This window comes from Moschus berezovskii, chromosome X (genome assembly GCF_049115385.1).
Source record: "Moschus berezovskii isolate FMDL1 chromosome X, NW_MosBer_1.0, whole genome shotgun sequence".
In the NCBI taxonomy this organism is placed as follows: domain Eukaryota; kingdom Metazoa; phylum Chordata; class Mammalia; order Artiodactyla; family Moschidae; genus Moschus; species Moschus berezovskii.
Window position 1 is genome coordinate 44289344 of NC_142488.1, and position 72089 is coordinate 44361432.

General features: G+C 41.2%; 1 pseudogene; it reads right to left on the reverse strand.

Moving 5' to 3' along the window:
• Positions 1-32339: 32339 nt before the first annotated feature.
• On the reverse strand, positions 32340-33365 carry LOC129564605 (THO complex subunit 6 homolog pseudogene; annotated as a pseudogene).
• Positions 33366-72089: the final 38724 nt, after the last annotated feature.

The following is a 72089-nucleotide window of genomic DNA, read 5'->3' on the forward strand; positions in this document are numbered from 1 at the left end:
CAGTACTCTTGCCTAGAAAATCCCATGGATGGAGCAGCCTGGCGGGCTGCAGTCCGTGGGGTGGCTAAGGGTCGGACATGACTGAGCGACTTCACTTTCACTTTTCACTTTCACACATTGGAGAAGGAAATGGCAACCCACTCCAGTGTTCTTGCCTGGAGAATCCCAGGGACGGGGGAGTGTGGTGGGCTTCTGTCTATGGGGTCACACAGAGTCGGACACGACTGAAGTGACTTAGCAGCAGCAGCATGCTGTATGGGCATTCCCTGGTGTCTCAGACTATAGAGTCTGCCTGCAATGTGGGACACCTGGGTTCGATCCTTGGGTCAGGAAGATCCCCTGGAGAAGGAAATGGCAACCCACTCCAGTATTCTTGCCTGGAAAACCCCACGTATGGAGAAGCCTGGCAGGCTACATACCATGGGGTCGCAAAGAGTTGGACACAACTGAGTGACTTCACTTTCATGCAGCCCATGAAGACCACCAGCTCCCATCCTCCTTCAGCTCTGGTTCCACAGTATGGAGGTTCCACTTTAGGTGGGGTGGAGTGTGGCCAGTGGCTCCCCTCTCCACATCCCCACTATGGCTCCAGATCTGTAGCACAAAGGGTTGACTCTGGGAGGGAAAAGCAATGGAAAAACAGTAGCTTATATATATATCCCTATGAATCCAGCTCTCCTTGGGGTTAGGGGGAGAGATGAGGGCATGGAAAACTGTGAACACTGGTAGATCTGAGGCTCTGCCTAAGAGGGATGACTTAATTTGTGACAGAGAGGAGCTCAGAGAACGTAGAGGAACTTTATGCCCAGGAGTATTATTGAAAACATTAGAGATTATATTGGCTAAAAATTAGAGAAGACCAACAGCTACATGATACTAGGACAGACAAACAAAATAACAGACCAGACAGAAATTCAGTAGGGTGATCCAGGAAAAAGATAGGCAAAGAGTGCTCTTCTAAAATCATATTCATGCCTGGTGCTCCTGAAAACCACATGCATACACAGGACTGGCCCTTTTAGGAGCATCCAGAGAGGGTACTTATGAACTTCCAGTCCCTGGATGAATGTGAAAAGTAAAAGTGTTAGTCGCTCAGTCGTGTCTGACCCTTTGCCACCCCATTGACTGTAACCGGCCAGCCTCCACTGTCCATGGGATTCTCCAGGCAAGAATACTGGAGAGGGTTGCCATTTCCTTCTCCAGGGGATCTTCCCAACCCAGGGATCAAACCCGGGTCTCCTGCACTGCAGGCAGATTCTTAACCATCTGAGCCACTAGGGACTGAATGTGGAACATAATTCTAAATTCTCCAAACTTTGAAAACTGTCCTCAAACCATACACACATTGAAGAGCTAAGGGTGGAAGGATTATTGGCTCAGGGGGCATAAGCTCAATCTTTGGCCAATCACTGACTGACCAAGAAGCTCTGCTGACAATGGATGACCTCCAGGATGCCAGGCTTAAAATAAGAATAAGGAAAAAAATGAGCAGTTATGTCACAAGCTGCACACTGCAAGAGAAATAGATATTACAGAATTTTTCCAGGCAAGTCACTAAACAAATAAGCAAACAAACAACATAAAATGAACAACAAGAACAAGAAGAGGGAGGGCAGGGGGAAGTGGACCAGCATAATCAGAATCCAGAGTTAATACAACATACTCTATAAAATGTCCAATTTTCACTGGAATGGTAGGATAGTCCCACAAAAAGCAGGAAACTGTGACCCATGCATAAGGCAAACCAGGCAATAGAAGCTGCCACTGAGGGGGACAAGATGTTGGACTTAGTAGAAAAAGACTTCAAAGCAGCTATTATAAATATGTCCAAAGACCAAAGGAAAGGATGTTTAAAAAAATAAAGATATGATGACATGGTTCCTGAAATAAGGAATAGCAATAAGAAGATACACATTTTTTAAAAGAACTAAACAAAAAGTATACCATTGAAAAGTACAATAACTGAAATGAACAAGTTACTAAAAATCAGAGAGATTAAAGATACATCAAAAGAGATTATGCAATCTGAAGAAGAAAAAGAGGAAATAATGAGGAAAATGAACAATCTCGGAGACAGCAGAGACTCCATTAAGCACACAAACATACGAATAATGGGCTGGGAAGAAAAGAGAGGGACAAAAGGGCAGACATAATATTTAGAGAAATAATGCCTGAAAGCTTTCCAAATTTTATGAAAAACTTCTAATTTTCAATGCTGAAATTCAATCAAGAAAATCAATATATACCAAAGAATTGAAAGAAGGCTCTCAAAGAGATAATGGTAAACCCATGTTCTTAGTAGCACTATTCAAAATAGCTAAAACATGGGAGCAACCCAAGTGTCCACTAATAAATAAGTGAGTAAGCAAAATGTGGTATATATATATACAATAGAGTATTATTCAACTTTAAAAAGGAGGGGGAACTTATGTAAACCCGGGGCAAATTCATATCAATGTATGGCAAAACCAACCAATATAATATTGTAAAATAATTTGCCTCCAATAAAAAATAAATTAACTACAAAAAATAAATAAATAAATAAAAAGGAGTGAAATTCTAACATAAGCTGTAACAGAGATGAACATCGAAGACATTTTGCTAAGTGAAATATCAGTCACAAAAAGACAAATACTGTATGATTCTACTTACACGAGATACTTGAAGTGTCTCACATTTTAAGTGCTTTGAGTAATCAAAATCATAGAGACAAAAAGTAGAATAGTGGGGCTTCCCAGGTGGCTCAGTGGTAAAGAATCTGCCTGGCAGTGCAGGAGGCATGAGTTCAATTCCTGGTCCTGGAGGATTCCACATGCTGTGGAGCAACTAAGGCCATGTGCTGCAACTGCTGTGCCTGTGTTCTAGAGCCCAGGAGCCTCAACTACTGAAGCCTGTGTACCCTAGATCCTGTGCTCCACAATAAGAGAAGCCACTGCAATGAGAAGCCCAAGCATCACAACTAGAGAATAGCCACTGCTCACTGCAACTAGAGGAAATCCCATGCAGCAACAAAGACCCAGCACAGGCAAAAATAAATAAATAAAGGTTTTTTTGTTTTGTTTTGTTTTTTTTTTTTTTTTTTTTTATGTAGACTAGTGGTTTCAAGGGCCTGGGGGCAGGGGAACTGGGTAGTTATTTTTAATAAATATAGACTTCCAGTTTTATAAGAGTTCTGGAAATTGATGGTGGTGATGGTTGTACAACAATACCACTGAAATGTACACTTTAAAATATTTTAAGATGAGAAATTTTATGTCCTATGTATTTATTTCAATAAAAAATGGGAAAAAATCATGGAACAGAGGCTTTGCCCCAGATTTCTTAGGAGAGGGTGTATGACACAAAAATTCCATGCCTGCGCCATGTGACAAACAACTCCTTAATGCCTGAGCTGGCTGTTCAGGGGGCCAACTCACTGGAGAACTTTGTGGGTCATTTTCCCACAGCTTTACCCATTTGCTACTCATAAGAAGTAGAAAGGGTAGTAATTACAAGCCACACCATGATTGGTACAGCATGCTTCTGGAAGTTAAGTGACTTGTCTGCAATGAACTAAGACCGGAACCAGGGACCAGCAGGCCAGTTACACTCCACATACCATGCTCAGCCCATTCTCCAAGCATCACCATGGACGACACAGAGAGGCCCTCCAAAATGACTGTCTACACCAAGGTCTGCAAACTTCAACTCTTTGTGATCCCATAGACTGTAGCCCACCAGGCTTCTCTGTCCATGGGATTCTCCAGGCAAGTATACTGGAGTAGTCACCGTGCCCTCCTCTAGGGGATCTTCCCAACCCAGGGATCAAACCCAGGTCTCCTGCATTGCAGGCAGATTCTTTACCATCTGAGTCACCAGGGAAGCCCTAAACGTTTTCTATAAAGGGTCAAATATTAAAGAGTGTAGGCATTGTGGGCCATATGGTCTTTGTCACAGCTACTGTGAAACTAGCAAGAAAGCAGCCATAGTAGGTGAAGAAATGGAGTGGGTGTGAGCCAATAAAACTTTATTTACAATTGGTGCAGCCACGATGGAAAACAGTATGGAGGTTTCTTAAAAAACTAAAAATAGACTTGCCATATGATCTAGCAATCTCATTCCTGGGCATACACTGTATCCAGAAAAGACAAAAGCTCTAATTCAAAAAGGTACATGCATCACAATGTTCATGGCAGCACTACTCACAATAGCCAAGACATGGAAGCAATCTACATGTCCATTGACAGAGGAGCAGAAAAGAAGATGTGGTATATACATGCAAACAGGTATGCTTTTATAATATATATATATATATATATATATATATATACCCACACATACACAATGGAATAGTACTCACCCATAAAATAATGAAATAATGCTATTTGCAGCAACACAGGTGGACCTAGAATTTATCATATTAAGTGAAGCAAGTCAGAAAGACAATTATTATATGCTGTCATTTATGTGTGGAATATAAAATATGATACAAATTAACTTATTTTAAAACAGAACAGACTCACAAACATAGTAAACAAACTTATGGTTACCAAAGGGGAAAGGGGGTGGGGAAAGGATAAATTAGGAGTTTGGGATTAGCAGGTACACATGACTATATGTAAAATAAATAAACTACAAGGTCCTACTGTATAGCACAGGTAACTATATTAAATATTCGGTTCAGTTCAGTCTCTCAATTGTGTCTGACTCTTTGTGACCCCATGGTGGAGCATGCCAGCCTTCCCTGTCTATCACCAACTCCTAGAGCCTGCTCAAACTGATGACCATCAAGTCAGTGATGACATCCAACAATTCTCCTTCTGCCTTCAATCTTTCTCAGTATCAGGGTATTTTCCAATGAGTCAGACATAATCAAGAAATTTGTGCCAAGACATTTTCATTTAAAGTTAGCCAAATATGGAGCACATAGAATCCAGGGCAAACTTATCATAGTTAATATACACTCTTGAACTTTAAATGAAAACCTTTTCTTTTCAGTTTGAAAAATGGCTTATAATTTTTATATCCTTTTTTTCCTGCTGTGCAGCATTGGGGGTTTTATTAGCCAACATGATTTAAAGATGTAGCTTTCAAAAGGAAGTCTTGGCACAAATTTCTTGATTATGTCTGACCATTCCAAAAAAGTAAAATTATTTTAAACAGTTAACATGTAAATGCAATATGTTAAATAAAAGGAAGTTCATTCCCTCTTAAAAAAAAAAAAAAGAAGCTCCTTGATTCCTCTTCACTTTCTGCCATAAGGGTGGTGTCATCTGCATATGTGAGGTTATTGATATTTCTCCCAGCAATCTTGATTCTAGATTGTGCTTCATTCAGCACATTTCACATGATGTACTCTGCATATAAATTAAATAAGCACGGTGACAATATACAGTTTTGACATACTCTTTTCCTAGTTTGGAACCAGTCTGTTGTTCCATGTCCAGTTCTAACTGTTGCTTCTTCTTCTTTTTTTTTTTTTTTTGTCTTTTCAGTTTATTTATTTATTTATTTTTAAATTGCCCCTTTTTAATTTTTTTTTTAATTGGAGGCTAATCTGGTCCCATCACTTCATGGGAAATAGATGGGGAAACAGTGGAAACAGTGTCAGACTTTATTTTTTTGGGCTCCAAAATAACTGCAGATGCTGATTGCAGCCATGAAATTAAAAGACGCTTACTCCTTGGAAGGAAAGTTATGACCAGCCTAGATGGCATATTAAAAAGCAGAGACATTACTTTGCCAACCAAGGTCCGTCTAATCAAGGCTATGGTTTTTCCCGTGGTCATGAATGGATGTGAGAGTTTGATTGTGAAGAAAGCTGATCGCCGAAGAATTGATGCTTTTGAACTGTGGTGCTGGAGAAGACTCTTGAGCGTCCCTTGGACTGCAAAGAGATCCAACCAGTCCATTCTAAAGGAGATCAATCCTGGGTGTTCATTGGAAGGACTTGTGCTAAAGCTGAAACTGCAATACTTTGGCCACCTCATGCGAAGAGTTGACTGACTGGAAAAGAGTCTGATGCTGGGAGGGATTGGGGGTAGGAGAAGAAGGGGACGACAGAGAATGAGATGGCTGGATGCCATCACCGACTCGATGGACATGAGTTTGAGTGAACTCCGGGAGTTGGTGATGGACAGCGAGGCCTGGCGTGCTGTGGTTCATGGGGTTGCAAAGAGTCGGACACGACTGAGCGACTGAACTGAACTGAACTGAATTATTTTACAATATTATATTGGTTGGTTTTGCCATACATTGACATGAATCCGCCCTGGGTGTACATGATTTCCCCTTCTTGAACCCCCCTCCCACCTCCCACCTCCCTCCTCCCCTTATCTTCCCTCTGGGTCATCCCCGTGCACCAGCCCTGAGCATCCTGTATCATGAGTCGAACCTGGACTGGTGATTTGTTCCACATATGATAATATACATGTTTCAATGCCATTCTCCCAAATCATCCCACCCTCGCCCTCTCCCACAGAGTCGAAAACACTGTTCTACACCTGTGTCTCTTTTGCTGTCTCGTATACAGGGTTATCATTACTATCTTTCTAAATTCCATATATATGTGTTAGTATACTGAATTGATGCCGGGAGCCAGTGAGGGAAATCCTACCCGTGGCAAAGGTAAATTGGGGAAGAGGCTTGACGGGCAAAGGCTAATCAGGACACGAGGAACCCCCTGGACTTACCTGAGCATCTACCCCAAAGAAAATCGGAGTCTGACTGCCTTACTATCTTACGCCTCTTACCAAGTCCTCTAATACTTACAGGGGCTTCCCCCCAACCACCTTTCTCTGAAAACATTAATTCAGAGCTGTAGTTTAAAAGTTCTCCTCGGCTTAATAGGAGTGTTCCAATCCAAGCCCCTCTGATAGCTTTCTAACTTGCATGACAAGTTTGTCCGGGCTCTTACAACCATGAGTGTGACTGTTTATAGCCTCCCAGCCATGCAAGGACAGAAAGCCTAATATTCTAAAATACAGGAATCTGTTGAAGAAGTTAAAATCATTAGAATAATACTAAAAAAGATTTCATTGTTGAATCAATGCTTGCTGCAAAGTTTCCTCTATCTATTGTATCCTTGGAAATATATTAATCACATATAGAGAAAATAAGTAGTAGCCTTTGATTTAACCACATCAGATCTTAAGTTAATAAATTCCTTTCTTGTAGCTCTCTACACCTGTGCCTTATAGGAATGTAACTTTGTCATGTGTCTAGCACCTGACTTTAGGAAAATCACCTTAAAAGAATATAAGACTTTTTCTAGCTAACTAACCTTTGTTAGGAGAGAGGGCCATAAACTGTTAGCAGGCCACCTGGCCAGAAGATGATGTAAACCACCCAAAACTTTTGTATATCACGAGACATACAAAAATGAGCCCTGATCCTGATAAGGATCAAGACTGCTGACCCCGCGTGATTTTGGCGTGACTCTATACCTCTCTTTCTCTATTTTTTATGTGCACAACTTAGGGTATAAAAGCAGCACTGGAAAATAAAGTTTTGGGCCTTGCTCACTGAAGCATGGTCTCCCCATGTCGTTCTTTCTCTTTTTCCGTCCTTTTCTCTATTCTCCTTTTTCTGGTTGAGATCCTTGGAGCGCTGGGCCCTCTGCGTTTACATATCTGCCTGGGCTTCTAAGACCCACTCGAGGGGGTGCCCTGGTGGGGTGCCTCCAGTGATTCGAGAGGGCGCCTGCGGCCTACGTAAACAGAGCAAACCCCATGCTGGGGTTTTATTGGTTTCCTGCGTAAACCAAGGAATCATCAGCCCCTGTCTCTCTCTCTCTCTCTCTCTGACGCCGACGCCGTTCATCCCGAGGATACCCTGGGCCATATCGAGGCTGGTCCCCGATAAATTGGTGTTTTTCTTTCTGGCTTACTTCACTCTCTATAATACGCTCCAGTTTCATCCACCTCATTAGAACTGATTTAAATGCATTCTTTTTAATGACTGAGTAATACTCCATTGTGTATATGTACCAAAGCTTTCTTATCCATTCATCAGCAGATGGACATCTGGGTTGCTTCCATGTCCTGGCTATTATAAACAGTGCTGCGATGAACACTGGAGTACATGTGTCTCTTTCAGTTCTGGTTTCCTCGGTGTGTATGCCCAGAAGTGCGATTGCTGGATCATATGGCAGTTCTATTTCCAGGTTTTTAAGGAATCTCCACACTGTTCTCCATAGTGGCTGTACTAGTTTACATTCCCACCAACAGTGTAAGAGGGTTCCCTTCTCTCCACACCCTCTCCAGTATTTATCGCATGTAGCCATTCTGACTGGTGTGAAATGGTATCTCAGCCACTTGTAAAAGAATGAAACTAGAACACTTCCTAACACCATACACAAAAATAAACTCAAAATGGATTAAAGATCTAAACGTAAGACCAGAAACTATAAAACTCCTAGAGAAGAACATAGGCAAAACACTCTCTGACATAAATCATAGCACGATCCTCCATGACCCACCTCACAGAATATTGGAAATAAAAGCAAATATAAACAAATGGAACCTAATTAAAATTAAAAGCTTCTGCACAGCAAAGGAAACTATAAGCAAGGTGAAAAGACAGCATTCAGAATGGGAGAAAATAATAGCAAATGAAACAACTGACAAAGAATTAATCTCCAAAATATACAAACAGCTCCTTCAGCTCAATTCCAGAAAAATAAACGACCCAATCAAAAAAATGGTCCAAAGAACTAAACAGACATTTCTCTAAAGAAGACATAAAGATGGCTAACAAACACATGAAAAAATGCTCAACACTCCTCATAATGAGAGAAATGCAAATAACTTGCTTCTTAAGGTGAATACAGATATCTCAGGAGGTAGGTCAGGTGGTCTGGCATTCCCATCTCTTGAAGAATTTTTCACAGTTTGTTGTGATCTACACAGTCAAAGGCTTTAGTGTAGTCAATGAAGCAGAAGTAAATATTTTTCCGAAATGCTCTTGCTTTTTCTATGATCCAACAGATGTTGACAATTTGATCTCTGGTTCCTCTGCCTTTTCTAAACCCAGCTTGAACATCTGAAGTTCACGGTTCATGTACTGTTGAAGTCTGGTTTGGAGAATTTTGAACATTATTTGCTAGTGAATGAGATGAGTGCGATTGTGCAGTAGTTTCAACATTCTTTGGCATTGCCTTTCTTTGGGAGTGGAATGAAAACTGACTTTTTCCAGTCCTGTGGCCACTACTGAGTTTTCCAAATTTGCTGGCATATTGAATGCAGCACTTTTACAGCATCATCCTTTAAGATTTGAAATAGCTCAGCTGGAATTCCATCACATACGCTAGCTTTGTTCGTAGTGATGCTTCCTAAGGCCCACTTGACTTCACACTCCAGGGTATCTGGCTCTAGGTGAGTGATCACACCATCGTGGTTTTCTGGGTCATTAAGATCTTTTTTTTTTTGTATAGTTCTGTGTATTCTTGCCACCTCTTCTTAATATCTTCTGCTTCTGTTAGGTCCATACCATTTCTGTCCTTTATTGTGCCCATCTTTGCATGAAATGTTCCCTTGATAGCTCTCGTTTTCTTGAAGAGATCTCTATAGTCTTTCCCATTCTACTGTTTTCCTCTATTTCTTTGCAATGATCACTTAGGAAGGCTTTCTTATCTCTCCTTGCTATTCTTTGGAACTCTGAATTCCTATGGATATATCTTTCCTTTTCTCCTTTACCTTTTGCTTCTCTTCTTTTTTCAGATATTTGTAAGGCCTCCTCAGACAACCATTTTGCCTTTTTGCATTTCTTTATATTGGGGATGGTTTTGATCACTGCCTCCTGTATAATGTTAAAAACCCCTGTCCATAGTTCTTCTGGCACTCTATCAGATCGAATACCTTGAATTTGTCACTTCCACGGTATAATCCTAAGGGATTTGATTTAGGTCATACCTGAACAGTCTATTGGTTTTCCCTACTTTCTTCAGTTTATGTCTGAATTTGGCAGTAAGGTGTTCATGATCTGAGCCAGAGTCAGCTCCTGAGCTTGTTTTTGCTGACTGTATAGAGCTTCTCCATCTTCGGCTGCAAACAATATATTCAATCTCACTTTGGTATTGACCATCTGGTGATGTCCATGTGTAGATTCATCTATTGTGTTGTTGGAATTAATTAAATATCCTGTAATAAACCATAATTTAAAAGAATATGAAAAAGAATACATATTTATGTGTGTATATATACATATTATATATATATATAACTGAATCATTCTATCACTTTTCTATACAGCAGAAACTAACACAACAGTGTAAATCAACTATATTCCAATCTTTAAAAAATGTAAGAAGAAAAAAAACTTTATTCATGGAAACAGGTGGCAGATTGGATTTGGCCCCTACCAGGCCAGTCTGCCTATCTTAGTTCTGCATGCTTGCGATGGAGGTAGTCCCACTAGGACCCTCACCAGTGAAGAGTCAGCTCTTTGATGAAAAATCTCTTGACTGTGAAATTTTCTCAGGGTTACCTTAGGCATAAGTAACACCTGGCTGTTTGTGGAACCAGCCTTATGCTGCTCAGGGCATCTACAGTTCTCCTTGTCCAGATCATTTCCTCTGTTATGCTCTCTGCCCCACTTGCAAACCAGCTCTCTTAGCTCCCCAAGGAAGATTGCTCTCTGATTCTCTAGGATTTCACTTCAGTCCCCACCCTCATTCCCACTGTGTTTCTCTGCTCCCTCAAAGTACAAAATCACCCTCCAGTCCTTTTCTGATTTGCCTCTGATCAGCCACAATGCTCCTCTCCCAAGCACTCACCACAACTCTTCTATCTTTGAGTAAAATGACATGCCCCTGGAGTCTTAGTTTCTTTTGTTTAAATGGTGTGTGAATCATTTCTCAATTTTTTAGTGAATAACTTTGACATGTAACATTATGAATCAAAGGTGTACATGTATATATTGTAATATATTTGCTCATGCATTGATTTTAATCACAGTATATAATTACAGTACAATATTATTGTTTACACTTATTATACTGTGTATTAGATCTCTATGGTTCATTTACTATTCTCTACAAGTTTATACCCTTAAATACCATCACTCTGATGCCCCTGCCCCCATTCTCTGGTAACGACCATTCTACTGTTTTTTTATAGGTTTCGCTTTTTTAGATTTCACATTCAAGTGACGTCATACAGTACTTGTCTTTTTCTGTCTGACATTTTGCTTAGCTTAATGTGCTCAAGGTTCATCCATGTTGTCTCAAATGGGAAGATGTCCTCCTTTTGCACTATGAAACCTCAAATATCTTTCAACAGCTTCCCTTTCTCTCCATTCCGGCTCTAATCAGATCACTGAATTCTGTAGAGATGGTGATCTATTATCAATTTTTTCATGGAAGGAGAATTTTTTAAAGCTTCATTCATTCAATCATTTCATCCTCTCAGCAAATTTTGATTGAGTCCTTGCTATGGGATGAACAAGACAAGAACAGCCCTGGCCCCTTTGATATTAGCAATCCAGTTTGGGAAACAGGTCAATAGACAATCAGAACAGAGAAGATCCTGGGGGAAAGTGTAGGAGAAGTGCCTAATCCCATTTCTTAATCTGTTTGGCTCCACACAGAGTAGAATAAAACAATATAATCACTGATCCAAGCAAAGCATCTGGCTTCATCAGTAGGCTTTTTAACAGGAAGATAAGTACTGTTGCTTCCAATACTGGGAATATATTTTTGCGTCTGCAGAAGTATTCTTGGACACATGGCAGGTTTGTATTCCTTTGCAGGTTTTTGCCAACTCTGGTTGCCACCTAACAGCACACACATCAGAAAGATATAGAAGTTCAGAAGCCTTCCAGGTTCCCTGCATAGCCAGTCCAATTGTTGGCTTTAGCCTTTCATAAATGAGGGAGATACATGCCCAGCCCTTAGATTGTCAATCTCAGCATATTAAGTTAAGGGTCTGTAGAAGCTCCTCAAGAGTTATTAATTGAAGCCCATGCAAAGAAAATAATACATTAGAAAACTTTTTGTTATGTAGGTGGGCTACCATGGTAACAACCAATTTCTCCCAGATCTGGGCAATTTTAAATTCAAAGTGGATTGAAAAATCCATTTGTATTTACAGGATTTAAAGCTTCAAGAAGGGTCACAAGGTGGTAGGTGCTACAGATTAACCACAAAGATAATATTGGTGTCCGCCTCTGGGAAATGTGCGTCTCATTGATTCTACCTTACTTGGAACATCAGGCAGCCCTCCAGCCATTTCTCATAACAGAAAGAAAACAAAGCAAGTCCAGGCCTCTTTACATATGCAGTGAGAACTGCTTCTCCACAAAAACTTTTGTTCAGAGTCCGGGGCTCCCCCCAGTGCTTGAATCTACTGTGTGGGCTCTTGCAATGAGTCCTATGTCATCAATAGGTTGATGGACCTCATGGGAAGAGTGCTTGCTTGCCAATCAGGCTAGAATCCTGGAATGGGGGGGAAGGAGTGGTAACTGCCGGGTCTTTAAAAAGTTTTTTGTATTTTTTTAATCCTTGTCAAAAGTGTATTAAGATTTTAGTGGACAGAGCAGTCATGAAATATTCTTAAGACCCAAAATTGTGAATCAGGGATATACAGAAATGGAAAAAAAAATGTACAGGGTCTTCAAACCAGACAGAGACAAATAACTGATGATATCGCTTAAATGTGGAATCTTAAAAAATTATACAAATGAATTTATCTATAAACCTGAAACAGACTCACAGACATAGAAAGCAAACTTATAGAAACCAAAGGGGAAAGCAGGGAGAAGGATAAATTAGGAGTCTGGGATTAACATATACACATTACAATATATAAAACAGACAACCTACAAGGACCTGCTATATAAGCACAGGGAACTATACACAAAATACTCAGTTCAGTCGCTCCGTCGTGTCCGACTCATTACGACCCCATGGACTGCAGCACACCAGGCCTCCTTGTCCATCACCAACTTTCACAGTTTACTCAAACTCATGTCCATTGAGTTGGTGATGCCATCCAACCATCTCACCCTCTGTTGTCCCCTTCTCCTCCTGCCTTCAATCTTGCCCAGAATCAGGGTCTTTTCAAATGAGTCAGTTCTTCACATCATGTGGTGGCCAATGTATTGGAGTTTCAGCTTCAGCATTAGTCCTTCCAATGAATATTCAGGACTGATTTCCTTTAGGATGGACTGGCTAGATCTTCTAGCTGTCCAAGGGACTCTCAAGAGTCTTCTTCAACACCACAGTTCAAAAGCATCAATTCTTTGGCACTCAGCTTTCCTTATAGTCCAACTCTCACATCCATACATGACTACTAGAAAAACCGTAGATTTGACTAGATGGACCTTTGTTGGCAAAGTAATGTCTCTGCTTTTTAATATGCTGTCTAGTTTGCTCATAACTTTTCTTCCAAGGAACAAGTGTCTTAATTTCATGGCTGCAGTGATTTTGGAGCCCCCCAAAATAAAGTCTGTCATTCTTTCCATTGTTTCCCCATTTATCCACCATGAAGTGATTGGACCAGATGTCATGATCTTAGTTTTCTGAATGTTGAGTTTTAAGCGAACTTTTTCACTCTCCTCTTTTACTTTCATCAAGAGGCTCTTTAATTCTTCAATTTCTGCCATAAGTATGGTGCTATATGCATGTCTGAGGTTATTGATACTTATCCCCGCAATCTTGATTCCAGCTTGTGCTTCATCCAGTCCAGCATTTCACATGATATACTCTGCATGTATGTTAAATAAGCAGGGTGACAATATACAGTCCTGACGTACTCCTTTCCCAATTTTGAACCAGTCAGTTGTTCCATGTCCAGTTCTAACTGTTGCTTCTTAACCTGCATACAGATTTCTTAGGAGGCAGGTAAGGTGGTCTGGGATTCCCATCTCTTTCAGAATTTTCCACAGTTTATTGTGATCCATGCAGTCAAAAGCTTTGGCATAGTCAATGAAGCAGAAATAGATGTTTTTCTGGAATTCCCTTGCTTTTTCGATGATCCAACAGATTTTGGCAATTTGATCTCTGGTTCCTCTGCCTTTTCTAAATCCAGCTTGAAAATCTGGAATTTCACGGTTCACGTATTGCTGAAGCCTGGCGTGGAGAATTTTGAGCATTATCTTGTTTCGTGTGAGATGAGTGCAATTGTGCAGTAGCTTGAGCATTCTTTGGCATTGCCTTTCTTTGGGATTGGAATGAAAACTGACCTTTTCCAGTCCTGTGGCCACTGCTGAGTTTTCCAAATTTGCTGGCATATTGAGTGCAGCACTTTCACAGCATCATCTTTCAGGATTAGAAATAGCTCAACTGGAATTCCATCACCTCCACTTTGTTTGTAGTGATGCTTCCTAAGGCCCACTTGACTTCACATTCCAGGATGTCTGGCTCTAGGTGAGTGATCATGCTATCATGATTATCTGGGTCATGAAGATCTTTTTTTTGTACAGTTCTTCTGTGTATTCTTGCCACCTCTTTTTAATATCTTCTGCTTCTGTTAGGTCCATACCATTTCTGCCCTTTATTGTGCCCATCTTTGCATGAAATGTTCCCTTGGTATCTCTAATTTTCTTGAAGAAATCTCTAGTCTTTCCCATTCTATTGGTTTCCTCTATTTCTTTGCACTGATCGCTGAGCAAGGCTTTCTTCTCTCTCCTTACTATTCTTTGGAACTCTGAATTCAAATGGGTATATTTTTCCTTTTCTCCTTTGCCTTTCACTTCTCTTCTTTTCACAGCTATTTGTAAGGCCTCCTTAGAAAACCATTTTGCCTTTTTGCATTTCTTTTTCTTGGTGATGGTCTTGATCCCCGTCTCCTGTACAATGTCACGAACCTCCATCCATAGTTATTCAGGCACGCTATCAGATCTAATCCCTTGAATGTATTTGTCACTTCCACTGTATAATCTAAGTGATTTGATTTAGGTCATGCCTGGATGGTCTAGTGGTTTTCCCTACTTTCTTCAATTTAAGTCTGAATTTGGCAATAAGGAGTTGATGATCTGAGCCACAGTCAGCTTCTGGTCTTGTTTTTGCTGACTGTATAGAGCTTCTCCAACTTTGGCTACAAAGAATATATTCAATCTGATTTTGGTGTTGATCATCTGGTGATGTCCATGTGTAGAGTCTTCTCTTGTGTTGTTAGAAGAGGGTGTTTGCTATGACCAGTGTGTTCTCTTGGGAGAACTCTATTAGCCTTTGCCCTGCTTCATTTTGTACTCCAAGGCCAAATTAGCCTGTTACTCTAGGTATTTCTTGACTTCTTACTTTTGCATTCCAGTCCCCTATAATGAGAAGGACATCTTTTTTGGGTGTTAGTTCTAGAAGGTCTTGTAGGTCTTCATAGAACCATTCAACTTCAGCTTCTTCAGCATTACTGTTCGGGGCATAGACTTGGATTACTGTTATGTTGAATGTTTTGCCTTGCAAATAAACAGAGATCATTCTGTCGTTTTTGAGATTGCATCCAAGTACTGCATTTCGGACTCTTTTGTTGACTATGATGGTTACTCCATTTCTTATAAGGGATTCTTTTCCACAGTAGTAGATATAATGGTCATCTGAGTTAAATTCACCCATTCCAGTCCATTTTAGTTCGCTGATTCCTAAAATGTTGATGTTCACTCTTGCCATCTCCTGTTTGACCACATCCAATTTGCCTTGATTCATGGACCTACCATTCTAGGTTCCTATGCAGTAGTGTTCTTTACAGCATCGGACTTTACTTCCATCACTGATCACATCCACAGCTGGGTGTTGTTTTTGCTTTGGCTCCATCTCTTTATTCTTTCTGGAGGAGAACTCTCCACCCTGGGGAGTTCATCATTCATTGTCTTATCTTTTTGCCTTTTCATACTGTTCATGGGATTCTCAAGGCAAGAATACTGAAGTGGTTTGCCATTCCCTTCTCCAGTGGACCACGTTTTGTCAGAACTCTCCACCATTACCCGTCTGTCTTGGGTGGCCATACATGGCATGGCTCATAGTTTCATTGAGTTAGACAAAGCTGTGGTCCATGTGATCAGATTCGTTAGCTTTCTGAGACTGTGGTTTTCAGTCTGTCTGCCCTCTGATGGAGAAGGATAAGAGGCTTATGGAAGCTTCCTGATGGGAGAGACTGACTGTGGAGGAAACTGGGTCTTGTTCTGATGGGCAGGGCCATGCTCAGTAAATCTTTAATACAATTTTCTGTTGATGGGTGTGGCTGTGTTCCCTCCCTATTATTTCACCAGAGGCTGAACTATGGTGGAGGTAATGAAGATCACGGCAACCTTCTTCAAAAGTCCCACGCATGCACTGCTACACTCTGTATCCCCAACCCTGCAGCAGGCCACTGCTGACCCATGCCTTTGCCAGAGACTCCTGGACACTCACAGACAAATCTGGGTCTGTTTCTTGTGGGGTAACTGCTCCTTTCTCCTGGGTTCTGGTACCAGGTTCTGTTTGTGCCCTTCAAGAATCTGTTCCCCCAGTCCTGTGTAAGTTCTGGTGGCTCTATGGTGGGGTTAATGGCGACCTCCTTCAAGAGGGCTTATGCCATACCCAGGTCTACTGCACCCAGAGCTCCTGCCCCTGCAGCAGTCCACTGCAGACCTGTACCTCCTCTGGAGACACTCCAAAACCATTCTGTCTCAGTATCTGTGGGGTCTCTGGGTCCTGGTGCACACAAGATATGTTTGAGCCCTCTGAGCGTCTCTGGCAGTTATGGGGTTTGATTCTAAATGTGATTTTGCCCCTCCTACTATCTTTCTGGGGCTTCTCCTTTGCCCTTGGATGTGGGGTATCTCTTCAAAATCTCTCCAGCTCCACACAGCCGCCACTCCAGTGCCATGCAGCTGCTGCTCCAGCACCTACCATCTTGCTGGGGTTTCTCTGCCCTTGGACATGGGGTATCTCTTCACAGTCGCTCAAACGCTGCACAGTATACTCAGTATCTTGTACTAACCTATAAAGGAAAAGAATCTGAAACAGACTAGATGAATCACTTGGCTGTATGCCTGAAACTAACACAATATTGTAAATCAACTATATTTCAATAAAATTTTTAAAACATATTGGACTGCAAGGAGATCCAACCAGTCCATTCTAAAGGAGATAAGTCCTGAGTGTTCATTGGGAGGACTGATGCTAAAGCTGAAACTCCAATACTTTGGCCACCTCATGCGAAGAGTTGATTCACTGGAAAAGACTCTGATGCTGGGAGGGATTGGGGGCAGGAGGAGAAGGGGACGACAGAGGATGAGATGGCTGGATGGCATCACTGACACGATGGATGTGAGTTTGGGTGAACTCCGGGAGTTGGTGATGGACAGGGAGGCCTAGTGTGCTGCGATTCATGGGGTCGCAAAGAGTTGGACACGACTGAGCGACTGAACTGAACTGAACTGATAGGGTCTTCAAATAATCATAGACTATTTGCTTAAATGTCACATACTTGATGGCTATGGGTCATGGATACCAAGTTTTGCTTCACTCTTAGAATAGTTTTGTACTATTCTGATTCTGGAATCAGGCTGGGACTCATCTGCTACTGCTTGTGTGACTTGGGACAGGCTACTTGGCTTTTAGTTTCCTCATCTGCATCTATTCCATAGGGTTGTGAGGATTAAATGGAGCTAAGCACACAGAACCTGGCACACTGGCTAAGACGCAACCCAGTGTACCTTGAAATGGAATGATCAGTACAAATCCAGAGGTCTATGAGAACAAAGAGGAGTCTTAGACACCCTTGAAAGGTTGCTCACAAGCCTTGCTGTGACCTCAATTATGGGTAGATGGGAGAAAGGTGGGACCAGAAAGCACCAGTGGAAGAAGCAGAGAGGCAGCTGGGCAGAGCAGCAGGGAAACAACTCGCCATTAGACTGTAAGCATCAGGACAGTGGAAACCAGGAATGCTTTATGTCTGTGTCCCCTGAATAGGCTGAGTACTTGAGCACAGTAGGTTCTCAACATCTGTGAAACCGAATAGAAATCATTGAACTGAAAGGATCTGGAAACCTCCTGGAAATGGTGTCAATGCAAAGGGAAAACAGAACAATTCTGTTGCCAGAGCATCAGCCTGACGCTGGGAACACTGAATCACAATCACAGGTGTTATTGGGGTCATTTCTGAGGTGAGTCCCAAGTAATTTCTTAATAATAATAAAGTATGGAACTTTCTGAATGATGTGCTGTTTCACTGATTAGAGCAGATTCAAGGTTATCACTATAGCAATGATGTAGTCCAATATGCTTTGTTGAGTGCGTTTGCTTGTGGGGCATTGCACACATGTACATGCTGATGGCAGAATAGGTCAAGGTAAACAAGAAAAAACAAAAACAAATGAGAGCCACTGACTCAGACTGGAGGCAAGGTTGACCCGATTTGATTTCCATTGTGAACTAGAGAAAGTCAATCCCTTTTTTCCCTTTTCCCTCTCAGGACCCAGGGTAGGTGATGCTGCCTTTACAGGAAATATCAAAGAAGTGACATTTGAAAGTTTCCTTTTAAAAATATAAAAACTGAAACCATGTCATTCAATTTGCTTAGCATGTTAGACATTATAAATGCTTTCATATAAATCATTACTTAGAGGATCAACTTGGCCGAAGTGGTTGAAGGCTGACTATGTCAGTAAACAGTGTAAACATCACAAATGTCACTCAGTCATGTCCGACTCTTTGAGACCCCATGGACTGTAGCCCATCAGGCTCCTTTGTCCATGTGATTCTCCATGGAACAATACTACAGTTGGTTGCCATGCCCTCCTCCAGGGGATCTTCCCAACCCAGGGATCAAACCCAGGTCTCCTGCATTGCAGGCAGACTCTTTACCATCTGAGCCACCAGGGACGTTGTCTAAATGGTATCTGAGAGATGAGGTCTTTACCCATGGAATACATACCAACTTTGTGTTAGGGATTTCATGATCCACATCTTTTCAACAACTCATCCCACATCCAGACACATTTACAAAAATGGAAGGGAGGGAGGGACGAAGGAGGGAAGGAAGGGGAATGTTTTCCTTTTGTTTGTCTTGACAAGCAAGCAATATGGGAGGGGCAATGGTATATCTTTTGGGTTCCAGTTTGGCCTCCAGTCTCACAAGGCAGCTAAAAGGAGAGAGGCTTAGTTAGAGGCTTATCGTGGAGACCTGAAACTCACAATCAAGATCACATCACTATCATAAGGCCTTCTCCCTGTTCTCCCCATTGAGACTCCTATAGGCCATGCTGGCCCAACACCAGCCCCAGCAGAGGCTGGTTCCAAATCTCCTGCCACCATCGGTTGTTTATCACACCTAGATATGTCCTACAACTTCAAACAATGACATTTACAATTGGCTGCTTTGTTTCACTATGTATTACACAGACTATACATTTATGAGTAAAAGGAAATGTACCTCCATATAGAATCACTGATTTAGGGAGATGAGAAGGAAATGGCAACCGACTCCACTGTTCTTGACTGGAGAATCCCAGGGACGGGGGAGCCTGGTGGGCTGCCGTCTATGGGGACACACAGAGTTGGACACAACTGAAGCGACTTAGCAGCAGCAGCTGAAATCTTAATTCCTAGTTTAGTGAACATAATTTATTCTGATAACTTTATCCCATAACAGAAGGGTAAACATCTTGAAGTCATTGATCATCTCATTGCTTTATTTTACAATACTGTGGCCAATGCTAGGCATGTAATAATAACTGGTATTAACTGAATATGTCAGCAAATTTGGAAAACTCAGCAGTGGCCACGGGACTAGAAGAGGTCAGTTTTCATTCCAATCTCAAAGAAGGACAATGACAAAGAATGTTCAAACTACCATACGTTCCGTTCCGTCACTCAGTCGTGTCCGACTCTATGCGACCCCGTGGACTGTAGCCTACCAGGCTTCTCCGTCCATGGGATTCTCCAGGCAAGAATACTGGAGTGGGTTACCGTTTCCTTCTCCAGGGGATCTTCCCGACCCAGGGATCGAACCCGGGTCTCCCGCATTGGGGACAGACGCTTTAACCTCCGAGCCACCAGGGAAGCCCATACAATTACCCTCATTTCACATGCTAGCAAGGTAATGGTCAAAATCCTTCAAGCTAGGCTTCAACAGTACGTGAACTGAGAACCAATACTATGGCTACCTGATGCGAAGAACTAACTCATTGGAAAAGACCCTGATGCTGGGAAAGATTGAAGGAAGGAGGAGAAGCGGAGGACAGAAGATGAGATAGTTGGATGGCATCACTGACTCAATGGACATGAGTTTGAGCAAGTTCCGGGAGTTGGTGATGGACAGGGAAGCCTGGCGTGCTGCAGTCCATGGGGTCACAAAGAGTCAGCCATGACTGAGAAATTGAACTGAACTGAACTGAACTGAACCAAGAACTTCCAGATACACAAGCAGTATTTAGAAAAGGCAGAGGAACCAGAGATCAAATTGCCAACATTTGGTGGATCATAGAAAAAGCAAGAGAGTTTAGTGGAATTCCTGAAAAACATCTACTTCTGCTTGACTATGCCAAATCCTTTGACTGTGTGGATCACAACAAACTGTGGACAATTCTTAAAGAGATGGGAATACCAGACCACCTTGCCTGTCTCCTGATAAATCTGTATACAGGTCAAGAAGCAACAGTTAGAACCAGATATGGAACAGATGACTGGTTCAGAATTAGGAAAGGAGTATGTCAAGACTGTATATTGTCACCTTGCTTATTTAACTTATAATGCGGAGTATATCATGGGAAATGCCAGGCTGGATGAATCACAAGCTGAAATCAAGATTGCCAGGAGAAATATCAACAACCTCAGATATGCAGATAATACCACTCTAATGACAAAAAAAAGAAGAGGGACTAAAGAGCTTCTTGATGAGGGTGAAAGAGGACAGTGAAAAAGCTGTCTTTAAAACTCAACATAAAGAAACTAAGATCATGGCATCTGGACCCTTCACTTCATTGCAAATAGAAGGGGAAAAGTGGAAGCAGTGACAGATTTTATTTTCTTGGGCTCCAAAATCACTGTGGATGGTAACTGCAGCCATGAAATTAAAAGATGCTAGCTCCTTAGAAGGAAAGCTATGATACACCTAGAATACATATTAAAAAAGCAGAGACATCACTCTGCTGACAAAGGTCCAACTAGTCAAAGCTATGGTTTTTCCAGTAGTCATGTACAGATGTGAGAGTTGGACCATAAAGAAGCCTGAGTACTGAAGAATTGATGTTTTTGAACTGTGGCTCTGGAGAAGATTCTTAAGAGTTCCTTGGACAGCGAGGAGATCAAACTAGTCAATCTGAAAGGAAATCAACCTTAAATATTCACTGGAAGGACTGATGCTTAAGCTGAAACTCCAATGCTTTGGCCACCTAATGTGAACAGTCGACTTATTGGAAAAGACCTGATTCTGGGAAAGATTGAAGGCAAAAGGAGAAGGGGGTGGCAGAGGATGTGATGGTTAGATGGCACCACTAACTTAGGAGAATTTGAGCAAACTCCAGGAGATAGCGGAAGATAAGGAGCCTGGCGTGCTGCAGTCCATGGGATTGCAAAGAGTCAGACATGACTTAGCAACTGAACAGCAAACAACCACAAATGTTAACTCAAAAGAGTTAGCTATAGGGATATTGGCCTTGTTTGATTTTATTCACTTCTTGTTGATAAGTTTTTGTTGCAGTTATTGTTATTGTTCTTTTAAGGTTGTTTCTCTGTCCAAACACTATCCTTTAATGAAGATACCCAGAAATGAAATGTTAGAATGGCTACTCAGTAAAAATAAATAAATAAGCAAGTAAAGTCCAGGGAGAGTGTACTTAACACTGCTGTACTGTACACTTAAAAATGGTTAAGATGGTAGACTGTGTTAAGTGTTTTTTTAGCTCAATAAAAAAAAATCCCAGGCAGGTTGAACCCATAAGTCTCACTTCTTGCACGTGCTACAGGGTGGCACAGGGCACTGTTCACAAGGGGCAATTACGCAGCCATAACCCTCTTATCCAGTAATATACTGACAATGGATCTTTTGTAGCAGTAGATCAAAAAAACAGCTTTTATTGACCCATATCCAAATTTACTGTACAGCATATTAGCACAAACACACACCCAGAGACCAGCTTCAGTTTCCTCTTACCACACCAGCTCTCTAAAGAGAAATAAATTTTCTGTCCTAAAACAGTTTTGCAAAGAGGAACTTCTGAAAAGCAAGCATCTGTCACTGAGGTTAACAGGACTCAACTTGAAAAATGACCCTTTGGCTCATGAGAAAACATAACTCTCTCTGAAACTACTAGGAGTGAGGAGGGGTGGGAGTGGGGAGACAAACAGTGGGAGTATGGAGAACATGATGAATGAAGCAAACAGAAAGACACATATATGTGTGTGTGTGTAGCCCTGTGCACAAAACGTCCATTATTTGTATGCTTTCATTTCCAAAGGTCCAGATAATGTTAGGTAAAAGTGTAACTTATGACTCAGTCAGGGCAATACTTTTGCTGTGATAAATCAATGTTGGCTAAGTCAATTAGGGTGGGGGTGACAAAAAAAAAAGATGATAAGCAGCAAACACATTTGTTCATCAGAGAGACAGAATAAGGTAGCTCTCACTTTGAGGAACTGAGTTCAGAGGTTTCAAAGGGCACACAGGAAACTCTCCAATAGCAAAAACTGTGCCCTGAGCGTCATTCCAACAAACTCTCAGCCCTTCTCACAGCTTTATCTGATTGCCTGATTATCTCCAGAACCAAGGCACCCACAAAGAAAAAGGACTTTGTGATAAAATCAAGAGCTCAGGGCTTCGATCACCTTTCTGGTCACTTCAGACCAGGACATGTTGAGATGAGATTGTCAGATGGTCAGAATCTCATAGATTCTCCTAAGTTATTGGAATCTTGATGTTTTGTTGGTGTCTGGTTCTGAAAGTACTTATATACACAGTGACTGTTTTCGTCACAGATATAACAAGTTGACTACCAGAAAGGAAAAGGACATAGAGCTCTGAACCAGGCCTGTAAATCATTACAAATTCATTTCTGGCTCTCAAAAATATCTACAAGGTAGTATTTTGGTGACAATGAATATGTACTGAGCCTTGGGTACCCCTTGGGCCAAAGGAAGAGGAAATCAGGCATTTAGCAATACATTTTGCTTTTTCTTTTTTGGAGGTGCTTTTTTTTAAAGACACCAATTAATTGAAGTAGCTATAAATTACATTTGGAAGATCAAATTGTGAATGCTACTATTTTCCCAACACTAAATAGTATCCACAGAACAGAGGGGTGGAATTGAATGGAAAGTCTTCATGGAAGAAAAGCAATATTCTTTTCTTTCTGCTACTCTGCGCTTCCCCCTGGAGGAGAAAATGGCAACCCACTTCAGTATTCTGTCTGGGAAAATCCCATGGACAGAGGAGCCTGGCGGGCTACAGTCCATGGGGTTGCAAAGAGTCAGACACGACTGAGCACACACATACTCAAGTACTCTGTGGTTCACCCTCATTGTGTGGGTTTTGGGGCCCATGGTTAGAAGAGAGTGTATACTTTGAGAATAACAGCAAAATGGTTAGCATCAAAGACATTTTGTGGGAAAAGAGAATATATTAAATGTATATAAGCTTTGAGAATCAACTACTACAAGTTAACATGGAAAGGTTTCACAGAAAATTGTTTCTGTCAGGGGAGATGATGCCCAAGCTTTCAAACACATTGGCTGTATAAATCTTGAGAGGAAATCAATGCAGACACCACAGATAATTCACACGAAGTAGTTTGTAACCATAATTGGATATTTTCATGAATGTTTTCTTAAGAAAAAACATAGAAAATTAAGTTAGTCATAGAATAGCTGGATACTCTGATAAACATATACCCTTCAGAAATGTTCCAAATATAAGATCTTGCTGCTCTCCGTATATCTCTTTAGCCTTTGAAAAATACCTCTTCTTTACAACTTATTTGTTAGGCATTGCAAAACTCAAAATACACACTTTTGGTAAGAGGCCACTGACCATAAAGAGAGAAAAAACTTTTTTATAACAATGCTGTGGTTTATCATGTGCTACACAGAACTAGGGGGCTTCCAAGGTGGCTCAGATGGTAAAGCATCTGCTTGCAATGCAGGAGACACAAGAAGCTGAGTTTGATCCCTGGGTTGAGAAGATCCCCTGGAGGAGGAAATGGCAACTCACTCTAGTATTCTTGCCTCGAGAATCCCAGGCTACAGTCCATGGGGGTTGCAAAGAGTCAGACACAACTGAGCAACTAACACTTTTACTTTCATAAAGAACCAGAGTGAATCTCCCTTTTTTGATTTACAGAATTAAATTGCAAACATAAAACTCAAACAATTCAAACAACAGCCCCCCTGATGATTCCTTTCTTTGTTATTCTCTTCTTGGTTTCACTGGGAGACTAGCCTAGTGGCTCCCTCTGATACCTCAGGAGTCCTTAGGCCTCTGTTATTAGCTCTGAAGGCATGGAATGGTGAAGTCGTTTTCTTTCATTGACCATGACTTTATAGTCAGTGGTCTATAGTCACTCTCTCTAAGCAGGTTCATGTGGGAGAAAGGGAAAATGAATTTTCCAGAATAATGAGGAAGTCTGAATCCAAGGAATTTTCCTGGACTGCTGGGACTCAGTAAGGCAACACTCAAAGGTACAAAGCAGCAGGCCTCAGGGGAACAAACTTTAAACACATGGCCACGTGGATCTTACTAGCTGTCTTTCAGAATAAGTAACATGTTAGAGGAGCCTCTATGGAGATCTCTAATTGATACTCAGCCAGCACAATGTTAAAACATATGTTTAATAGAAATAGGGGGAAAGAAATCCAATAACTCATTTCCTAAGCAATCAAACAAAGTCAAGCAAAAGAATACTAATGGTGGTATAGCTGAGGAAAAACTTCCTCTACCCTCTTATGTTCAGTTCTTGGGGACTGTGAATTAAATGAAAAATGTCAGATTAACAGAAGATCAGGCATGTTTCTTTATTGATGGCAATATTTTTATGTGCACAGGGGCTTCACAGAAAAGAAGTGAAACCCAAAGGCAATTAGAACTTTTAACAAAGGGCAATAAATTGTGGAGATGCAATTAAACAAAGGAAAAGGGATCTGGGCTCCTAGGGGCAATAAACTGTGGGAAGGTGAGTAGGAAATATATGATAGATAAGGGTTGTTCAGTAGAATTTGTTATGCAGACTGAAATTGTTCTCTGGTAAGAGTCTTGTCCTCTTCATGGTATGGGAGAGGAAGATATCTTTACAAATAGAAGTTCATGTCCCTTTTACCATAGGAAATGAAATTTATGCCTTGCTTTTAGACAGAAAGGGGGAGTTATTCCTGTGTCTGCTGCTTCTCAATTGCCTTCAGCTCAAAATAATCTTTGTGTCAAAAAGACATATTTTAGGGTAGCATGTTCTAGGGTAGCATCCCCTTCATTGCTGATTATATCCATGCCTGCAAGACAATCGATTTCATCTTTCCTTTGCAGATAGTAGAGAACAACAGGACACAAGAACCAATGAGAAATTCCCAGGGCTTTGCAGCACAGGAGTGGGTCCATACCACATTTCTCCTTTCTCCATCTTCTTTTCTCCTTCAGTCTCTTTTCAGAATGTAAGATACTAGACTTTGACTGTTTCTTCATCCCATTTCAACATGTAGCTTTGGGGCAGCTGTGGTCTACTGGTAACTCTTGATCAAGGACCCTCTTTTTAATGCCCTTCCTGAAATGCTTCCTCCTTGGCTCCCATCCCTGCTTTGGGCTCCCCCAGGGCTCTTGAGTCTTCCACTCAAATGAGGGAAATTGGCCTCATCTACTACAGCCTCTGGATTCTCTAGGCTATGCTAGAATTCACTTCCTTATTCCAGTGATACAAGTATTTTAAAGCCCTACAAAACATTTTGATACCTTCTCACTGAAGGGGATCAGAATGTGATACCCAAATTATGCCACTTTGATGTGTGCTAAGTGGCTTCAGTTGTGTCAGACTCCTTGCAACCCCATGGACTATAGTCCACCAGGCTCCTCTGTCCATGGGATTCTCCAGGCAAGAATACTGGAGTGGGTTGCTATTTACTTCTCCAGAGGATCTTCCTGACCCAGGGATCGAACCCACGTCTCCTGCATCTCCTATATTGGCAGGTAGATACTTTACCACTAGCACTACCTGGGAAGGCATAAGGATTATTTTGAACTGAAAGCAATTAAGAAGGCAATTCCCATACCAAAGAAGAGGATAATAACACACCACTGAGACAGAGAAGGTAAGAGCGTGAGTCTGCATAAGCAAACCTATTAAGTAGCTTTTGTCTGTCATTAATTTCCCCAACACACTTCCTAGTCACCTTCCCACAATTTATTGCCCCTAAAAGCTAGCCCCTTTCCTTTATCTACTGACTTCTCCACAATTTATTACCCTTTGTCTTTTTTGTTTTTTTATTGGAGGCTAATTACTTTACAATATTATATTGGTTGGTTTTGCCAAACACTGACATGAATCCGCCCCAGGTGTACATGTGTTCCCCTTCTTGAACCCCCCTCTCAACTCCCTCCTCCCCATATCCTCCCTCTGGAACATCCCCGTGCACCAGCCCCGAGCATCCTGTATCATGCGTCGAACCTGGACTGGTGATTCGTTTCATATATGATAATATACATATTTCAATGCCATTCTCCCAAATCATTCCACCCTCACACTCTCCACAGAGTCCCAAAGACTGTTCTATACATCTGTGTCTCTTTTGCTGTCTCGTATACAGGGTTAAGGTATCTTTCTAAATTCCATATATATGCATTATTATACTGTATTGGTGTTTTTCTTTCTGGCTTACTTCACTCTGTATAATAGGCTCCAGTTTCATCCACCTCATTAGAACTGATTCAAATGCATTCTTTTTAATGGATGAATAATACTCCATTGTGTATATGTACCAAAGCTTTCTTATCCATTCGTCTGCAGATGGACATCTAGGTTGCTTCCATGTCCTCGCTATTATAAACAGTGCTGCAATGAACATTGGAGTACATGTGTTTCATTCAATTCTGGTTTCCTCGGTGTGTATGCCCAGGACTGCGATTGCTGGATCATATGGCAGTTCTATTTCCAGTTTTTTGAGGAATCTCCACACTCTTCTTCATAGTGGCTGTACTAGTTTGCATTCCCAGCAATAGTGTAAGAGGATTCCCTTTTCTCCACACCCTCTCCAGCATTTATTGCATGTAGACTTTTGGATAGCAGCCATTCTGACTGGTGTGAAATGGTATCTCATTGTGGTTTTGATTTGCATTTCTCTGATTATGAGGGATGTTGAGCATTTTTTCATGTGTTTGTTAGCCATCTCTATGTCTTCTTTGGAGAAATGTCTGTTTACTTCTTTGGTCCATTTTTTGATTGGGTCGTTTATTTTTCTGGAATTGAGCTGCAGGAGCTGCTTGTATATTTTGGAGATTAAGTCTTTGTCAGTTGTTTCATTTGCTATTATTTTCTCCCATTCTGAATGCTGTCTTTTCACCTTGATTATAGTTTCCTTTGCTGTGCAGAAGCTTTTAATTTTAACTAGGTCCCATTTGTTTATTTTTACTTTTATTTCCAATATTCTGGGAGGTGGGTCTTGGAGGATCCTGCTGTGATTTATGTCGGAGAGTGTTTTGCCTATGTTCTCCTCTAGGAGTTTTATCGTTTCTGGTCTTACATTTAGATCTTTAATCCATTTTGAGTTTATTTTGGTGTATGGTGTTAGGAAGTGTTCTAGTTTCATTCTTTTACAAGTGGTTGACCAGTTTTCCCAGCACCACTTGTTAAAGAGACTGTCTTTTCTCCATTTTATATTCTTGCCTCCTTTGTCAAAGATAAGGTGTCCATAGGTGCGTGGATTTATCTCTGGGCTTTCTATTTTGTTCCATTGATCTATATTTCTGTCTTTATGCCAGTACCATACTGGCTTGATGACTGTGGCTTTGTTGTAGAGCCTGAAGTCCGGCAGGTTAATTCCCCCAATTCTATTCTTCTTCCTCAAGATTGCTTTGGCTATTCGAGGTTTTTTGTATTTCCATACAAATTGTGAGATTATTTGTTCTAGTTCTGTGAAAAATATCGTTGGTAGCTTGATAGGGATTGCATTGAATGTATAAATTACTTTGGGTAGTATACTCATTTTTACAATATTTATTCTTCGAATCCATGAACACGGTATATTTCTCCATCTATTAGTGTCCTCTTTGATAACTTTCACCAGTGTTTTATAGTTTTTAATGTACAGGTCTTTTGTTTCCTTAGGTAGATATATTCCTAAGTATTTAATTCTTTTCGTTGCAACAGTGAATGGAATAGTTTCCTTAATTTCTCTATTTTCTCATTATTAGTGTATAGGAATGCAAGGGATTTCTGTGTGTTGATTTTATATCCTGCAACTTTACTGTATTCATTGATTAGCTCTAGTAGTTTTCTGGTAGAGTCTTTAGGGTTTTCTGTGTAGAGGATCATGTCATCAGAGAACAATGAAAGTTTTACTTCTTCTTTTCCAATTTGGATTCCTTTTATGTCTTTTTCTGCTCTGATTGCTGTAGCCAAAACTTCCAGAACTATGTTGAATAGTAGTGGTGAGAGTGGGCACCCTTGTCTTGTTCCTGACATTAGGGCAAATGATTTCAGTTTTTCACCATTGAGGATAATGTTTTTTTTGGGTTTGTCATATATATAGCTTTTATTATGTTGAGGTATGTCCCTCCTATTCCCACTTTCTGGAGGGTTTTTTATCATAAACGGATGTTGAATTTTGTCGAAGGCTTTCTCTGCATCTATTGAGATAATCATATGATTTTTATTTTTCAGTTTGTTAATGTAGTGTATTACATTGATTGATTTGCGGATATTGAAGAATCCTTGCATTCCTGGGATAAAGCCCACTTGGTCATGATGTATGATCTTCTTAATGTGTTGTTGGATTCTGATTGCTAGAATTTTGTTAAGGATATTGACATCTATGTTCATCAGTAATATTGGCCTGTAGTTTTCTTTTTTTGTGGGATCTTTGGTTTGGGATTAGGTTTTGGGATTAGGGTGATGGTGGCCTCATAGAATGAGTTTGGAAGTTTCCCTTCCTCAGCAATTTTCTGGAAGAGTTTGGGTAGAATAGGTGTTCAGTTCAGTTCAGTTCATTTCAGTCGCTCAGTCATGTCCGACTCTTTGAGACCCCATGAATCACAGCACGCCAGGCCTCCCTGTCCATCACAACTCCCGGAGTTAACTCAAACTCATGTCCATCGAGTCGGTGATGCCATCCAGCCATCTCATTCCCTGTCGTCCCTGTCTCCTCCACCCCCAATCCCTCCCAGCATCAGACTCTTTTCCAGTGAGTCAACTCGTTGCATAAGTGTTAGCTCTTCTCTAAATTTTTGGTAGAATTCAACTATGAAGCCGTCTGGACCTGGGCTTTTGTTTGCTGGAAGATTTCTGATTACAGCTTCTATTTCCGTGCTTGTGATGGGTCTGTTCAGATTTTCTATTTCTTCCTGGTTCAGTTTTGGAAAGTTGTACTTTTCTAAGAATTTGTCCATTTCTTCCAAGTTATTCATTTTATTGCCATATAATTGCTGATAGTATTCTCTAATAATCCTTTGTATTTCTGTGTTGTCTGTTGTGATCTCTCCATTTTCATTTCTAATTTTATTGATTTGGTTCTTCTCCCTTTGTTTCTTGATGAGTCTGGCTAGTGGTTTGTCAATTTTATTTACTTTCTCAAAGAACCAGCTTTTGCCTTTGTTGATTTTTGCTATGGTCTCTTTTGTTTCTTTTGCATTTATTTCTGCCCTAATTTTTACGATTTCTTTCCTTCTGCTAACCCTGGGGTTCTTCATTTCTTCCTTTTCTAGTTTCTTTAGATGTAGAGTTAGGTTATTTAGTTGACTTTTTTCTTGTTTCTTGAGGTGTGCCTGTATTGCTATGAACTTCCCCCTTAGCACTGCTTTTACAATGTCCCACAGGTTTAGGGTTATTGTGTTTTCATTTTCATTCATTTCTATGCATATTTTGATTTTTCTTTTGATTTCTTCTATGATTTGTTCATCATTCAGCAGTGTGTTGTTCAGCCTCCATATGTTGGCATTTTTAATAGTTTTTCTCCTGTAATTGAGATCTAATCTTACTGCATTGTGGTCAGAAAAGATGCTTGGAATGATTTCAATTTTTTTGAATTTGCCAAGGCTAGATTTATGTCCCAGGATGTGATCTATCCTGGAAAAGGTTCTTTGTGCGCTTGGGAAAAAGGTGAATTTCATTGTTTTGGGGTGAAATTTCCTATAAAGATCTATTACTTCTAACTGGTCTATTGTATCATTTAACGTTTGTGTTTCCTTGTTAATTTTATGTTTAGTTGATCTATCCATAGGTGTGAGTGGGGTATTAAAGTCTCCCACTATTATTGCGTTATTGTTAATTTCCCCTTTCATACTTGTTAGCAATTGTCTTACATATTGTGGTGCTCCTACGTTGGGTGCATAAATATCTATAATTGTTATATCTTCTTCTTGGATTGATCCTTTGATCATTATGTAGTGTCCTTCTTTGTCTCTTTTCACAGCCTTTGTTTTAAAGTCTATTTTATCTGATATGAGTATTGCTACTCCTGCTTTCTTTTGGTCTCTATTTGCATGGAATATCTTTTTCCAACCCTTCATTTTCAGTCTGTATGTGTCCCTCGGTTTGAGGTGGGTCTCTTGTAGACAACATATATGGGGGTCTTGTTTTTGTATCCATTCAGCCAGCCTTTGTCTTTTGGTTGGGGCATTCAACCATTTATGTTTAAGGTGATTGTTGATAAGTATGATCCCGTTGCCATTTTCTTTATTGTTTTGGGTTCGAGTTTATATACCCTTTCTGTGTTTCCTGTCTAGAGAAGATCCTTTAGCATTTGTTGGAGAGCTGGTTTGGTGATGCTTAATTCTCTCAGCTTTGGCTTGTCTGTAAAGCTTTTGATTTCTCCTTCATATTTGAATGAAATCCTTGCTGGGTACAGTAGTCTGGGCTGTAGGTTACTTTCTTTCATCACTTTAAGTATGTCTTGCCATTCCCTCCTGGCCTGAAGAGTTTCTGTTGAAAGATCAGCTGTTATGCTTATGGGAATCCCCTTGTGTGTTATTTGCTGCTTTTCCCTTGCTGCTTTTAATATTTGTTCTTTGTGTTTGATCTTTGTTAATTTTCTTAATATGTGTCTTGGAGTATTTCGCCTTGGGTTTATCCTGTTAAGGACTCTCTGGGTTTCTTGGACTTGGGTGATTATTTCCTTCCCCATTTTAGGGAAATTTTCAACTATTATCTCCTCAAGTATTCTCTCATGGTCTTTCTTTTTGTCTTCTTCTTCTGGGACTCCTATGATTCAAATGTTGGGGTGTTTAATATTGTCCCATAGGTCTCCAATATTGTCCTCATTTCTTTTAATTCTTTTTTCTTTTTCCATCTCTGTTTCATTTATTTCTACAATTCTATCTTCTAGCTCGCTTATCATGTCTTCTGCCTCCGTTATTCTACTGTTTGTTCCCTCCAGAGTGTTTCTGATCTCATCTATCGCATTATTCATTTTATATTGACTCTTTTTTATTTCCTCTAAATCCTTATTAAACCTTTCTTGCATCTTCTCGATCCTTTTCTCCAGGTTATTTATATGTAACTCCATTTTGCTTTCCAGATTTTGAATCACTTTCACAATTAAAATTTGAAATTGTTTATCAGGTTGGTTCCCTATATCTTCCTCTTTTGTTTGGTTGGTGGGCATTTATCATGTTCCTTTACTTACTGGGTATTTCTCTGCCTCTTCATCTTGCTTATATTGCTTTGCTTGGGGTGGCCTTTCCGGTTTCTGACAGTTTGTGGAGTTCTCTTTATTATGTAGTTTCCTTGCTGTGTGTGGGGTTGGATGGGTGGCTTGTCAAGGTTCCCTGGTGGGAAGCTTGTGTCGGTGTTCTGGTGGGTGGATCTGGATTTCTTTCCTCTGGGGTGCAATGAAGTGTCCAGTAATGAGTCTGAGATGTCAATGGGTTTGGAGTGGCTTTGGGCAGCCTGTATATTGAAGTTCAGGGCTATTCTCCTGTGTTGCTGGAGAATTTGCGTGGTATGTCTTTCTCTGAAATTTGTTGACCCTTTGGTGGTGCCTGGTTTCAGTGGATGCATGGAGGCATTTGATGAGCTCCTATCATTTAATGTTCCCTGGAACAGGAGATCTCTAGTGTTCTCAGGCTTTGGACTTAAGCCTCTGCCTCTGGTTTTCAGTCTTATTCTTGCAGTAGGCTCAAGACTTCTCCATCTGTCACTTCCAAGGCACTTCTTTCTGTTTAAGCTTTTTTTTTTTTAAAGCCACTAATTTTATTTGTACAAAAAGAAAACACTGTGGACCCCTGAGGTGGAGGTGGAGACGCTGTTGGAGGTCAGAAAGATAGAGAGAAACCTCGATCGCCCAGATTAGTGAAGACGTCCATCCTGCAGCTGTTGCCTGAGGCTGTCAGGACCTTACACTCAGAGGCTGCTGGTTGCTGGTTAAGGCTGAGGCTTAGCAGTCCCGGGGAGGAGCCAGGCACTTGGGCCTTGAGCTCCCCACTCAGTTGCCACTGGTTGACACAGTGGCCCTGTCCAGCTGATGGAATCAGGTCCTGGTAGAAGGTGACGTGCTTCTGTGGTGCCCGCATGGGGAAGACGGTGGTGGGTGTGGAGGATCAGAGGTGCCAGAGGGTGAGCGCTGGGCCTCCTCCACAGACCATCCAGTCCGAGTCAGTTGCCAAACAGCTGATCCAGCGCCCATTGTGGGGCCTTGAGCACTCCTCGTGCTTGTAGACCTCGATGGTCTGGACCTCCTTGGCCATGCGCAGGTCCCAAAGCCGCACGGCCCCATCCTTGCTGCCTGACAGCACCTCGGGGCTCTGTTCCCGCAGTGCCAAGCAGTGGATGTAGTCCATGTGGCCCCGGAGGGCCCACATGAAGGTCCCTGTCTCAAGGTCCATAGCATGCAGCTGACAGTCTCCCCCTCCCAGGATGAGCAAATTCTTCTTGGGCACGAGAAGCAGAGCATTGATCTCAGGTACTTCCAGGCTGGTCCTGTATGGGGGCTGACGATGCCACAGCTCCTTACAGCCCTTCTTAAGGATCTCCGCCCAATGCTAGGGCTTCACCTCCCCATCCCCAGCACTCAGCAGATGTCGATCAGTGGAGACCATGCTGTAGACGGGCCCATCATGGGCTTGGAAGGTCACCATAGGCTTCTTACTTTCCTCTTTGGCCTCGGAGCTCAAAGCAGCAGACAAGCTAAAGATAGCTATCTGTCCATAATTGTTGCCAGCTGCCAAGAACTTGCCACAGGGTGAGACACTCTGGGAGAATATGGTCATGTGCAGCCGCTGCAGGGCCTGAAACACTTCCATCTGACCCAGAAGCACCGCTTGCTGTGCCACTCGCTCCATCTCGAGAACTAAAATCCTAGAGTGCTCCGTGCACAATGCAACCTCACGAGTCCGGAAGTGCCGGTGGGCGCCTCCCCTTCCCAGTTCTTCACCTCCCAGATACCGTTGGCCAGCCTGGCGTGAAGGTGGCCACCACGTAACCCGAGTCCCAGGAGCAGAGGTGACCACTGAGAAGACACCCCAACAACAAGTGGTGCCCACCGCAACGCCGCTATGCCAGGTCCCCTCCCCCACCCCGCTGAGCAGACCCTCCTTCTAGCCGCATGCGGTTCTTCTGTTTAAGCTCTTCTGTTTGCTGGTCTCTTCAGTGTCTGATTCCCGTCCTGACACAAGGGGGCGGTGGTGGACACTTTTATAGGTTCACCTGTTCAGACGTGCTCCTTTCGAAGACAATGGGCTGCTTTTCTGGGTGCCTGATGTCCTCTGCCAGCATTCACAAGTTGTTTTGTGGGATTTACTTGGCGTTCAAATGTTCTTTTGCTGAATTTGTGGGGGAGAAAGTGGTTGCCCCATCCTATTCTTCCGCCATCTTCCTGTCCTCCTTACCATTTGTTAAAATGGTATATAAGCACTCAAGTCCAATACGTTTTGGGATTTCAATTATTTTCTGTGAAGCTCCCATGAATGTAAAAACATTAACAGTTTAATTCACAGGTCCTAGGTATAGAACAGAAGAGGATAGGGTAAAATCTTTCTTTCCTAAATTACTGTCTATCTTACTGTCTGTCCAGTTGATAAATATGTTTTGACTGACAGACTGCCAGGAGAGTCTACATGTACCAGAGCCTGTGACAGGTAAGAGCTTTCAGCTCAGAGGCAGTTGTGCCATGCTCATATAACAGAGCTTGACAGAAAGTCTTAATGACTAGTCACAGATGGAAAGTGCAAAGGGACACAGGTTCTCTTTAACGAGCTCTAAGATACCATCAGTCTCTGTCCCAGCCCAGGGTAAAAAATGCCTCAAGCACTGAGTGGGGAATGCAGGGGCAAAATGGGTAATGAGTCAGAAAGGAATGTCTGCTAACCCACATTCACATACCTTCATGCCAATGTGAAGAGAGCCCCGCATAAATTCCTTTACACATATTTGGGTCTCATACACACTTCTTTTTTAAAAAAAATTATTTATTTTAACTGGAGGCTAATTACTTTACATTATTGTATTGGTTTTGCCATAGATTGACATGAATCTGCCCCGGGTGTACATGTGTTCCCCATCTTGAACCCTCCACCCACCTCCCTCCCCATCCCATCCTTCTGATTCATCCCAGTACACCAGCCCCGAGCATCCTGTCATACACACTTCTGAGGGCAATTTTTTCATGTGAGAATCTGCCCTGTGTTTTACAGAACAGTAGGTAGGCCTTTTGGTATTTGCAAAAATAGTAGGTATTTTTTGGTAAAAAAAAAAGTAGGTAAAAGCAAAACAGTAGGTATTTGCTTTTGGATGGAGCTCTGCAGAAGTATGTTGTCACTGTGACATCTTTTTTTCTCTCATCCTTTCTTGGTATCATCAGCCTTGGCTTTCTTCATTAGATCATAGAGTGAAATTCATGCAGTGGCCCCAGAATCACTGCCCCAGAGGAAAATGGGAAGAGAGGGTAGTCAATCAAAGCCTGGCCTAGTGACTTTGGTGTTTTTAGTTGCTGATCTTTAAAAACATGAGCCTAGAACATTTCTCAAATTTGAAAATAGATGCTTTTTAGAGTCAATTTCTCATGCAACAATATAAAAATAAGACAATAAATCCAGGAATGAGAAATAATTGTCCAATATGGCTTTGGTTTAGATCTCCACCTCTTCACTTAGAAGCAGGTTTAGGGAAAAGAGCTCCATCTAAAGAAGCCACATTTCCATCTATTACTTTAGATATCAGGTCAGAGTTAGTACTTTCAGAAAGCTTGACAGACCTCTTTGATGCAATGAGGAGTAGGGGAGTGGGGCAGGGAGGAAAACATACTTTCTAAGCAGTAAAATCCAAGATATCCCATGATTCAATAGGTCACTTTGGAGACTCTCAGCAAAATAAGCTCAGAATGGCCACCAATATTAAGGCATCTGTTGGTCAAAAAAGTTGCAGAGGAAGTGGGTTCTCTGTCCCAAGTTCCATTTTCTTCGTGGTTTCTCTTTAGTGTGAGAATTGCAACAGAGCACAAGACTACATGGGCAAGGCAGCATCTTCATCATCGTTCTTACCTTGCTAAGGAGCAAACCAACCAGGATTCTATACATCTTTATGAAACAAAGAAATAAAGGAAGGTAGAAAATTGTGGAAGATGGAAATCAACTTTGGCCAAAGGTTCTCAAGCCCACCTCACTCTTTGGTTTAAAAAAGATATGTATAAGTGTTCTTTGTGTGTGTCGGAGGAGGGGAGAGTGGAGCACAAAAGCAGGACAGGGGTTAAGAAGCAAGCAGATAGAGGGGACACTTCTTTTAAGGTAATATGTAGAAAGCAAAATTTCGTGCCTTTTAGAGAAAATTCATACTTCAATGGAAAACTCTTTACTTTCTACAGCTCTTGCTTCCTGTGCATGCTAAGTCGTTTCAGTCATGTCTAACTCTTTGAGACCTTATGGACTCTGGCTGGCAAGGCTCCTCTGTCCATGAGATTCTCCAGGCGAGAATACTGGAGTGGGTTGCCATCCTCCAGGGGATATTCCTAGCCCAGGGATCTAACCCATGTCTCTTACGGCTCCTGCACTGGCAGACGGGTTCTTTACCACTAGCACCACCTGGGAAGACCCCTAGCTTCCTACAAGAGCTATTTTATAACTGTCAGTTGTAGGGAAGGGATCAGTCAGTTTAGTGGCTCAGTCATGTCCGACTCTTTGCGACCCCATGGACTGCAGCACGCCAGACTTTCCTGTCCATCAACTCCCGGAGCTTGCTCAAACTCATGTCCATGGAGTCAGTGATGCCATCCAACCATCTCATCCTCTGTTGTCTCCTTCTCTGCCTTCAATCTTTCCCAGCATCAGGGTCTTTTCCAGTGAGTCAGTTCTTCCAATCAGGTGGCCAAAGTATTGGAGTTTCAGCTTCAGCATCAGTCCTTCCAATGAATATTCAGGACTGATTTCCTTTACGATGGACTGGTTGGATCTCCTTGCAGTCCAATGGACTCTCAAGAGTTTTCTCCAACACCACAGTTCAAAAGTATCAATTCTTCGGCACTCAGCTTTCTTTATAGTCCAACTCTCACATCTGTAAATGACTACTGGAAAACCATAGCTATAATTTCTGTCCTGTCCAGTTCAACTGGCTTCCTTGGGTTGGAGGGGGAGGGTTACCTCCATTTGTAATTCACTTCAACATTCTTTACTCCCTATAAATCTGGGCTGCTTTTTTTTAAATCAGTTATAACACGTGCCTGGTTCCCTAAGTTATTACAAGTAAAATCTTTAACACATTTATTTTATGTCTATATAAGGGGGTCATGATTTTACCTTTGTTACAAATTTTCTTGTAACACCCTTGTAAGACTTCTTCCTTGGGGAACAGCAGAAGGAAAAATGCTGGAGGCCTTCAGGCTGCAGGAAGCTAGAACTGGGTCATCTGATCTACAGATAAGGGGAGCAAACTAGCTCTTCTCAGGGGAAATCCCATGGACAGGGGAGCCTGGTGGACTACAGTCCATGGGGTTGCAAAGAGTTGGACACGACTGAGTACACATGCACTCACAAGACCACCATCCACAACATGCATTTGGTCATCTTTTGGGAGAAGGCATCCTTCCCATTTTCAAAGGCATTACTTCTGGCTTGTCTCTTCACTTGCAGGTTTCCCACACTCTCCATTTGAAGATCTCTGCGTGGGAGAGCTGCAGTTTCACCCAGTGGGTAGGGTTGGGTTTCTGTTAGCTGGCCTTGCAACCCCCTGCGCTCTGCCAACACACAATGATCAGTAGCATTCCTGAAATTCCTGACATAGCAGAGAAGCCAGGCTTGGTCCTGCGAATGCCCTTGAACTGTGATTCTGAACCTAATGGGGTATTTATCTTTTATTCACAGCCAGAGGTTAGGACCTATTTATGTAAATCCTCCACCAAGGGTCAATTCATCTTGACCCCCCTGGTTTTCATTTCTCTAATTGTCACAGGTATTTTTTAGACCCCTTGGTAACTCTTCATTCAGTGAAAAGCTTCAGGGTCAGTAAGAATTCAGTTACAAAGGGAAGGGGTGGAGGGCTGGAAGAGCTGAGGAGGCTTCCTCTGAAGTGTTCTAAGAAGATTTCAGAGGCCACCCAGTTGACAAAGTAAAAACAGCAATGACCTTATGCACCCTGTTTTATTCACAGAAAGTATGCTTTCTTGAAATGGTATCTTCACCTAAGAAGTTGCTTAAAGCACACATTGTCCAATTTCAGTTTCCTAGAGCACATATTGTCCAGTTTCAGTGGTGATAAGGGGTTAGGAAACGAGCTATTAGAATGGAGGGCCTCTGGGCGGGCACTGGCTCTGCAGACAATTGTTCCTAATTAATGGACCCCAGCACCCTCCCAGCTTTGCATTTTAAAAGGGGGCCCCAGAATAGTGAGAAAATACTTGATTGTTAAGAACTGACCCAGGTTACAGGGGTTTCAGGCCACATGAGAAGCCTGCAGGGGAGATATTTAGAGGTCAGCAGGTCTCTGGGGGGCCCTCAAAGCATTCTTGATTGAGAGCCTTGTACTCCAACTTCTAACTCCCAGGAATGAAGATTTGAGGGAAGGAATCACATGGAAAACAGCCCAATTGTTTTTGTTAAAAGCCCTAACATCTGAGTAGCCAGGATAGGCCTGAGACCTTGCTTAGGCCTAAGTTTCGATTTCCTGGAGACAGGGTGGAGGCTAAGTTCACAGAAACTCCTCCCTAAGAAGATCCCGCCTGTGCCAAAATTAAGAAACTCCTCCCTAGAAAAGTCCCGCCAGAGCCAAAAATCAGGCCAATCAGAGGAAAAGGGAAATTCCCCAGAAAAACCCTGCGCGTGCATAAACTGGCCAATTAGCTTCTGTGCGCGCATGAACTGGCCAATGAGCTTCTGCCAGCTTGATCTTTTGAACAAAAATAGGTGCTTATGTAATCTAAGACTATGAAAACCGCTGTGACCTGGGCTCAGGGCTCTTGTCCGCACTCCACTGCGCTGGAGGAGGCATGAGCCCTAGCTTGAACTAGAAATAAACCCCATTCTTGCTTTTGCATTGCTGTGAGTGTCTTATTCTACCAGTATGGGGGGACTGGACTCAGGGCATAATATTTTAACATCCCTGGAGGAGAATTTCTGTTTTCACTAACTGGATCTTCATCTTCTATACCTTAAGCCTGTTGAATTTTTTTTTTTTTTTATCAAGAGGTGGTGGAGAGAATTTAATCTTAAGAAAAAACCCACTTTTTTTCATTATTTTCTGTCAACATTTTATTATGAAAAAGTCAAACGTACAGGAAAGTTGAACAAAGAGTACTGTGACCATCCCAAATACTCACACTATTTAAATTCAACAGATGATAACCTTTTGGTATATTTTCTTTATCTATATACACAGCATATATACATATTTGTTTTATGTTTGTATATACTTTTTTTCTGATCTATTTAAAAGTAAATTGGAGACCTAAATGTAAGTTTGGATACTATTACATTCTTAGGGAAGAACCTAGGCAGAACACTCTTTGACATAAATCATAGCAATAATTTTTGGGATTCACCTCCTAGAATAATGAAAATAAAACCAAAAATAAACAAATGGGACCTAACTAAACTTAAAGACTTTTGCACAGCCAAGGAAACGATCAACAAAATGAAAAGACAACTCACAGAATGGGAGAAAATATTTGCAAATGATGTGACTGATAAGGGATTAATCTCCAATATATGCAAACAGTTCATGCAACTCATTATCAAAAAACAGACAACCCAATTCAAAAATGGGTGGGAGACTTAAAAAGACATTTCTCCAAAGAAGATATACAGATGACCAACAAGCACAGGGAAAGATTCTCACCACTGATAATTATTAGAGAAATGCAAATCACAACTACAGTGAGTATCACCTCACACCAGTGAGAATGACTATCATCAGAAAGTATACGAACAATAGATGCTGGAGAGGATGTGGAGAAAAGGGAACCTTCCTATGCTGTTGGTGGGAATGTAAATTGGTGCAGCCACTATGGAGAACAGTATGGAGATTCCTTAAAAAACTGATAATAGAGCTACCATATGACCCCTGCAATCCCATTCCTGGGCATAAATCTGGAGAAAAACATGATCCAATGAAATACATGCACCCTAATGTTCATTGCAGCACTGTTTAGAATAGCCAAGACAGGGAAGCAACCTAAATGCCCACCAACAAAGAATGGATAAAGAAGAGGTGGTTTATAGATACAATGGAATATTACTCAGCCATTAAAAATCATGAAATAATGCCATTTGCAGCCACACAGATGAACCTAGAGATTTTCATACTAAGTAAGTCAGAGAAAGACTACCATATGATATCACTTATATATGGAATCTACTAAAAAAAATGATACAAATGAACTTATTTGCAAAACAGAAACAAACTTACAAACTTCAAAAACAAACTTATGTTACCAAAGGGGAAAGGTGGAAAGAGAAATAAATTAGGAGTTGGAATTAACTTATACACACTACTATACATAAAACAAATAATCAACAAGGATCTACTGTAAGCACAGGAAACTCTACTCAGTATTCTGTAATAATCTATATGGGAAAATAATCTGAAAAATGATGGACGTATGTATATGTATAACCGAATCACTTCTCTGAACACTGAAACTAACACAATATTGTAAATCAACTACAGTTCAATATAATATAAAAATTAAATTAAAAAATTTCTAAAAGATCACATTATAAAAATTAAAAATAAAAGTGAATTGGAGGGAGCTTCCCTGGTGAGTCAGTGGTAAAGAATCCACCTGCCAATGGAGGAGACACAGGTTCAATCCCTGATCTGGAAAGATCCCATGTGCCTCAGAGCAACTAAGCTCATATGCCACAACAATTGAGCCTGAGCTCTAGAGCCTGGGAGCCACAACTACTGAACCCACAAGCCTCAGCTTCTGAAGCCTGCATGCCTACAGCATGTGCTTCACAACAAGAGAAGCCACCACAGTGAGACGCTCACACCCAACTAGAGAGGAGCCCCCTACTTGCCACAACCAGAGAAGGCCTGTGCAGCAACAATAAGCCAGCACAGCCAAATATAAATCAATAAATAAAGTTATTTTTTAAAAAGTGTATTGGAGATATCATGACACTTTACCCCAAACACCAGGCTGCATATCTTAATATGCTTATTCTCATATATAACGATCATATCATGAACACCTCTAAAGAAATTACCAGTAATTCCATAATATCACCTAACTCTTAGAATAGAAAGAAAGAAAGAAAATGAAGTCACTCACTTGTGTCCGACTCTTTGCAACCCCATGGACTGTAGCCTGTTAAGCTCCTCCATCCATGGGATTTCCCAGGCAAGAATACTAGAAGGGATTGCCATTTCCTTCTCCAGGGGATTTTCCCGACCCAGGGATCAAATCCAGGTCTCCCACATTGCAGGCAGACTCTTTACTGTCTGAGCCACCAGGGAATCCCTTAGAAACTTTTAGAATATCCAGTCCATATTCAAATCACCCCTATTTCCACCCTAATGTCTTATAACAATTTCTTTTTTAAACCATGATGGTTTCTTTAGTCTTTTTAGATGACATTATCTTTTTGAAGAGACTTTTTAGGAAGTCTCACGCTCTGGACTTGTCTGATTATTTCCTTGTGGTGATATTTAACTTGTTCTTCTCTCTCCTAGATTTCCTGTTTTTATGGGTTGAATTGTGTCTGTTCCCTGAAATCGTATCTTGAAACTAAAGGGGTGCAGAATATGTCACTTTAAAATCTGCCTCATTGCATAAGGATTATTTTGCCTGATTATTTTTAAGAAACAGCAGTCATAGCAAAAGCTCTGAAAACTGAGTAGAAGTTACTCTTTGTAAGGAACATTTACAAGGGAGGTCTCCATTTTTTAAAAAAATTATTTATTTTAATTGGAGGCTAATTACTTTACAATATTGTATTGGTTTAGCCATACATTGACATGAATCTGCCCCGGGTGTACATGTGCTCCCCATCTTGAACCCCCCCTCCCACCTCCCTCCCCATATCATCCCTCTGGGTCATCCCATTGCACCAGCCCTGAGCATCGTGTATCATGCATCGAACCTGGACTGGCGATTCATTTCACATATGATAATATGGGAGGTCTCCATTTGTAAGGGTGTCTCCCTTACAGGGAGGGAGGATGACTAAGGAAGAGAGGATGAATAAATCTCTACAAACTCTTATCAATGGAGATGAAAGTGAAAAGTGTTAGTCTCTCAGTTGTGTCTGACTCTTATGACCCATGGCTCCTCTTTCCATGGAATTCTCCAGGCAAGAATACTGGAGTGGGTTGCCATTCCCTTCTCCAGGGGATCTTCCTGACCCAGGGATCAAACCCAGGTCTCCTGCATTGCAGGCAGACTCTTTGCCATCTGAGCCACCAGGGAAGCCTGATGAAACTCTTATCAATGGAGATGGCATAGACTTAAATCTTTTTAACAACCACACCATTTTTTTAAACTTCATTCTCCTTGTGCTTTTCCTGGTAGCCTGCCATAACTGGGTCCCCAGTTCTCCCATCTGTCTTTTGCCTTTAGCTGGAAATGGTATTTAAGGTGGTGACTTGAGCCATTTTAGGGGATTACTCAGTTTTCCTGAGTGTCTCCCATATATATAGGCAGTATGCATGTGTGTACATGTTATGTTGCTTGGTCATGTCTGACTCTTTCAGACCCTATTAACTGTAGCCCACCAGCTCCTCTATCCATGGGATTGTCCAGGCAAGAATACTGGAGTGGGTTGCCATGTGCTCCTCCAGGGGATCTTCCTGACCTAGGGATCGAACCCACATCTCTTATGTGTCCTACATCAGTAGGTGGGTTCTTTATCACTAGCGCCACTTGGGAAGCCCATATGAGCAGTATACATGTTGTTAAACTTCTGCTAGTTTTTCTCCTGCTAATCTGTCTTTTTGTTACACAGAGGTCTCAACCAAGAACCTAGAAAGGCAGAGGGAAAATTATTTTTCCTTCTCTACAAAGCCCAACCCATAGTACTTTAGAATATAACATTATTTGGAAATAGGGTCATTGTGGACATAATAAGTTAAGATGAGGTCATACTGGAGTAGCATGGGTCCCTAATCCAAAATGACTGGTGTCCTTATAAAAGCAGAAATGCAGACATAGACATGCGCACAGGGAAAGCACCAAGTGAACATGAAGGTATGGATCAAGGTGATGCTTCTACATGTCAAGGAAGATGACAAACTGCCAACAAACCATCTGAAGCTAGGACAGAGGCATGAAACAGATCCTCACAGCCCTCAGAAAGAACCAACCTTGCCCACACCTTAATTTCATACTTCAGCCTCCAGAACTGTGAGATAATAAATTTCTGTTTTTTTGAGGCACTCAGTTTGTTGTACTTTGTGACGGCAATCTGGCAAACTAATATTCCTAAAAACTAGATGTTAGCACTAGAGACTTGATCAGATTCAGGTTGAAATTTTGGTAAGAATACTACCTAGCTGACACTGTGCCCTTCATCTGTTGTTCAGTTGCTCAGTCATGTCCAATTCTTTGAGACCCCATGTACTACAGCATGCGAGGCTTCCCTTTTCTTCGCTATCTCCCGGAATGTGCTCAAACTCATGTCCGTTGAGTTGGTGATGCCATTCAATTATCTCATCCTCTGTCAACCCCTTCTCCTTTTGCCCTCAATCTATCCCAGCATCAGGGTCTTTTCCAATGAGTTGGCTCTTCGTATCAGGTAGCCAAAGTATTGGAGCTTCAGCATCGGTCCTTCCAATGAATATCTGTGATTGAGTTCCTTTAGGATTGACTGATTTGAACTCCTTATAGTTCAAGGGTCTCTTGAGTCTTCTCCAGCACCACAGTTCAAATCATCAATTCTTTGGTTCTCAGCCTTCATTTTGGTCCAACTCTCACATCCATATATGACTAATGGAGAAGCTATAGCTTTAACTATACAGATCTTTGTGAGCAAAGCGATGTCTCTGCCCTACATACTGCATCACATCATGTTATAGCATGTAACTTCAGTCTACTCAGATTGTAGAAAAAGCAAGAGAATTCCAGAAAAACACCTACTTCTGCTTCATTGCCTATGCTAAAGCCTTTGACTATGTGGATCACAACAAACTGTGGGAAATTCTTAGAGATGGGAATGCCAGACCATCTTACCTGCCTCCTGAGAAACCTGTACGCAGGACAAGAAGCAACAGTTAGAACCAGACATGGAACGATGGACTGGTTCAAAATTGGGAAAGAAGTACATCAAGACTATATATTGTCACCCTGCTTATATGCAGAGTACATCATGTGAATTGCCAGGCTGGATGAAACACAAGCTGGAATCAAGATTGCTGGGAGAAACATCAATAAGCTCAGATATGCAGGTAACACTTCCTAATGGCAAAAAGCGAAGAGGAACTAAAGAGCGTGATGAACGTGAAAGAAGAGATTGAAAAAGCTGGCTTAAAACTCAACATTCAAAAAACTAAGATCATGGTATCCAGTCCCATCACTTCATGGCAAATATATGGGGCAAAAATAGAAACAGTGACAGACTGTATTTTCCTGGGCTCCAAAATCACTGTGGATTGTGACTGCAGTCATAGAATTAAAAGACTCTTGCTCCTTGGAAGAAAAGCTGTGACAAACCTGGACAACATATTAAAAAAGCAGAGACAGTGCTTCCTTTTATTAGGGAATGGTAGAGAAGGAAATGGCAATCCACTCCAGTATTCTGGCCTGGAGAATTCCATATACAGAGAAGGCTGGTGGGATACAGTCTTTGGGGTTGCAAAGAATCAGACATGACAGAGCAGCGAACATTTTCACTTTCATTTAGAAGCCAAGATCTGGTTTCAACGTAAGCTTATTGCTATTGAGATGATGTCGCTTCTACCCAGACAAGAGCTGTGAACAGGGCTATGAAAAAGAAGGGTCAGCTTCATGGGCAATCTACCAGTACAGTCACAGAAGCACTCATGCCTAGGAGGACTGTGTGCTTGGAATTTAATTTTGTTATCACTGTCTTGAAATTAGTTGCAATGTTATTTTATAATATTTGTATTTGGTGAGTGGAGTCCAAATGATAATGAAGCCTGCACCAGGGGCTTGGAGACTTACTTCATGCTTGGCTCCCCAGGACAGGTTTCCAGGGGTCTCACTCCTGCCTCCTGGTGCCCTGGGCCCTACCCAGCCTCCCAGTCTCCAACCCTTCCTAGCAACCACCACTGCCCTCTGTCCTCAATGAGAGACTGGGTGTGAGTGCAGGGAAGGTCGGGGGTGAGTGCATTTGCCCCACAATATCTTGGGAAAAGGCACAGTGGTGGTGTCTCCACCCCAGGTTGGCAGTGCCACATCACATTCAGCAGGTGACCAGGTGAGGATAGGCTCTCCTGTACCACCAATCCAATCCCTAGTGTATCCCAGCACTAAGGTTCCACTATGCTTGGAAGGCTCCCATTAGCTGTTGGGTTGAGGTTGCAGGCCCATGGGAAGGAGAAATTTCTGGATAGACTGCTCTGCCCCTGGCTTTGTCAGTGGAATCCAGTGTGATGTTTTTACATCCCATTTGTTATACCCCATTGTCACAAGACAGGGCCCCTGGTGACCTGGGAGCATATGCACTTGTCTCCTAAGCATCCTGTGCAAAGGGATGCCTTTTTTTTTTCCTTCCCATTTCCTGAATCTGGTTTGTGTGAGCCTCTTCTGGCCAGCTCAAGACAGTCAAGACAAATATAAAAATACCAATTGTGATATTTTAGCTATTCCACTTGCAGATCAAGGGCTTTTACATTTGTTTTAAAACTGACATTGCACAATACAAAGACAAAGGTAAAATTCATTTTAAAACAATTTAAAATTTTAATTTTCTTTACCTAGAACAAGATTAAATAGCAAAGAAAAAATACCATGACGAGTTGAGTGAGTAATAAACTGTGGAAGAAAGGAAAAGGCTTTATATTTTATCTTTGACAGTACTTCATTCCTGCTTTTTGAACAGAGAGCCTCACATTTTCATTTTGTACTGGGCCATGCAAATTATGTACCTGGTCCTGAAATATATATATATATATATATATATATATACTATTTATGTGTAAGAAAATATACGTATTATGTATGTAATATATATTAATCATGATATCATATTGATATATATGTTATATTAATATTTTAATCATGAGGTCATATTAATATTTTCATGTGTTTATTTTCTATAATACTGAAGATTTTGGTTCTGAATGTAATTAACATAATTACTTATTTGCTTCATCTATAATAGAAACATATAAGTTTCAAAATTTCAATATCAATGTTATCACTAACAATAAAACTACAATGTAACATGTAAGATTCTTTTCACTTCTTTTTGACTTCAGCATCACTACGAACAAAGCTAGTGGAGGTGATGGAATTCCAGTTGAGCTATTTCAAATCCTGAAAGATGATTCAGTGAAAGTGTTGCACTCAATATACCAGCAAATTTGGAAAACTCAGCAGTGTCCACAGGACTGGAAAAAGTCAGTCTTCATTCCAATCCAAAAGAAAGGCAATGCCAAAGAATGCTCAAACTACTGCACAATTGCACTCATCTCACACGCTAGTAAAGTCATGCTCAAAATTCTCCAAGCCAGGCTTCAGCAATATGTGAACCGTGAACTCCCAGATGTTCAAGCAGGTTTTAGAAAAGGCAGAGGCACCATAGATAAAATCGCCAACATCTGCTGGATCATGGAGAAAGCAAGAGAGTTCCAGAAAAACATCTATTTCTGCTTCATTGACTATGCCAAAGCCTTTGACTGTGTGGATCACAATAAACTGTGGAAAATTCTGAAAGAGATGGGAATCCCAGACCACCTGACCTGCCTCTTGGGGAACCTGTATGCAGGTCAGGAAGCAACAGTTAGAACTGGACATGGAACAACAGACTGGTTCCGAATAGGAAAAGGAGTACGTCAAGGTTGTATATTGTCACCCTGCTTATTTAACTTATATGCAGAGTACATCATGAGGAATGCTGGGCTGGAAGAAGCACAAGCTGGAATCAAGATTGCAGGGAGAAATATCGATAACCTCAGATATGCAGATGACACCACCCTTATGGCAGAAAGTGAAGAGGAACTAAAAGGCCTCTTGATGAAAGTGAAAGAGGAGAGTGAAAAGGTTGGCTTGAAGCTCAACATTCAGAAAACTAAGATCATGGCATCTGGTCCCATCACTTCATGGGAAATAGATGGGGAAACAGTGGAAACAGTGTCAGACTTTATTTTTTTGGGCTGCAAAATCACTGTGGATGCTGATTGCAGCCATGAAATTAAAAGATGCTTACTCCTTGGAAGGAAAATTATGACCAACCTAGATAGCATATTAAAAAGCAGAGACATTACTTTGCCAACCAAGGTCCATCTAGTCAAGGCTATGGTTTTTCCCGTGGTCATGTATGGATGTGAGAGTTGGACTGTGAAGAAAGCTGATCGCCGAAGAATTGATGCTTTTGAACTGTGGTGCTGGAGAAGACTCTTGAGAGTCCTTTAGACTGCAAGGAGATCCAACCAGTCCATTCTAAAGGAGATCAATCCTGGGTGTTCATTGGAAGGACTGATGCTAAAGCTGAAACTCCAATACTTCGGCCACCTCATGCGATGAGTTGACTGGAAAAGACTCTGATGCTGGGAAGGATTGGGGGCGGGAGGAGAAGGGGACGACAGAGAATGAGATGGCTGAGTGGCATCACTGACTCGATGGACATGAGTTTGAGTGAACTCCGGGATTTGGTGATGGACAGTGAGGCCTGGTGTGCTGTGATTCATGGGGTCACAAAGAGTCGGACATGACTGAGCAACTGAATTGAATTGATAGTCTAATGGTCATAAGTTATTTGAAATAATTCTTGTCTCTGTGTGATTCTGTTACCTTTGATATATGGTCAGGTTTATTTTTTTCTTTCCAATTTGAGACTTTGCTTTGCCTTATTTATTAGATAATTTTGTTGTTGTTGTTGTTGTTAAACATTTAAATATTTCAAATGTCAAGCTATCTAAAAAGACATACTCAGAGAAATCTCTTTCCAGTTCCTATTTTCTTCTCCTCAGCCCCGCTCCAAGCTCTCTACAGGTAACTGTTACTATTAGGTGCTGATTCCCTGATGATTCAGTTGGTAAAGAATCTGCCTGTAATGCAGGAGACCTGGGTTCGATCCCTGGGTCGGGAAGTTCCTCTGGAGAAGGAAATGGCAACCCACTCCAGTATTCTCTCCTGGAGAATTCCATGGACAGAGGAGCCTGGTTGGCTATAGTCCATGCGGTCACAAAGAGACACAACAGCACACACACAGGAGGCTAAATCTTTGTTTATTCCATAGATCCTCTAAAGGCGGATATTTCAGAGTTATAGTCTTCATTATTAAACATAATGCCACAGTAAATAACCTTGTACATTTAGTATTTCACAATTATAGAGGGATACCTGTCTGGTAAATCCTTAGCAGTGAGACTGCTAGGTCACAGGGTAAGTGTAATGTTGTTAGATAATCCAAATTCCCCTCCTTGGTGATTGTACCATGTTGCACTCCCATCAGTAACATATGACAGTACTTGTTTCTTCACAGCCCTGTCAACAGTGTTGTTTTGTCAGACTTGGGGATTTTAGTCAAGTGATTTTGGTAAAACGGTAGCAATGTAGTTGTAACTGGCATACATATTATGAGTGAAAGTAAGCATCTTTTCAAGTGTTCATTTACATTTCTCCGTGAATCCTACCACTTACCAATTTTTTTTCTATCAGAATTTTAGACTTTGTCATCTTCATTGTTAAGATCTTTTTATTTATTAGGGAAATTAATCTTTTGTCTGTCATATATTTTCTCCAGGTTCATCCTTTTACATTTGATTATGTGTTTTCATTTTAAGAAAATTTATTCATCTTTTATTGATTGATTCTAAATTTTGAGTCATAGTTAAAAAGTTTTTTTCTACTTTGGTCACCTGATGTGAAGAACTGACCCATTGGAAAAGACCCTGATGCTGGGAGAGATCGAAGGCGGGAGAAGAAGGGGACAATAGAGGATGAGACGGTTGGATGGCATGACTGACACAATAGACATGAGTTTGAGCAAGCTCTGGGAGTTGGTGATGGACAGAGAAACCTGGTATGCTGCAGTCCATGGGGTCAGACACGAGTCAGCAACTGAACTGACTGACTGACTCTCGTGTTAAAAAGAAATAACAAGGAACTTCTGATTTGGGCCAAGGTGGAGTGCCCCATTCCTCCCAGGGCCTTCCTCTTACAACTAAGTTACCCTGGATATAACACAACAAACAAGCCCAAGACTGAAAGGCGAAAAGAAGTCAGACTTCCTAGGGACCTCAAACATGACAACACAAGAGAAGTCCTTGGGTTTCCTTATTGCCTCCCTTATATCCCAGACAAGGCCCTGCAGAAACTTCCAACCAAGAACTGCCCACAGGCACAAGCAAAAGTAAAAGCTTTCAGAAAATCTTGATACCCCTAGTTGAAGGACCAGGAAAAGGACAGTGTAACAACAGAAAGCCTTTTTGGCAAAATTGGCACTACTCCAACCAACCAACAGACAAAAAGCACCGCTCCCTGTGTGGGATGTTTTCAAGCCCCACTTAGAAGGTGGTGTTCCAATTTCCTTGCAGGGAGACTGACAGAGCTAAGCAGAGAGCTGAACTTCGATCCTTGCAGAAGGAAGCAGGCAGTGCTTGGGTTCCCCCAGAGGGCAGAGTCAGAAGATCCAGCAGTGAACTGAGCATGCACTCCACTGGGTCATAAAGGGACTTCATGAGGCTGAGAGAAATGAAGCTAGTCAGTACTCTGATGTCCCTCCATGCCAAGTGGAGACATGTGCCAAGTATCCACCTCCACCTGGCATCAAGGACACTGGACAAGACAGTGCTAGTCAGATCTAGTCAGTGCTCCACTATCCACTGTTCTCATATTTCTTGTGTCAGCATGGTGCAGTAGGAAGCTGAATCTTCACAGCAACCCAGTAGCAACAAGACTGAAATAAGTAATGTGAAACAGGGCCAGTAGGCACTGCTCTTCTCCCCTACTCACCTCATCAGCAGGTCCTAGTGGAGAGGTGGGCCTGGTCCAGCACCACCCAGCATTAACAATGAGGCTGAATGAGATGGTGACAGGTGAGCTAATCCAAACTTTGCTTCCTAGTATCAGTGGGGTCAGGAGACGAACCTCCATCCCCACCAGGCATCAACAAGACAGAAGCAAGTGTTGAGAGGTGGAGTTTGTTGGCATTCCACTTTCCCCTTCCTCTCCCTTTGTGTCTGAAGGGCTCAGCACAAAGCCAAGCTACTGCCCCCACCCTGTAGCAAAAGAGCAGTGAGCCAACCCTGGGCTTTGCCCCTCACTAATGTCAGTGGGGACCAGTGGAAGTAAGCCTATATCCACACTAGAAGGCAGTGAGAGGTCATGTGTCAGTGCCCTGTTTCCACTGGGAAGGTATGGAGCTGGGGGTGGGAGGGGTGCTGAACTTCTAAGCTCACATATCTGTAAGATGGCAGTGGGAGTCACTGTCTACTTTTTCTGGGGTAGAATCATCAGGGGCCAGAGGGAAGCTGAACTTATACACCACTCAGCCCTCCTGCTACAACTCAACCAGGGGACTGCCTGTTTAAAAAGAAAAAAATAATAGGATCCAGAGTCTACTGATATGATATCCAAAATGTTCAGGATATAATCAAAAAGTGACTCATCATACCAAGAACCAGGAAAATCACAACATGAATGAGAGAAGACCATCAACAGACACCAAGAAGTCAATGAATCAGATGATGGAATGATCTGACAGGAATTTTAAAGCAACCATCATAAGAATGCTTCAACAGGCAATTCCAAGTTGTCTTCAAACAAATGAAAAAGTCTAGGAAATCTCAGCAAAGAAATAGAAGTTATATGAGGGAACCAAATAGAGATTATAGAAATGAAAAATACAATGATAAAAAGAGTGGAGATGACAGAAGAAAACAATCTGTGAATTTGAGGACACATCAATAGAATTTTCCCAATCTGAAGAACAAGTGAAAAAAAAAATGAACAGTCTCGGGGACTAATGGAGTAACAAAAGATCTAACATCTGTATCATGGGATAGCAGAAAAGAGAGAGAGAATGGAACTGAAAATGTTTTTGAGGAAGTAATGGCTGAAAACTTCCAAAATGTGGTGAATTCAAGAAGAATCAAGAAACCGAGTGAATCTCACACAGAATAAACCGAACAAAATTCATGTCAAGGCACAAAATTTCTGAAAAATTCTGAAAACTGAGGAAAAAAAAAAAACAAACATGAAAGCAGCCAGAGAGAAATAACGCATTATTTATTGTGGAATACCAATTTGAATGACAGAGTATTTCTCAAAAGAAACCATGGAGGCCAGCAGGAAATAGCACAACATTTTTCAAGTACTGAAAGAAAAGATCTGTCAGTTGTGAACTCTATATCAAGTCAAAATATCATTCAGGAATTAAAAGGAAGTAAAAGCATTCTTTGTCAGAGGAAACTAAGAGAATTTGTTACTAGCAAACCTACCCTTGAAGAATGGCTAGAGGAGTTTTTTCTAAATAGCAAAGATGATAACAGAAGGTTTGAAACTTCAAAAAGAAAAGAATATCAGAATGGGTAAAAACAAGAAATTAGAAAGAGAAGGGCAAAATAAACCCAAGGGAAGCACAGGAAGGGAAATAATAAAGAAAGATATGAGCAGAAATCAATGAAATTAAAAACAGGAACACAAGACAGAAAATCAATGAAACAGAAAGTTCTTAAGAAATCAATGAAAACTGATAAACCTTTAGCAAGACTGACAAAGATGAAGAAAGAGAGAAGACACATATCATCAATATAAGAAACAAAACATCAGATATCATTTTAGATCCTGAAGCCATTAAAAGGACAATAAAGGAATACTATGAACTCTACTCTTATTAATTTGAAAACTTAGAAGTGGACAGGTTCCTCCAAATCCACAAACTATCATAGTCAACCTCAACAAAATAGGTAACCTAAATAGTCCTATAAGCACTGAAAAAAAAAATGAATTTGTGATTATTAACAAAAAGCTCCTGAATGTTTTCACTGGAAAATTCTACTGAACATTTAAAGAAGAATTAATGTCAATTTTACACAATCTCTACCAGAAAATAGCAGCGATGGGAAGACCTTCCAACTTATTTTGTAATACTAATATTAGTCAGATACCAAAACCAAAGACAATACAGAAAAGAAAAAACTATAAAACAATATCTCCCATGAACTTAAACACACACAACCCTCAATAAAATATTCAGTTCAGTTCAGTTCAGTTCAGTCATTCAGTCGTGTCTGACTCTCCGCGACCCCATGAATCACAGCACGCCAGGCTTCCCTGTCCATCACCAACTCCCGGAGTACACTCAAACTCATGTCTATCGAGTCGGTGATGCCATCCAGCCATCTCAATCTCCGTCGTCCCCTTCTCCTCCAGCCCCCAAACTTTCCTAGCATCAGAGTCTTTTCCAGTGAGTCAACTCGTCGCATGAGGTGGCCAAAGTATTGCAGCTTCAGCTTTAGCATCAGTCCCTCCAATGAACATCCAGGATTGATCTCTAGAATGGACTGGTTGGATCTCCTTGCAGTATAAGGGACTCTCAAGAGTCTTCTCCAACACCACAGTTCAAAAGCATCGATTCTTTGGCGATCAGCTTTCTTCACAGTCCAACTCTCACATCCATACATGACCATGGGAAAAACCATTGCCTTGACTAGAAGGACCTTGGTTGGCAAAGTAATGTCTCTGCTTTTTAATATACTATCAAGGTTGGTCATAACTTTCCTTCCAAGGAGCAAGTGTCTTTTAATTTCATGGCTGCAATCAGCATCTGCAGTGATTTTGGAGCCCCCAAAAATAAAGTCTGACACTGTTTCCACTGTTTTTCCATCTATTTCCCATGAAATGATGGGACCAGATACCATGATCTTTGTTTTCTGAATGTTGAGCTTCAAGCCAACCTTTTCACTCTCCTCTTTCACTTTCATCAAGAGGCTTTTGAGTTCCTCTGCACTTTCTGCCATAAGGGTAGTGTCATCTGCATATCTGAGGTTATTGATATTTCTCCCAGCAATCTTGATTCCAGCTTGTGCTTCTTCCAGCCCAGCGTTCCTCATGATGTACTCTGCATATTAATCCAGCAATATATAAAAGTTTATACACCATTACCAAGTGAGACTGTATAAAAAATTATACACCATTACCAAGTGGGATTTATTCTAAGTATAAAAGACTGGCTCAACATTTGAATATAAGCATATCTATAATAAAAAATAGTACAAACACCTAATGTTTGCAAAGATGTGGAGAAACTGGATCACTTACACATAGCTAGTGGGAATGGGAAATTGTACAGCCACTCTCATAACGAGTACAGCACTTTCTTAGAAAACTAAACATGGCTTACCATACAACCCAGCAATTGTACTATTTGGCATAAATACACAAATGTTCATATAAGCTTTATTAATAATAGCCTAAAACTGAAAATAACCCAAATAACCCAAATGACTGGTTAAACACAGACACACTGTGGTACATCCATAATAATGGAATACCTCTTAGCAAGAAAAAGGAACAAACTATTGATACAGCAACAGTTTGGATGGATCTTAAGGGAATTAGGGCTGGACTGCAAGGAGATCCAACCAGTCCATTCTGGAGGAGATCAATCCTGGGTTTTCATTGGAAGGACTGATGCTAAAGCTGAAACTCCAATACTTTGGCCACCTTATGCGACGAGTTGACTCACTGGAAAAGAGTCTGATGCTAGGAGGGATTGGGGGTGAGAGGAGACGGGGACGACAGAGAATAAGATGGCTGGATGGCATCACCGACTCGATGGACATGAGTTTGAGTGAACTCCGGGAGTTGGTGATGGACAGGGAGGCCTGCCGTGCTGTGATTCATGGGGTCGCAAAGAGTCGGACACGACTGAGCGACTGAATGGCTCAGAGAGTAAAGTATCCACCTGCAAGGCAGAAGACCTGGCTTCAATCCCTGGGTGCATAAGATACCCTGGAGAAGGGCATAGCAACCCACTCCAGTATTCTTGCCTGGAGAATCCCATGGACAGGAGCCTGGCGGGCTACAGTCCATGGGGTCACCAAGAGTTGGACATGAATGAGAAACTAACACTTTCACTTTCAAGGGAATTAGGCTGAGAGAGAGAGAGAAAAAAGCCAGTCCCCAAATCTCATATACCACATGACTCTATCCATGTAACATTCTTAAAATTACAAAATTATAGAAATGGAGATATAGTTGCCATAGGACAGGGATAAGAGAGGAAAGTGTGACTATAAAAGACAACATGAGGGATCCCTGCTGTGATGTAACCATTCTGTATCTTGATTGTATAATGTCAATATACTGGTTGTGATATTCTACTAGAGGTGTGTCAGTCTGCACAGACCTCCATAACAAAATACCATGGACTGGGTGGCTTAAGCAACAGACATTTATTTCTCACAGTTCTGAAGGCTATGAAGCCCAAAATTAAAGTCCTGACAGATTCAGCTTCTTGTAAGGGCCCTCTTCCTGGCTTGTAAATGGCCACTTTCTTGCGTATCCTCAGATGGCACAAGAGAGAGAACTCTGGTGTCTCTTTCTCTTCTTATAAAAATATTAACACCATCGTGGGGGCCTCACTCTCATAACATTGCCTGAACCTAATTAACTCAAAGGCCCTACTTCCAAATACTGTCATATTAGGGGTTAAGGCTTCAACATATGAATTCTGGGTGAGACTCATTCAGTTCATAACAAGATTTTTAAATTAGTGTGATAAAATATACATAGCTTGAAGTTTGCCATTTTTAATGGTACCAATCAGTGGTATTAAGCATATTCACAATGTGTTATAACCATTACCACAATCAATTTCCAAAACTTTTCCATCAATCAAAATAAAACCTCTATAGTCATTAAACAATAACTCATTTCCCCTCTCAGCCTCTGGCAACCTCTATTCTATTTTCTGTATTTATGAATCTGCCTGCTTGTACTATAGTTTTGCAAGATGTTATCATTTGAGGAAACTGGGTAAAGGGTACACAGGATCTCTCTGTATTATTCATTACAACTGTATATGAATCCACAATTATCTAAAAAATCTTAAAAATAAACTCATTCATGTTGGTCTATTATTTGTATGAGTTTTAAAATTATTATTAAACTCTCTGATCTATTTCCTAATTAACTTCAATCCCTTGAACTGGTGCTGCATCACACAACCGTGTGACAACCACTTCTTTCCTCTAGTCAAACCTTTCTACTTTGGATCAAATAATTTTGATCTTTTCAACTTCTCATTCCCGCTTTCTATCTCTCAACAATTTTAGTTGCTGTTCCAGAAGACAACACACCTTTCAAGGAAACAGAGATATTAGAACAGCCACAAAATGAACACATAATAATAAACAACTACAATGACAACAGCAGGAGAATCTACAGTGATTTATTGACTGCTAAGAATTCTAGATAATTCCAGCTGTCCCTTGGTGTCCACAGGGGATTGGCTCCAGGACACTCCATGGATACCAAAATCCATGGATTCTCAAAATCCTCTAGATTACCTATTATACTTAATACAATGTAAATGCTATGTAATTAGTTGCTGGCATGCAGCAAATTGAAGTTTTGCTTTTTGGAACACTTTGGATTTTTCCCCCAAATATTTATGATTCAGAGTTGGTTGAATCTGTAGATGTGGAACCTGTGGGTATAGAAAGCCAACTGTATATCATTTAATCTCTATATCAACATTGAGGAAAAGTATTATTAATGTGACTTTATTTATGAGGAAATTTAATCTTGGAGAAGTGAACTAAGCCAAAATCACACCCTTATTAAAATGATGGAGCAGCTATAAGAATGCAGGTACATTTGGCATAGGAGCTTATGCACTTTCCTCTGTGATGAACTGAACCGAATCCAGGAACTGTTGCTTGAAAAGCAGCAGGACATTCAGTTGACCCAGGTCTTTTCTTGACCCAGGTCCCAGAAATAGACTAGCAGACTATAGTCCTGTATTAGTCTGCTAGGGCTACCATAACAAAATGCCACAGACTGGGTGACTCGACAACCGTAATTAATTTTTTCATGGTTCTGGAAGCTAGAAGTCCAAGATCAAGGTGTCAGTAGGTTCAATGTCTCCTGAGAACTTTTTCCTTGGTTTGTAGGTGGCCAGCTTCTTCCCAGTGTTCTCACATGTTCTTTCCTCTGTGCACATGCATCCTTGATGTCTATTTTTGTGTCTAAAATTTCCTCTGACATCAGAATGGATTAGGGACCACCCTAATAACCTCATTTTAACGCAATCACTTCTGTAAAGGCCCTACCTCCAAATACAGTCACATTCTGAGCTATTGGGGATTGGGCTTCAACATGTGACTTCAGGCATGGCTCAGTGGTAAAGAACCTGCCTGTAATGCAGGAGACCTGCCCTCCTCTCTCTTCCTTCCTCCCCCCTCCCCCCTTGATCCCTGGGTCAAAAAGATCTCCTGGAGAAGAAAATGGCAACCCACTCCAGTATTCTTGCCTGGAGAATCCCATGAACAGAGGAACCTGGCGGGTTACAGTCAATGGGGTCACAAGAGTTGGACACAACTGAGTGATTAATTGGGGCTGAAACATATGAATTTGGTGGGAGGGACACAAATTCAGCCCATAACAGGCCCTGAGACTAGGAGGTGGGGGGAAGAAAAAAAAGTTTAAAATAAAGATAAATACCTCCACAAAATAACGCGTTTCAAGTAGGTGCAATCCTTCTGTTCATTTACATTTCATCTAGTCCAGTGTTTCTTAAACCTTTTTTTGACTATACTCATGATAAAAAAAATTTTTTAAATACATTTTGTATTATGGCTCAAAATATACATATTGACTTTTGTAAAATTAGACAAGATTCCCAAATTAACTCTGATCTTACAATGTGCAATGCATTCCAACATTTTCTATTTTGTTATTTTCCTTTATTCTGTTCTTTTGAATTAAAAGACTGCCAATTGTCCCTCACTGAATTGATTTTAGGAACTACTCTTCTTTACAATCTGCTGTTTGAAAACCAAGCTGTCAGCTGTGATTGTCAAAAATTTTTGTTCATTCTACCACTGCTCTCAAAGCTCGGATCCCCCTCTCTTACCACCCCACACATGTATTGGATCAATTGGATTTTGTTTTTTTTCCCAAAGCCTTGATCCATGTATTTGTTAGTTTTAGTTCATAATTCCTTCATTTCTGTCAACTGCCCAGGAAACTGCACCATTTCCTCTGTAACAAATAAAAAATTGCCATCTAATGGTGGAAGGGAGACAGTGCAGGCCTACATTTAGCATCTGTCCGCCCCCTTAAAAAAAAATCTCTTCTCTCCCCTAATCACCCTTTCTGATGCAATATTCACAAATACTTAGCAGCATTTTAGCAGGGATTCTTTAAAAATCTTCCTGAAGTGATGCTGCATTCTGTAAATTTAGCTACTCCTTTCATGGAAGATTGAAAATCTGGCTGCTAGATGCAGCTCTGTCCTTTACTAGCTGTGTGACCTTGAACATGCTACTTTACTTCTCTGAGTCTCTGTTGTCTTGATAAAGTATGTCCTCACAACTTTACTGAATTTTATTGCAGTTTGACAAAGAAAATAAAACCTGTCTCTGCCCCTTCCCTGTCTGTCTATCCTCAACTCACCAGCCAGATCCTGCTAAAAGTAAGTCAGATCATGTCACTCCCTGCCCAAAACCATCAAGTGGATTCTCAGAGTAAAAATCCAGGGCTTTACAATCACCTGAAAGGTCTAACATAATGTAATTTGCTTGGCCCCCTAACACCACTGAGTAGGGACATTGGAATATCACTGCCTGCTTCCATAGGGCCAGGAGTGGAGGATCAGCTCCCTGTTTGGCCCCACTGGAACTGTGGTGAGGGGTGTGGTGTAGTTGGCTGGAGTAGGGTGTGTATTATCAAAAAGATTTTCTGTTCTGGAAGGCCACCATTTTCCTGCTCCTTTGCTTAGGGTTAATAGGCTTTTCTTGGAGATTTTTTTTTCCTGTCTGTGCCTTTGGCCATTTCAGATTGGAGGCATCTGCAGTCCATTGTCCACAATATAGAGGCCATAAGGAAGGTGAGGAAACTCACTACCATGTTGTTCCTCAAGTCCTGCGGTTTCTGGACCATCAACTTTCTTCTCTCCATATTTCAGAGTCTTCTTCTGCTTGTTTGTGTGTTATTACCAGGGTTATTTTTTATTTTGGATTTTTAGTTGTAAGAGATAGGAGGTGGTAAGAATGGGGCTACTCCATCTTGTACAGATGGAAGTGGAAGTTAATATTAGATTTGAGAGCCCCTGAAGAGGGCCCAGATGTTAAAAACATACAATAATGTTTGTGCTACCTTAGAGGAAACTTTTCCACATAGCACTTGAAGAACCACCTTCCCTACAAAGAACAGAGGTACTCCTACACAACTATCTTGCAGATGCAATAAAATGGAAAAACAAACAAACAAAAAAAAAAACAAGCAAACAAACAAACAAAAACCAAGGAAACCAGCTAAGGTTGTAGAGGTTTTTCCCTGAACAGAGCTATCCCACTGAGACAGTGAGTAGGACTGCAATTCAGTTGCATTCACCTTCAAAACTCTGTGCCCTGGTGTGTGCAAACTCATGAGGAAGATGTACTATTTTGTAATTCACTTGTCAAGAACGGGCACCACCATCTTATATATACAAAGGTGCTGTATGAACTTGGAGGCACTAAACATACAAGTTATGTCTTCACTAGAGGACCTTCTTACTATAATAATGACCATTCTCCTTCTCTGTGCTTGTGAACTCAGAGCTTGGTATGTCACTGGGTCTCTGGAGAAGAAAGCGGGTCCTCTCCAGGCAGCTGTCTTCTTTTGGTTTTCCCACAGATAGAAACCTTTCCATATTCCACCTTCCAAAAATTACTTAAAAGCTCTGGTTCACCAATGATATCCCTCTTTTTTCAGAGCTTTTATGGATCAATATTTTTAAAATATCTATTTGGATGTGTCACTAGGATTTTGGAAGAAAGGCAAGGCAAATACAAGTGTTGGTTTCTCATCTTGTGCTTGAAATCTGACACTGATCTAACAATGACCTTAGAAAAATTTGTCTAGGATGTTTGTGCCCTATCAACCCTAAAATTAAAAAAATGCAATGAAACAAATTAAAATACAAATTTATGATCTAACTAAAATCTCAGTAATACTGATATCAGAAGTTTATAAAAGAGGAAACAACAGAGAAAAGCCTTGGTATAACTTTACCTCATACCTCCTAGCAACTAACATGAAGAAGAGAACCAAACATATAAGTGATAGTAATACAGTCTGAGAAAGTTTCCTAAGTATATTATTACTATAATCTCAGTCTCTCTCTATAACTCTTCCTCCCTCCTTCTCTCTTCCCTTTCTTTCTCTGTACACACACAAACACACACACATTATTATGGAGTTTTAGTGAAAAGTTAACTATTTTTGTTTATATAAAAAGCTTCATTTTTTTTTCATGTAAACTCAAATAATAGATTAAGGCTTCCCAAGTGTTGCTAGTGGTAGAGAACGCCCTTGCAAATGTAGGAAACCCAGGAGACATGGATTAGATCCCTGGAAGATCTCCTGGAGAAGGAAATGGCAATCCACTCCAGTATTCTTGCCTTGAGAATCCCATGGACAGAGGGGCCTGGCAGGCTACAGTCCATAGGGTTGCAAAGAGTCGGGCATGATGGAAGCGACTTAGCAGGAGCACAGATAATAGATTAGAAAATATGAAGCTTTTATTTGCATAGTTGAAAATTAACCTTACCTGAACAGAGATTGGCTTGTGTCCATGGCTCCAGGGACATAATGTTTAAAGTCCTTAACAGTCCTACCTGATAAGTGTCTTTGTTTCACTGGGGAGCCTTAGACCACACCAGATAGTCTAACAGTGTGATTTATGGTGGGGCTTTGGGTCATGTGGTATCAGCCCTCCTCTGGAGGAGCAGGAAACTAAGATCAGTCACACAGGCAGTCACGTGTCTCTGTGACTGAGTCCCAGTAAAATCTCTGGATACGAAGGTTCAAATCTCTGGATACGAAGTGAGCTTCCCTAGTTGGCAATAATCTGTGCGTATTATTACACATCATTGTTGAGAGGAGTCAGTTCTATCCACAATTCTCCTGGAAGAGGACAGTTGGAAGCTTCTCACTTGGAAATCTCCTGGACACTGTCTTATACACCTCTTCTCTTGGCTGATTTTAATCTGTACCTTATCTCTGTAATAAACCGTAACTATGAGCTGCCTGCAATGCAGGAGACCCAACTTTGATTCCTGGGTTGGCAAGATCCTCCGGAAAAGGAAATACCCACTCCAGTATTCTAACCTGAAGAATCCCATGGACAAGGAGCCTGGCAGGCTACAGTCCATGGGATCACAAGAGTCAGACATGACTTAGTGAGTAAACCACGACCACATGAGCTTAACAGCTTTTTTTGAATTCTGTGAGTTCTTATAGTGAATTATTGAACTTAAGGGTGGTGTTCCCTCTGATAACAATACCAAATATTGTCAAAGACACAGAGTCACAGGAATCTCATTTATGACTGGTGGAAACTCAAAATGGTACAGCCACTTTGGAAGACAATTTGGCAGTTTCTTATAAATGTAAATGCATACAATATATTTATCATATGATCCAGTAATCCTGCTCTTAAGTATTTACCCAAGGTAACTGAAAGACTATATATTCACATCAAAAAACCTGTGTTCTGATGTTTAAAGAGTAGCTTTATTCATAATCACTCCAAACTAGAAATAACCAAGATGTCTGTTAAAAGACAACTGTCAAAAACAATGTTATAGCTATACAATGGAATACTAGTAGGCAATTTAAAAAAAGCATACTTGATTCATGCAACAAGGTGGATGAATCATAAATGTATTTTTACAAGTGAAAAAAAAGTATTCAAAGGCTATATATTGTATGATTCTACCTATCTGACATTATGGCTTCCCTTGTGGCTCAAATGGTAAAGAATCTGCCTGCAATACAGTAGACCCAGGTAAAATTATAGGGATGGAAAACATATCAGTACCTGCCAGAGACTGAAGTAGAGGACTAGTTAACGACAAATGGATAGAACAAGAAAATTTTTGTATGATGAGACTAACTCTTCAGTGTGGTACTAGAGTGGTAGATACATGATTCTATGCATTTATAAAAACTCATAGAATTTTACAGAACAAAGAGTAGAATTAAAATCAACCAAGATACCAGGGTATCCTAGGATGTAATGAAACATGTGACAAATGAATTTCAGTATATTATAAATGTATGACATAACCTCAATGAAGCTTGTGAGTGGAAAAAAGACAATTTTATTAAATTCAAAAAAATAAACCACTTTTGAATAATTTCAGATTTACAGAAAAGTTAACAAAGATAGTAGAGTCCCTATATACTCCTCACTCAGTTTTCCCCATTGTTAGTATCTCTCATTTCCATAGTACAATTGTCACCTAAGAAACCAACACTACTATTGTACAGTACATTACTATTAACCAAACTGCAGACTTTATTTGGATGTCACCAGTTCTTCTATTAATATTGTCTTTTCCACTCCACTACCCAATCTGGGATACCACATTAAGTTTAGTTATGTCTCTCCAGTCTCTTCTAGTCTTTGACAGTTTCTCAGTCATTCCTGACCTTCATTATCTTGAGGGACACTGGTTTTATATCCAGTAGAATGTCCCTCAAATGCCTTTCTTATCACATCATATCATGTGGTATATATTATCAACTTCACTTATTACTGATGATGTCAACCTTCATTCAGATCAGCCTTCCCTAGTAGCTCAGATGGTAAAGCAGCCACCTGCAATGCAGGAGACCTGGGTTCAATCCCTGGGTTGGGAAGATACCCTGGAGAAGGAAATGGCAACCCACTCCAGTATTATTGCCTAAAGAATCCCATGGACAGAGGAGCCTGGTGGGTGACAGTCCATGGGATCGCAAAGAGTCAGACACGACTGAGCAACAAAACACACAACCTTCACATCACATGGTTAATGTAGTGTTTGCCATGCCTATCCATTGTAAAGCTACTATTTTTCCTTTTCCCTACTAAACTTTGGATATGAGTCACAGTCCAGCCCACCCTAGGAGAAGATTAAGTTCCATCTCGTGGAAGAGTGAGTATCAACTTGCATTATTTGGCATTCTTTTGTAAGCAAGACTTGTCTCTTCTTCCCCATTTATCTATTTATTTAAGCATTTCTGATTAACTTGGGAAAACAGTATTTTTACTGGATAATCTAAGGCTAAACACAAAAAGAACTGTATATATACATTGCATTCTAGTTGATACATTTGTTTCTCATAGCAACAATTGTAAAACTACTTTACATTAGTGTGTGTGTATGTGCATACTCAGTCATGTCCAACTCTTTGTGACCCCATGGACTGTAGCCCACCAGGCTCCTCTGTCCATGGGATTCTCCAGGCAAGAATAATAGAGTGGGTAGCCATTCCCTTCTCCAGGGTATCTTACTGACCCAAGGATTGAACCCGGGTCTCCTGCATTGCAGGCAGATTCTTTACCATCTGAGTCATCAGGGACGCCCACTTTTCATTATTATTGTTGAACAAATAAGTAAACAAATTGTGGTAACAGGACCCAGATTTCTCCCTATCAGGGAAAGAACTTTAAAAATAAGTAATGGGATTCAGTTCAGTTCAGTCACTCAGTCATGTCCTACTCTTTGCAACCCATGGACTGCAGTACGCCAGGCTTCCTGTCCATCACCAACTCCTGGAGCTTACTCAAACTCATGTCCATCGAATCAGTGATACCATCCAACCATTTAATCCCTTCTCCTCCTGCCTTCCATCTTTCCTAGAATCAGTCTTTTTCAATGAGTCAGTTCTTTGCATCAGGTGGCCAAAGTATTGGATCTCACCAGAAAAAGATATCCCACATCCAAGGGCAAAGGAGAAGCCCCAGCATGAGGGTAGGAGGGGCAAAATTGTGTTTAGAGACACTTGGTGGGCTAAAACAAAACCTTGTGTGCACCAGGAGCCAGAGACCACACAGAGACTGAGCCAGACCTGTGTTTCAGTCTCCTGCAGAGGTACAGGTGAGCAGTGGCCCGCTGCAGGGGCAGGGACTCTGGGTGAAGCTTCCTGGGTCACACATGTTGTGGTATAAGCCCTCTTGGAGGAGGTAGCCATTAACCCCACCATAGAGCCACCAAGCACACAACCCAAAAACTGCAGAACGATTATACCAAAGAAATTCTCTACTGTCAAGAAAGTTCTAGGACCCACAAAAAATTTCCCAACCTGGGGATCTGGCAAAGGGACTGAGAACTCCGAGATTTTGACTTTGGAGACCAGAGGGATTTGATTACAGAACTTACACAGGACTGGGGTAAAAGACTCTTGGAGGGCACAAACAAAACCTTATGCACACCAGGACCCAGGAGAAAGGAGCAGTAACCCCACAAGAGACTGACCCAAACTTGCCTGTGAGTGTCCAGGAGTCTCCAGCGGAGGCATTGGTTGGTGGTGGCCTGCTGTAGGGTCGGGGGCACTGAGTGTGGCAGTGCATGCATGGGATATTTTGAAGGAGGTTGCCATTATCTTCATTACCCCCACCATAGATTGATCTCAGGTCAAATAAGAGGGAACACAGCCCTACCCATCAACAGAGAATTGGATTAAAGCCCTGCCCATCAGAACAAGACCCAGTTTCCTCCACAGTCAGTCTCTCCCATGGAAAGCTTCCATAAGCCTCTTATCCTTATCCATCAGAGGTCAGACAGAGTGAAAACCACAATCACAGAAATCTAATCAAACTGACTAAGCCAAAGTTTTGACTGTGTGGATCACAACAAACTGGGAACATTCTTAAAGAGATGGGAATAACAGACCACCTGACCTGCCTCCTGAGAAATCTGTATGCAGGTCAAGAAGTGACAGTTAGAACTGGACATGAAACAATAGACTGGTTCCAAATCAGGAAAGGAGTACATCAAGGCTGTATATTGGCACCCTGCTTATTTAACTTATATGCAGAGTACATCATGAGACTAAGATCATGGCATCCAGTCAAATCACTTCATGGGAAATCAATGGGGAAACCGTGGAAACAGTGGCTGAATTTATTTTTCTGGGCTACAAAATCACTTCAGATGGTGACTGCAGCCATGATATTAAAAGACACTTACTTCTTGGAAGGAAAGTTATGACCAACCTAGACAGCATATTAAAAAGCAGAGACATTACCTTGTCAACAAAGGTCCATCTAGTCAAGGCTATGGTTTTTCCAGTGGTCATGTATGGATGTGAGAGTTGGACTATAAAGAAAGCTGAGCACCGAACAACTGATGCTTTTGAATTGTGGTGTTGGAGTAGACTTTTAGGAGTCCCTTGGACTCCAAGGAGATCCAACTAGCCCATGCTAAAGGAAATCAGTCCTGAATATTCAGCAGAAAGACTGATCCTGAAGCTGAAATTCCAATATTTGGCCACCTGATGCAAAGAACTAACTCATTGGAAAAGACCCTGAAGCTGGGAAAGATTGAAGGCAGGAGGAGAAGTGTACAACAGAGGGTGAGATTGTTAGATGATATCACCGACTCGATGGACATGAGTTTGAGTAAGCTCCAGGATTTTGTGATGGACAGGAAAGCCTGGTGTCCTGCAGTCCATGGGGTCGCAAAGAGTCAGACACAACTGAGCCACTGAACTGAACTGAACCAAAAGGATCACATGAAACACAGCTTTGTCTAACTCAATGAAACTATGAGTCAGGCCATGTAGGGCTACCCAAGATAGACAGGTCATGGTGGAGAATTCTGAAAAATGTGGTCCACTCAAGAAGGGAATGGCAAACCACTTCAGTATTCTTGCTTTAAGAACCCCATGAACAGTACGAACAGGCAAAAGTAATGGGGTAGGCTAGAATAAACCCAGCGGTGCCTGGGGTGCTGGATTAGAATCAGAAATATAACTATGAATGTATGTATGTAGGTAGGAAGGTAGGTAAGTAGATATCTACAGATAGATATAAGATTATAGATATTTGTGTATACAAGAACTAGTATCAGTTCAGTTCAGTTCAGTCTCACAGTCGTTTCCGACTCTTTGCGACCCCATGAATCACAGCACGCCAGGCCTCACTGTCCAACACCAACCCCCGGAGTTCACTCAAACTCATGTCCATCGAGTCAGTGATGCCATCCAGCCATCTCATTCTCTGTCGTCCCCTTCTCCTCCCGCCCCCAATCCCTCCCAGCACTAGAGTCTTTTCCAGTGAGTCAATTCGTCGCATGAGGTGGCCAAAGTATTGCAATTTCAGCTTTAGCATCAGTCCTTCCAATGAACACCCAGGATCGATCTCCCTTAGAATGGACTGGTTGGATCTCCTTGCAGTCCAAGGGACTCTCAAGAGTCTTCTCCAACACCACAGTTCAAAAGCATCAATTCTTCGGCGATCAGCTTTCTTCACAGTCTAAATCTTACATCCATACATGACCACGGGAAAAACCATAGCCTTGACTAGACGGACCTTGGTTGGCAAAGTAATGTCTCTGCATCTTAATATGCTATCTAGGTTGGTCATAACTTTCCTTCCAAGGAGTAAGCATCTTTTAATTTCATGGCTGCAATCAGCATCTGCAGTGATTTTGGAGCCCCAAAAAATAAAGTCTGACACTATTTCCACTGATTCCCTATCTATTTCCCATGAAGTGATGGGACCAGATGCCATGATCTTTGTTTTCTGAATGTTGAGCTTCAAGCCAACCTTTTTCACTCTCCTCTTTCAATTTCATCAAGAGGCTTTTAGTTTCTCTTCACTTTCTGCCATAAGGGTGGTGTCATCTGCATATCTGAGGTTATTGATATTTCTCCTGGAAATCTTGATTCCAGCTTGTGTTTCTTCCAGCCCAGCGTTCCTCATGATGTACTCTGCATATAAGTTAAATAAGCAGGGTGACAATATACAACTTTGACGTACTCCTTTTCCTATTTGGAACCAGGCTGTTGTTCCATGGCCAGTTCTGTTGCTTCCTGACCTGCATACAGGTTTCTCAAGAGGCAGGTGAGGTAGTCTGGTATTCCCATCTCTTTCAGAATTTTCCACAGTTTATTGTGATCCATATAGTCAAAGGCTTTGGCATAGTCAATGAAGCAGAACGCCAGCTCCGGCGGGGCAGACGCGAGAGACGTCGGCTCTGGCCCAACTGACCAAGCACAGAAGTGTGGCCGAGAGGAGCTACCCCACGTCCAAGGTAAGGTACAGCGGCTGCACTTTGCTGTAGCAGTTGTGAAGAGATACTCCATGACCAAGGTAAGAGAAACCCAAATAAGACAGTAGGTGTTGCTAGGGGGCATCAGGGGCAGACACACTGAAATCATAATCACAGAAAGCTAGTTGATTTGATCACATGGACCACAGCCCTGTCTAACTCAATGAAACTAAACCATGCTGTCTGGGGCCACCCAAGACGGACGGGTCATGGTGAAGAGGTCTGACATAATGTGGTCCACTGGAGAAGGGAATGGCAAACCACTTCAGTATATTTGCCTTGAGAAACCCATGAACAGTATCAAAAGGCAAAATGATAGGATTTGAATGAGGAATTCCCCAGGTCGGTAGGTGCCCAGTATGCTACTGGAGATCAGTGGAGAAATAACTCCAGAAAGAATGAAGGGATGGAGCCAGAGCAAAAACAATACCCCGTTGTGGATGTGACTGGTGATAGAAGCAAGGTCCAGTGCTGTAAAGAACAATATTGCATAGGAACCTGGAATGTTAGGTCCATGAATCAAGGCAAATTGGAAGTGGTCAAACAGGAGATGACAAGAGTGAACATAGACATTCTAGGACTCAGTGAACTAAAATGGACTGGAATGGGTGAATTTAACTCAGATGACCATTATATCTACTACTGTGGGCAGGAATCCCTTTGAAGAAATGGAGTAGCCATCATGGTCAACAAAAGAGTCCGAAATGCAGTACTTGGATGCAATCTTAAAAACGATAGAATAATTTCTGTTCACTTCCAAGGCAAACCATTCAATATTACAGTAATCCAAGCCTTTGCCCCAACCAGTATTGCTGAAGAAGCCAAAGTTGAACGGTTCTATGAAGACCTACAAGACCTTTTAGAACTAACACCCCAAAAAGATGTCCTTTTCATTATCGGGGACTGGAATGCAAAAGTAGGAAGTCAAGAAATACCTGGAGTAACAGGCAAATTTGGCCTTGGAGCACGGAATGAAGCAGGGCAAAGGCTAATAAAGTTTTGCCAAGAGAACACACTGGTCATAGCAAATACCCTCTTCCAACAACACAAGATAAGTCTCTACACGTGGAAATCACCAGATGGTCAACACCGAAATCAGATTGATTATATTCTTTGCAGCCAAAGATGGAGAAGCACTATACAGTTAGCAAAAACAAGACCAGGAGCTGACTGTGGCTCAGATCATGAACTCCTTATTGCCAAATTCAGACTGAAATTGAAGAAAGTAGGGAAAATCACTAGACCATTCTGATATGACCTAAATCAAATCCCTTATGATTATACGGTGGAAGTGAGAAATAGATTTAAGGGACTAGATCTGATAGATAGAGTGCCTGATGAACTATGGACGGAGGTTCATGACATTGTACAGGAGACAGGGACCAAGACCATCCCCATGGAAAAGAAATGCAAAAAAGTAAAATGGCTGTCTGAGGAGGCCTTACAAATAGCTGTGAAAAGAAGAGAAGTGAAAAGCAAAGGAGAAAAGGAAAGATATAAGCATCTGAATGAAGAGTTCCTAACAATAGCAAGGAGAGATAAGGAAGCCTTCCTCAGTGATCAATGCAAACAAATAGAGGAAAAAAACAGAATAGGAAAAACAAGAGATCTCTTCAAGAAAATTAGAGATACCAAGGGAACATTTCATGCAAAGATGGGCTTGATAAAGGACAGAAATGGTATAGACCTAACAGAAGCAGAAGATATTAAGAAGAGGTGCAAGAATACACAGAAGAACTGTACAAAAAGATCTTCATGACCAAGATAATCATGATGGCGTGATCACTCACCTGGAGCCAGACATCTTGGAATGTGAAGTCAAGTGGGCCTTAGAGAGCATCCCTATGAACAAAGCTAGTGGAGGTGATGGAATTCCAGTTGAGCTATTTCAAATCCTGAAAGATGATGCTATGAAAGTGCTGCACTCAATATGCCAGCAAATTTGGAAAACTCAGCAGTGGCCACAGGACTGGAAAAGGTCAGTTTTCATTCCAATCCCAAAGAAAGGCAATGCGAAAGAATGCTCAAACTACCGCACAATTGCACTCATCTCACACGCTAGTAACGTCATGCTCAAAATTCTCCAAGCCAGGCCTCAGCAATATGTGAACCGTGAACTTCCAGATGTTCAAGCAGGTTTTAGAAAAGGCAGAGGCACCAGAGATCCAATTGCCAACATCCGTTGGATCATGGAGAAAGCAAGAGAGTTCCAGAAAAACATCGATTTCTGCTTCATTGACTATGCCAAAGAACTTGTATACGTGAATCTATTTCATTTCTTTGTCTGCCAAGAGGGTCTAGAAGCAATGACATATCAGTACCAATGAGCACATCCAGTGCCCAGATCTTGGCTTTTAAATACTATGCTCTAATAAAAGGATTGCAGCCAGGAAATTAAAAGACGCTTACTCCTTGGAAGGAAAATTATGACCAACATAGATAGCATATTAAAAAGCAGAGATATTACTTTGCCAACAAAGGTCCGTCTAGTCAAGGCTATGGTTTTTCCCGTGGTCATGTATGGATGTGAGAGTTGGACTGTGAAGAAAGCTGATCGCTGAAGAATTGGTGCTTTTGAACTGTGGTGCTGGAGAAGACTCTTGAGAGTCCCTTGGACTACAAGTAGATCAAACCACTCCATTCTAAAGGAGATCAATCCTGGGTGTTCATTGTAAGGACTGATGCTAAAGCTGAAACTCCAATACTTTGGCCACCTCATGCGAAGAGTTGACTCACTGGAAAAGAGTCTGATGCTGGGAGGGATTGGGGGTGGGAGGAGAAGAGGACGACAGAGAATGAGATGGCTGGATGGCATCACCGACTCGATGGATATGAGTTTGAGTGAACTCTGGGAGTTGGTGATGGACAGGGAAGCCTGGCGTGCTGTGATTCATGGGGTCACAAAGAATCGGACACGACTGAGCGACTGAACTGAACTGAACTGAATAAAGGGAAATCAGGTTCCTTGGTGAAATGGCTGAATCTAGGGATTGAGTACACTACTTGTATACAGTAATACAATGACATCCATATTATTACTTGACATATATTTAGAATATTGGCAAGTAATTAGACAACAGAGAAAATCTCTATGAGAGTCATTGGTGTAGGGGCTAAAACCCTCTTGCAGCTGAACAGAGTCTATGGGTAAGAGCCATTGTGTATGACTGTGTACTACAAAACCCTATAGGCATCATTCATGTAGAACACAACATAAATAGCACCCTTCTGGTTGGACAGCATACAATATGTATAATCATACTAGTGCCACACTATGCGGTCAGCAGTCTACAACGTTTGCTTGATCCCCTTCACCAAACTGGTGCTAACATCACTGCCAGGACTTTGAGTTCCTCCATAATTTGGACCTTTTTCAGCCAAATAGCTCTCCAATGAATGTTCATTTATCCATCCTCCATTCTAAAGAGACCATAGGCTCATCAAGCAGTTTGTTCAGGCTATTCTCACACTCTTCTCAGTTAATGCTGCTCTTCTACTCCTTTCCTCACCAACTCCATCTCCATTAGAATACTACCTGCTCATTTTCTCCCAAGAAGCCTCAATTAGCTGTAACCTCATCAGCCTTTGAGGCCTCATAAAGAGAAGAGAGTCATTTTTGGCATTTGTCCTATTCTTCCTCTTATAAATCTGAGTTCAGGATTCTTATTCATCATGATGTCCCATAATAAGACCTCCACAAAATGGTTGTGTAAGCTATGCATCTTAGTCTATGCACTGCAGCTGTGCAGTGTACAACCTGCCCAACACTATGGGGCAGTTCTGAATCTTTAATGCTTTCCATGTAAATATCTTAAAAATGACTATTTAACTGAAATGGGAACATAAACTTTACAGTTCTATAAAAGTTACAGAATATATGACATACATTAATTTCTCACTCATGTCCAGGAAAGATGGTTGTATAAAACAAGTTTTTACTATCAAATTAAAAAAAAAGAAATTTAGCACCTGAAAAATCTCTAAATATGGAAGTTTAAAAGCCTCTTTCAAGCACCCAATTCTTATGGAATTTTTCATTCTAAATAACTACTACCACAACAAAAACAATGTTTATTTCCTGCAGTGCTTTTCCCTTCTCCATCTGGCTAACTTTTTCTCATCTTTCAATACTCAATGTCACCTTCAGAAGGCTTCCTGAATTGTTTCCCACCTCTGTAGGGCTGATACTCTAGTGGACCCCACAGAACCCAGCTATTTCTATTAATTTTATGTAGAGACAGTATCTTTTCAAGTTAATGCTTTTCATTAAAACATAAGGTCCTTCAGGCAAAAACTGATTTCATTAGTAATTTCTATTTCCCCAGTTCTAAATACAGTCAATATCTAGTTGTTATTTTTTAAAATGCTTATTGAACTAAATTTATTCATTCAATAATCATTCACTTACTTAACAAATATTTACTAAGTATGGAAGTATATGCCAGGCATTATGCTAGGCTTAAATATACAGCAGTGAATAAATCAGATAAAAAAAATCTATGCCCTCATCATATGTTTCATGGTAAAAAGTGCTATGGAGAGACATAAAGCAAAGAATGGTAGAGAGAGTATTGGGAGTACAATTATAAATATATTGGTCAGAAAAAAAAAGCCTTAGTGAAAGTTGACATTTGAGTAAAGAGGCAAAGAAGGAGAAATATTAAGTCAAGTGGATTTCTGGAGGAAGAGTATACTAGACAGTTCAGTTCAGTTCAGTTCAGTTCAGTCGCTCAGTCGTGTCCGACTCTCCGCGACCCCATGAATCACAGCACGCCAGGCCTCCCTGTCCATCACCAACTCCCGGAGTACACTCAAACTCATGTCCACAGAGTCGGTGATGCCATCCAGCCATCTCATTCTCCGTCGTCCCCTTCTCCTCCCACCCCCAACCTTTCCCAGCATCAGAGTCTTTTCCAGTGAGTCAACTCGTCTCATGAGGTGGCCAAAGTATTGGAGTTTCAGCTTTAGCATCAGTCCCTCCAATGAACGTCCAGGATTGATCTCCTTTAGAATGGACTGGGTAGCAACAGCCAATGCAAAGCCCCTGAGACACGGACAAGACTGGTATGTCCAGAGCAGACTGACCCAAGGCAGGAGTTACTAGTGATGGGGCCAGAAAGGCAATCAGACACCAGATTATGATGGTATTACCTTACATAGATGGGCAAGGGAAAGAAAAATGTGAAGAAATAGGGTATCACAGCAAATAGAAAGCACAAAATAAGATGACTGAAAAATGTCCAAATGTATCAGCAATCATAATAAAAGGGAAGAGCTTAAATTCCTCTATTAAAAGAAAAAGAAATACTGGGTTTTTTATATCATAAGAGGCAAAATGTAAAAAATACTTACAATAAATGAGTTATTGAAGATATGTCATAAAAATTTTATCAAAATGTAACCAATGGTAATATCAGACAAAGTTAAGTTTCAGTCAAAAAACATTAGACAAAGAAGTATATTTTATACTGATAAAAGTATGGTCTACAAAGAAGCTATATCAGCCTTGAGTCTCTTTGTACAGATCAAAAAAATTAAGAGGACTAAACTACATAAAAAAAAACTGAATGATATAAGGAAAACAACTGGTAAAACACAAATTCAAACCTTTACTATGGCCTGACTTTGACCATTAGGGCCATGGACCTTTAGGATCTCCCTGGCCAGGGTACCTACAGCTCCTTCTGCCTCACTGTGCTATTTCACAAGTGCATTTTCATCTCAGCCTTTGCATAGACTGTTTCCTCTGCTTAGAACATCTTTCCTTAGATAATCACATGCCTTGCCCCCTCCCCATTTCATTTAAGTCTCTGCACAAACACATGAAGTAAAAACATTTACTTGGAATTTGTACTGGCATTTGATATAATCGGTCTTGGACTCCCTTATTTGTACTTGTTCTCCATTCCTCTTGTCCATTCTGCTCAAATGTTACCTTATCAGAAAGGTCTGCTCTCACACCTTATCTAAAACAGCACCCATCCCCTACTACCAACATCTCTGTCACTTGCTATTTTATCTGTTCTGTTTTTCTTCTTACCACCTGAAACATTATAGATTTTATTTATTTGTTTATTGTCTATCTCTTCCAGCCTGAAGGTAAGTTTCATGAGAGCGCAGTCTCTGTTTCATTAACTGCTATATCCTCCGCACCTAAGACAGGGCCTGGCACGTGGTAGGTCTTTGATAAATAATTGTTG